Here is a 72089-nt window from a genome sequence, read left to right as displayed (position 1 = left end):
TTTGCACTCTTTGCTTCCTATTGCTAAGCCACGCCTTGACCCAGTTCAAAACTTTACCCTCTACTCCGTGAGCCTGTAATTTAAGCAACATTCGTTGGTGAAGAACTTTGTCAAACGCTCTACTAAAATCAAATGAGATTACATCATAATTTTCATCTCTGTCAACCGCCTCAAATACTTTATTGTAGAAGGACAAGAGATTGGTGAGGCATGACCTACCTTTTGTGAACCCATGCTGCGAGTCGTGAAATAAGCTATGTTTCTCTAAATGCTCCCGAATGTTCCTGGCTATTATGGACTCCAGCATCTTGCCTATAACCGATGTTAAGCTAATTGGGCGATAGTTTGAAGCAACTGACCTGTCCCCCTTTTTAAAAATCGGCGTCACATTAGCTACTTTCTATAGGCTCGGCACATAGCCAGTATTTACCGACATCTTAAAGATGTCGGTTAGTGGTCACTAGTACATCACCTAATTCCTTTAATACTCTCGGAAATATCCCGTCAGGACCTGGCGACTTGTTCTTCTTAAGCTTATCTATCTCATCCTGAACTACTTGCCTGGTAATGATTATATCCCTCAATTTATCGTCATCCCCGCCCTCGTACACCTGAACTCTTTCCGGTATAGTCGTTCGATCCTCCTGTGCGAATACTGAAAGGAAGTAGTCGTTCAACAATGTGCTCATATCTTCGTAATTTTCTACTAGCTCCCCTGTGTTTGTTTTCAGCGGTCCAATTTTCTCCCGTGTTTTTGTTCTATACATCTGAAAGAAGCCCTCAGGATTACTTTTCGCCTCATTTGCTACTTTGATCTCATAGTTCCTTTTTGCTATTCTGGTATTTTTCTTAACTAATCTAGATAGTTCGACGTACCGGCCCCTGAGATGTGTTTCACCATTTTTTATTTTCTGATAAATTCCCTTCTTTAACCCAATCTCGTGTTTTAGTCCACGAGTCATCCATTTAGGATCATTGTTTTCTTTTCTAAGTGTTCGCTGTGGTATATGCTGTCCTTGCCCCTCTACTATTACTCTAACTAAATTATTGTAAGACATTTCTACCTGGTTCTCCTGGCTCTCCAATCCGCAGTTCTGGCCCTCATGAATCCCTAAATTATCCCAGTTTACCCCTTCAAGATGTCTTCGAAGCCCCTCGCAATTTGCTCTTCTGAAATCTGGCACTAACACTGGGTTTGGTTCGCGGGTTACCGCCCAGTCTAAGCTAAAACGAACCGTTCTGTGGTCACTATTTCCTAACTCTCCGCCCACCTCCAACTCACGTAGCAAGTTCCCATTATTGGTTAGGACTAAGTCTAATATGTAGGCAGGTAGGCTCAGTAACTACCTGCTTATCTTATTTCTTTTCCTAATTACTAGCAATTATCGGTGATTGCAGAACTCATCGGATAATTATAGTTTTGTATATATGCAAATAACTCATTTGCAAGTGTATGAGTGTTGATTTTTTTTTTTTTTTTTTTGCATATTCATCGAGTTTTAATGTGCTCAGCATAACCTAATCAAAAAAATAACCCCATCAATCAATTTCCCAAGTCAGCTTTACCCAGAAAAATGTCTTCATTCGTCTCTGCATGATGACTAGTTCAAAAGTTATACCGATTATTGATTATCGTCGGAAATCCAAGATGGCCGCTAAAGAACCCCTTGGGACAAGTTTCATGACGGGAACATAAAATCTGTTTACTAGACACCTCGAGGATTACAAACATGTAAGTGAGAAAAATATGTCACCATGGTGCATGGGGACCCATCTCCCGACTCGACTATCTTGACAGAGTATGAAGCCAACAGTTGTAGCAAAATGTTTAATTAAGAATACGCCGTTTAAGGGAGGCTGCTGTTTAGTTTACTACTGGAAGGGACGAAAGAGTGGAGATTCTGGTTAACCCTTTCATTTGGACACGAGGAAGATGGGGCGTGGAGTCGCTAGGGCAGGATAACGGGGCTTGACTAGGCTATATGGGTCTACCTCCATGATATGGGTCCCAGCGCGTGGCGGCCATGTTCCGCGCGCACCCAGTCCCTCCTCCCCTCCCTCCCCAATCCCTGCTCTAAGGGATACGCAGCTGTTACCGGCGCCCTTCACGCGGAGATGAGGTGACGAGAGGATTGAGTAAATGATTTAGTGACGTGAGGCAGCGGCGGCGTGGGGCACAGCGGGGAGGCAGAGAAGAGGGTTTGTTGGAATGGGCGGCAGCGCCCGCGTGAGTGCAACCCGTGTGATGTGATTGGTCAGCTCGCGGCCAACCCCGGCATTGTGTTCTCCCCTCAGCGTCATTGTTCCTGCCACCCTTCATGCACGGACGAGCCGCCAGCAGTCGTAAGTGACTGTTACCATGCCCACAGTACGGTGACGAGGGGAAGGAGAGGCCAGGGCCGCGGAATGAGAGGCAGGGAGCGGGGCGCGGGGCGAGAGAGAAGGACGGGTGTCGCCCGGCGGCGGGCACGTCACCAGAGGCCACTTTGTGCTTTATCTGTCGCCCTATACTGTGCCGGTACTGGCGCCTCTCACACCGAGACGAGGTAATGTGAGCTTCAGGCCAATGGAGGCACCCCGCCGGGCAGCAGCAGGGGACGGGCAGGGCAGCGAAGGGCCGGGGCGGTGTGGCGGCGGTGGCGGAGGGCGGGGCGGCAGCGGCAGCCCGTGACGTGATGGCCGTTACGCTGTGACTCATTCACAGGTATTACACTAGCGTGGGCGGCTTTCCTGTGTCTGCGGGCTGTTGGCATTCCTCCTAGTGGACGTTGTGTTTAAAAAAAAAAATCAGTATGAAGATGACGTAGCAGCGGTAAGCATGTGAGAGCTCCGGCCGTGGCGGGGCAGTGTTTGGGGCGGCCATTTTACAGTGTGAGGCGAGGCAGCGCGATGGAGCCCCGCAGGGTGTGCAGTGCTCGCCGCGCCCCGCCGTCGCTCCGGTGATGGTCAGCTGACACGGGCATCTCGGAGTGTCCGGGGGGCAAATTCACCAACTGTATACACTTCTCGCACCACGGCGAGAACGGGACGCGGCGGGGACGCGGCGGGCGACTTCCAGGGCAGACTCGCTTAAACCTAGCACAAGACTTGCGCTCCTCTGAATCTCTCTCTCTCTCTCTCTCTCTCTCTCTCTCTCTCTCTCTCTCTCTCTCTCTCTCTCTCTCTCTCTCTCTCTCTCTCTCTCTCTCTCTCTCTCTCTCTCTCTCTCTCTCTCTCTCTCACACACACTCTCTCTCTCTCTCCTCTCTCTCCCTCTCTCTCTCTCTCTCTCACACTTTAACACACACACACAGAGAGAGAGAGAGAGAGAGAGAGAGAGAGAGAGAGAGAGAGAGAGAGAGAGAGAGAGCGTGAGTCTAATAAAAAAATTATTTAACGGACTGATGCTTTGTAGTGCACTTGTGCTTTTCACAGCTGACTTTACTTCTCACGTGAAACACACACACACACACACACACACACACACACACACACACACACACACACACACACACAGATTGCGGGAGTGGAGAGAGAGAGAGAGAGAGAGAGAGAGAGAGAGAGAGAGAGAGAGAGAGAGAGAGAGAGAGATGTTGTATGTGTGTATGTCCTATGTATGTATGTATGTCCTATGTATGTATGTATGTATGTATGTATGTATGTATGTATGTATGTCTCGTGTTGATGTTTATGTTGTATGTGTGTATGTCCTATATATGTATGTCCTATGTATGTATGTATGTATGTATGTATGTATGTATGTATGTCTCGTGTTGATGTTTAAAAGTGCTGAGTATGGGTTTAACAGGAGTGTGATAAGGGGTGTGAGCGATAGTTAGTTCTGCCCAGCGTGTGTGGTGTAAAGGCGTGAGTGAGAAGGTGCCGAGAGAACATTCAAAGACTCTTGTAAATTTTCATAATATATATATATATATATATATATATATATATATATATATATATATATATATATATATATATATATATATATATATATATATATATATATATATATATATATATATATATATTTCATAAGGAAGCCGTATCTTTCAATGGCCACTGAAACATTACTGAAACGTCTCCAGATCAAGAAAAGCAAGTAACCGCCAACAGAGAGAGAGGGCAATAAGTAAGCCTATATTTTCAAGTAACGGACCTATAAGCTTATGAGTGCACCTCATGAGTCAGGTCATGCCACATATCAGTCTGAAGCTGCACTTCACCATGTCAGGTTCTAGAGATGTTATAGAGTTCGAGGCTGAGGGTTTTCTTCTGTGGTAGTTAGTGAGACCGAAGACAAAGTGCATTTTCGTATAAATGTGAAATGTGAGGAAGAGTTTCAGCGTTGGAAAGAACTTTACATGCAAGAAAATAAGACCTGTTTCAACGTGAAGCGCAACTACCATGGAGGACAGTGGAGTTTGTTCCACAAGAGATTTATTTGTCAACATGGTGACGTTCGCAGCACTGGGCAAAAGAAGACGAACACTGGGTATGTGTTGTTTATTATTGCATTCCATCTACTCAATTTTCATATATATATATATATATATATATATATATATATATATATATATATATATATATCTCTATATATATATATATATATACTGACTAGCTTACCGACTTACCGACTAGAGAGAGAGAGAGAGAGCCATGGAAACTTTGCAGCCATTGGCTGCAACGGGCTGCTGAGTACCTTAAGTATCATTTGAGAGCCTACTTAATTACTTTGCTACACACCACAGTTTGGAGAATAATGAGGACACACACACACAGACAGACAGACAGACAGACAGACTCACACACACACAGACACACGTTACACCTATTTATATATAGATGTATAACATGGTAAAAGATTTTCTTCATCTAATCTTTCTGTGATTCCTTTATTACTGTATCTTGATCTATATTAAAATAAGTGTAACGTGTGTGTGTGTGTGTGTGTGTGTGTGTGTGTGTGTGTGTGTGTGTGTGTGTGTGTGTGTGTGTGTGTGTCGCCATTATCCTCCAAATTGTGTGGACCAAAGTAAAAAAAATAGGTTCTCAAATGATACTTTAGGTACTCAGGAATGTCGAGTTTGTAAAAGAAAACTGAAATGGGGCATACGCCGTGGAGGCGCGCGCGTCAAACTATTACAGTGTGGACCAAAGTAAAAAAAATGGGTTCTCAAATGATACTTAAGGTACTCAGGAATGTCGAATTTGTAAAAGAAAAATGAAATGTGGCATACGCCGTGGAGGCGCGCACGTCAAACTATTTCATCTAAGAGTATCAATAAATTTCTGTACATGAGTTGACTTGACTTGACTTACTGACTGACTTACCGACTGACTTACTGACTTACCGACTGACCTACTGACCTACTGACTTACCGACTGACTTACCGACTTACCGACTGACTTACCGACTTACCGACTTACCGACTGACTTACCGACTTACCGACTGATTTACCGACTTACCGACTTACCGACTGTCTTACCGACTTACCAACTGCCTTACCGACTTACCGACTGACTTACCAACTTACCGATTGACTTACCGACTTACCGACTAACTTACCGACTTACCGACTAGAGAGAGAGAGAGAGAGAGAGAGAGAGAGAGAGAGAGAGAGAGATTCATAGCCATGGAAATTTTGCAGCCAATAGCGATGGAAACTTTGCAGCCATTGGCTGCAACGGGCTGCTTGTATATATATATATATATATATATATATATATATATATATATATATATATATATATATATATATATATATATATATATATATATATATATATATATATATATATATATATATATATATATATATATATATATATATATATATATATATATATATATATATATATATATATATATATATATATATATATATATATATATATATATATATATATATATATATATATATATATAGCAATTGCCGGTGCTTTGCAAGTTCTATAGTCTTGATTAAACTTACGACAGCTATGTTTAGAGAAGTACGGCAGAAAGTGTAAACGAAAAATAAATAATACTACACACTAAGAAAAAAATACCACGCATGTTTCTTTTTTTCCTTCCCTCTTGCCTGATGACAAAATTATATCAACAATTACGGTATTATGATTTTCCACCATTTTTCAGATATTGTTGGACCTCTTCTTGTTTTATTTAAGCATACAACTGTCTTTTTTTCAATTGTTATTACTTTGTTTGTAGTTGTCTTGTTGAATTTAGATGAAGTGTGTGTACCTTATTCTGATATTTATTATACTAAAGGTGCCCTGTGACAATGGATGTCACCATCCGGTTGATAACAAAAGACAAAATGAAGAAGGACAAGCTGATGGAAAAGTACCCATGCTTTATTATGATAAAGGGTCTTCACAATCACTCTCGTCAGTCTGCAGAAGCCCTCAGTCAGCTAAGAGTACTTCCAAAAACGAGGGAGACTTTCATTAAGTACTTCGAGCAAGGTAAGTATATGTGTAAAAATCATTAATTATTTGATTGTGCTGCTCAATTTGGTTTCTATTATCTTAAAAACCTACTTTAGATTTTTTATTCTGTAATATATTACCGATGGAATAATTTATCATCTTTGATAAGTAGAATATTGTATGTGTTAAAACTATAGGAAATGCTTAATCATAAGATCATGTGCGTGTGTTTTTTGATAATTTTGACACATGCATTTCTAAATTTGCAGGAATGACAGTACCTCAAGCAGCAAGATACCACTTATTGAAACTGGGTCTGTGTGATGACTTATATGGACAGGCGAATCATGGAACCAACCCATCGGTCCGCTCAGTGGAGTATATGAGAAAACAATGGCTCAGTGATCAGCATGGTGGTCTTGATAATTTATCTGTGGCAGATTCCATTAGAAAGTACGCTGCAAACAACCCAGAAATTACTGTATTGCAGAACATAGAAGAAACCCGATATATTGTGGTGCTTGTAACTCCTTTTATGAGGAGAATTCACAGTAACTTCAGGGAAGCTGGAGAAATAGTGTTTGTAGACGCTACAGGATGTGTTGATCAACTCAATACATCACTTATCCCATTTCTTTGTGCTGGACCAACAGGAGCTGCTCCTCTTGCTCTACTGTTTACATCATCCATAGATGAAGGAACACTAAAGAAAGGTAAACCTGATATTCCACGTATATTACTCAGCCCAACACTGCGTGTGTGTGTGTGTGTGTGTGTGTGTGTGTGTGTGTGTGTGTGTGTGTGTGTGTGTGTGTGTGTGTGTGTGTGTGTGTGTATTTCACCGTTTGTCTGCTGCAGCCTCTGATGAGACGCCAGACATTATCCTACAGAGCGAGCTCAGAGCTCATTATTTCCGATCGACAGATAAGTCTGAGACCACCACACATGTGTGTGTGTGTGTGTGTGTGTGTGTGTGTGTGTGTGTGTGTGTGTGTGTGTGTGTGTGTGTGTGTGTGTGTGTGTGTGTGTGTGTGTGTGTGTGTGTGTGTGTGTGTGTGTGTGTAACAGACAAGACACAAACAAAACTCAGATGGAAATTAGGTACATAACTTTGTCTGTATGCTACAGCTACAAATTCACATCCAAATGTATGTTCTACTTTGATTTACTCGGTTTTGTTCACATTACAGGTTTTGATATGGTGAAATGTGCTCTTGGAGACGGTGCGTTTTATGGGAGGCAGTCACCGCAAACCTTCATGACTGACAACTGTACTGCAATGAAGAAAGCCTTAGCAGAAGCCTGGCCTGCGGCTCGACAGTTTTTATGTATTTTTCACCTACTTCAACAAGTGTGGCGATGGCTACTTGACCTCAAGCATGGCATAAAGAAAGAAGACCGCCAAGTGCTGATGGGTGCAGTGAAGTGCCTCGTTTATGCATCATCAAAAGAAGATTTCTTCACAGTTTGGCAACAATTCCAGGCTAACCCTCTTTCACAGAAATATGCAAACTTCAGCAGGTACGTTTGTATTTTGTTTTGTCTTTAAAAGAGTATATTATAAAAGGAAACAGGTCGTTAATATTGACTACCTATTCTGTATATTTGCATTTCTGATGGTCCTACTACATAATATTATTATCCTTATTGTTATTATTACAGTTATTGTATCATTTCTATTATCATTATTATTATTATAATTATTATTATTATTATTATTATTATTATTATTATTATTATTATTATTATTATTATTATTATTATTATTATTATTATTAGTAGTAGTAGTAGTAGTAGTAGTAGTAGTAGTAGTAGTAGTACTAGTAGTAGTAGCAGTAGTAGTAGTAGTAGTAGTAGTAGTAGTAGTCAGCTCCGAAATATTGTTATGTCTACTGCACATCAAAAACTATTTTCTTATGCATTTCGTTGAATCAACTACTATATACTATAATATAATGCTTGTTCGCTTTTCAGTTACCTCAGTTCACTAATGGAACGGAAGGAGGAGTGGGGCATTACGTTCAGGGGTGGCGCCATGTTGCGAGGTCATCATACGAACAATTTCAGCGAGGCCACCATGTGCATCATTAAGGAAGTTGTTTTGAATAGGTAAGTATCTAACCCTCAATATCCTTTTTGTATATGACAAAGCCAATTAAGACTATGAATAGTTCATATACCACTCCCACACACTACGTACTTTTAAATGTAAATACGAACAAAGATTTTCCAAGAACCTTCCTCTTAAATATATATCGCTCTTCTATTTGACAACAATGCTCTGCACCATTTATTACCTTCACATGTTAAACTTCATAGAAATGTAAAAGAGCTGGTCCTTACTTTTTTTTATCTATGTCTTTTCAAACACATTTTTTTGCGAGCGGCGCGCGTACGCGCGCGCGCGCGCACGCGTGTGTGTGTGTGTGTGTGTGTGTGTGTGTGTGTGTGTGTGTGTGTGTGTGTGTGTTTACATAAGTGTCACATCTGCCTCCTCTTTTTCTTCCCCAGATGCAAGGCATATAACACAGTGCAGCTGATTATTTTCATGGCTGAAATATTTGACGGGTATATGAAGAACAGGCTTGCTGACGTTGCATTAGGGAGGCGAAGAAGAAAGAATACGCGTATGGGCACACTGTCTTTGGATTCAGTAACTCCCCTTGGCAACGGGAAATACAAGGTCAATAGCCACTCTACTCCATCACTGCAATACACTGTCGACCTAGAAACTGGCTTCTGTGAGTGTAATGTGGGTGAGAATGGCTCGCTGTGCAAACACCAGGCTGCTTGTGCAGAGCACAGCATGACGATCTTGCCCCAAGTTTTCACTGCTACAAGTAAAAACAGGCAGTGGTTGGCGTCAGTGGCAGTGGGTGAAGACAAAACTCCACCAGAAAGTTTTTTCAGAGGACTTTTGGAGCCACAACTGAACAACAGAGAAAACCAAAGTCCGCTTGCAGTTGCATCGTCAACCAAGGGGCAAGATCAACTCCCATTACCTGAGGCTCGTCCCCAGGTGTCTATGCAATGGGAAGAGAATAAACATTGCTCTCTGGACCAACCAAGGCTGGAAGATGACAAACAAAGTGCCAATATTTCAGAGTTCGTCAAAGCCCTCCACACTATCACTGAAAAATATGGAAATGAAGACACTGCAGACGCCCTCAAGACAGCAGTTAAAAGGCTCCATAAAATAAAAAGCACAAACATGCTCAACAGTGTGTTACACAACCTAGGAAGTGATGTGTGCACCACTACAACTGGAGCTGGCCGAGGAAAGATTCGGTGCCAGCCATCTTCAGTTGCAAGAAGAGGGCCAGGAAGACCGAAAGGAGCAGCTCCCCTTGGCAAAGGGCGCCGTCCTAACACAGTAGCGACAGGTAAAGCAAAGCGCCCACGAAATCTCGCAGAAAACATCGCAGCCAATGTACCCAATGCTAAGTCACATGGCAGTGGCCACTAATGTATGTATTTATCTACAGTAATTGCATGCTTAATAAATATGGAGTTTTTCTCTTTTATAATTATTTCCAAAACATAATGATCTGCATGTTTACAGAACATTCATGTAACCAGTATGGACAACAAAGTGTTGAAAGTCTCTCTCTCTCTCTCTCTCTCTCTCTCTCTCTCTCTCTCTCTCTCTCTCTCTCTCTCTCTCTCTCTCTCTCTCTCTCTCTCTCTCTCTCTCTCTCTCCTGCAACGTGTGAGAGAGAGAGAGAGAGAGAGAGAGAGAGAGAGAGAGAGAGAGAGAGAGAGAGAGAGAGAGAGAGAGAGAGAGAGAGAGAGCAATAAGTATATTTTTAGTTAATTAATTAACGGACACACACACACACACACACACACACACACACACACAGAGAGAGAGAGAGAGAGAGAGAGAGAGAGAGAGAGAGAGAGAGAGAGAGAGAGAGAGAGAGAGAGAGAGAGAGAGAGAGAGAGAGAGAGAGAGAGAGAGAGAGAGAGAGAGAGAGAGAGAGAGCAATAAATATATATATATTTAATTAAAACTCAAAAACACACACACACACACACACACACACACACAGAGAGAGAGAGAGAGAGAGGAGAGAGAGAGAGAGAGAGAGAGAGAGAGAGAGAGAGAGAGAGAGAGAGAGAGAGAGAGAGAGAGAGAGAGAGAGAGAGAGAGAGAGAGAGAGAGAGAGAGAGATTGATTCAGAGGAGCGCGTGTCTTGTGCTAGGTTTAAGCGAGTCTGCCCTGGAAGTCGCCCGCCGCGTCCCGTTCTCGCCGTGGTGCGAGAAGTGTATACAGTTGGTGAATTTGCGTCCGGGGGCGTCCAGTGACTTGTATATGTTGATAGCGTGACACAGCAGCAGCCTTTGAACTCTACTTGACACCTCGTGAGGCAACACACACACACACACACACACACACACACACACACACACACTGTCCCCGCCTCCGCCACACTCTTCAAAACGGGCGGAACAATAATAATAACAATAATAACAGTCATAACAGCCTTCAAAAAAAATCCCAAACTCGGCGGCGACCCTCCCAGGCTTGGTCACTTTTCGGCCTCCGTTGACTACCCCGCGCCACGCCTCGCCGCTCTTTCCTGGCTAATATTTGAGCAGTTTCTGGATACCACATCAACAATGCTTTCGACGGCGGCGGGGGCAAAATGTGTAATTGTGTACACAGTTTCGAGCGGGCTCTTCATCGGACTACCTTTCCCTCGCCCGTGAATGGCCGCGTCGATAAAGTGAAGGAAAAATCGCCTTGACGGGGAAACAAGAGAATGATGGTAACTGTTGACTTCGGTGGTGCTGGTGGTGGTGGTGATGGTGGTAGAGATAGTGGTTGTTTTTGGTAGTTGAAGTGATGGTAGTGAAAATAGGAAATGGTGGTGGTGGTGGTGACGGTGGTGGTGGTGGTGATGGTGCTAATAGATTCATCACCACGCTAGCACCAATCAGTCAAGAGCGTGTTTCGTTGACTCAAGGAATCATATTTAGTATAACACGGTGCAAATGACTGATTATTTTCTTCTGCTCAAATCTTCTCAAGTGGTGCTTTTGTTTTAGGTCGAAGTAAATCATTTTACATTTGCGTCGCTTTTGGCTCATAAGTGTTTTTCACATTCACGGTGCAGAGGCCTTCTCAAACTATCACTAGGCTCACATAACTACCCATAGAAGCACCCACAACCGCTATGAAAGCCTTATTGAATGTGAATGTTTGTGGATAACGATCCAGAACATCTATTTTGAGCTACATTCAAAATTCACAACGCTTAAAGTCTTGTCGAACTATCTATTTTTTTAAGTCATTGATTTAAATCAAGATTTATATATATTTTTTTTTCATTGATTTAAATCTTGATCTTATTGCAGGGCAACAATATAGAATGGAAAAAATAAACAAATAAAACACTCTCTAGCTTTGATATCAATATTTTCCCTGTCAACTTCACAAATTTACCTGAGCTAATATAGATATACATCTTCAGTCAGCTACGCCTGGTCCGTCTAGTGTCCTGGGGCAGAACAAGACGTTGACCGCCTTTCTCACGTTATCTTGCTGAGGCAGAGTGATGGTTTTATAAGTATTTTACAACATGAACCACATGTTCTTCTATGTTACCAATTTCCAAATCATGAGCCAAAACATTCAGAATGTGTGCAGGGCAACCATGGGTTAGCAACCTCTGTTCATTTGCTCCTTTTTTTATTACAGCTAAAGAAACTGCTCAAGGGCAGCGAACAAAGCTGTAAAAAAAAAGCCCGCTAATCGCTGTTTCCACAAAAAACATAAGTAATGAGCGGCCAAAAGAGAGGTCAATTTCGGGAGGAGAGGTGTCTTAATTCTGGATCTGGATCTGGACAATAATGCGCAGGGCACCCGTACAGGTGCATAACACGCATATTTGTTGGCTGTTGGGGGGACGGGGGAGCCGGGTGTGCAGGGGAGGGAAGTGATTCAAGTGTAGTTGTTAGTGTTGGTGTGTTGTGGTGACAAGTGAGTGTGTATTTGTTTTTTGAATGAGTCTATTGTACCGCAGTCTAAAATCTGTTGAGGGAGGCTGTTCCAGTCACGTATGGTGCATGGAAAGTATGAGTGCTTGTATGCGTCAGTGTTAGTGTGATATGTTTGGTATTTATATATGTGTGTGTTACGAGTACGTTGACTGTTTGCGTTGTGTAGGTATGTTTGTGGGTCAATGTCGATGTGAGTGTTTGTGATCTTGTACATAAGTGTAAGTCTGTGTGCTTGTCTGCGTATGTGAAGAGGGTCCATGTTTATCTGTTGTTTGATCCGTGTTGTGATGCCAGGCGTTCGAGTGTAATTGTTTGTAATGAACCTAGCCGCCTTGGTGTTGATTTGTTCTAACCTCTCAATGTTTCTGTGTGTGTAAGGATCCCACACCGTGGAGCAGTATTCCAGAGTTGGTCTCACAAGTGTGTCATAAGCTGTGTGTTTAATGTCAGGTGTGCAGTTATGTAAATTCCTCCTCAGGAACCCCAGTGTTCTGTTGGCTGTGGCACTGATATGGTCTATGTGGGTGTTGAATTTCAAGTTAGTTGAGAGATGGATACCAAGGTACTTGTGTGTGTGAACTGATTCTAAATCTGAATTATGGAGAGTGTAAGTGTGATGGATGGGGTTTTGCGCTCTGGGGAATCTTAATAGTTTGCATTTGTCTGGTCGGAAGTGCATATGCCAGGTGCGCTCCCACCGCTCGAGGGCGTCCAAGTCGTTTTGTAGTAGTCTGCAGTCGTCAGTAGTCTTTACTGCTTTAAACAGTAAACTATCGTCAGCAAATAGTCTAGTGGAAGAGTTAGGCGTTGACAGTGGAAGATCGTTACTGTACAGGAGGAAAAGAAGGGGCCTAGAACGGTGCCTTGTGGGACACCTGAAGAAACAGGGACAGTGTCGGATGAAGATCCGTCAAGAAGAACACGTTGAGTCCTGTTAGTAAGAAATGCAGTGATCCAGTGAAGAATAGGTCCTGGAATACCATTGTATTTCAATTCTAATGCCAGTCTTTTGTGCGGGACTTTGTCGAAGGCTTTGGCAAAATCTAAAACAATAGTGTCAACTTGTTTAATGTCACGTCGGTCAAGTAGCCTCGTCATGTCGTGATATGTAGTAATGAGTTGCGATTCACATGAGCGTTTGGGTCGAAAGCCGTGTTGTGAGTCAGTAGGGATGTTGTTTGCGTCAAGGTGATTCATTATGTGTTTGTGTATTATGTGTTCGAAAATTTTACATGGAATCGATGTTAGTGAGATGGGGCGATAATTGGCTGGGTCAGTCCGGTCACCTGTCTTGAATAAAGGATTAATGTTTGCCAAAAGCCAGTCAGAGGGTAATGAGGTGGATGACAGTGATTGGGTGAATATGGCCTGAAGGATGGGGGCAAGGATGGGGGCAAAGGATTTAAGGATGAAGGCGGGAATGTTGTCGGGGCGTGTGGATTTAGTTGTGTCGAGTCCTTCCAGGAATTTCTGTATTCCGTTAGTCGTGATGTCAAGGGGGGCTATGGGGGGGAAGGGGCAGTGTGGCATGTTTGGTGTCAGGTTGTGTTCTCGTGTGTACACCGATTGGAACTGTGTGTTGGGTATTTGTGCTTTGTGTTGTGGGCTGGTTACTAATGTGTTAGTGTTGTCTTTAAGTGATGTAATCGTGTTAGTGTCATGTCTGCGCATCTTAAAGAATTTGAAAAAGTTTCTTTTGTTATTTCTTACGTTGTCTCTGGGGTAAGTTGCTATGGGTTTGCGTTCCGCTACTTTTATGTTTTTGGAAAATGTCTTTTGGTGGTTTTTGTAGGCGGTCCAATTGTCTGTTGTGTTGTATGTCTGCGCGCGTCTGTAGAGTCTTTGTTTCTTGCGATGTTGTCTGCGTAGATCCCTGGAAAACCAGGGGAGTGTGTACCTGCTAGAAAATGTTTTTTTTGTGGTATGTGTCTGTTCATTGAGGTGTGTATGGTGTGTTTCAGGTTGTTCCAGTTGGTGGAAGGAAGTCTTGTGTTTGGGTCACTCGCAAAAAAGTCGGTGCTGAAGGCAGTTAGGTCTTGTTTGATCATGTCTAAGTCAGCCCTTGAAAAAAGGAATATCTGTCTGGGTCTCTGTTTATGTCTATCGGTCGGAGGTCAGCGTCAACGATGAGTATGTCATGATCACTAAGTCCTGGAACAACCTGAGTGTTTGTTATGTTAAGAATGTTGTTGGTGAGAAAAAGGTCAAGGGTGTGTGCTGTGGTCAAAGGGCCACCGTGGCCAGCGGGGCGCGTTACAGTATGTGTTCGTGTTGGCTGGAGTACTGTTTGTGAGAGTGAAAATGTAATTATGATGTCAACGAATGTGTCGTGTAGATGGAGTCTGTTTGTGTGGGGAATAATTGGGTTCGGGGCGTCAGCATCGGGAGGGTCAAATGGGGATATTGCAGTCCAGTCAATGTCGGGGAGGTTGAAATCACCCGTGATCCAGATGTGTTTGTCTGCCTGTATGCGTGAAAGAGAAATTTGAAGGTTGTGTAAATAAATTGATACAATTTTCTTGAAAGAATTCAAGTCAAAGGCAGGAGGAAATATAGATGAAGGAAGGCTGTTCCAGAGTTTACCAGTGTAAGGGATGAAAGAATGAAGATGCTGGTTAACTCCTGCATAAGGGTTTGGACAGTACTATAGGGATGAGCATGAGGAGAAAGTCGCGTACAGCGGGGGCGCGGGAGGAGGGGAGGCATGCAGTTATACTACTACCAGCTCAAACGTGCGGCAGTGACGTAGGCCTCTAGGGAATAAGCGGCAGTACAGCGTTGCCACGTTTTAACCACCTCTCTCTCTCTCTCTCTCTCTCTCTCTCTCTCTCTCTCTCTCTCTCTCTCTCTCTCTCTCTCTCTCTCTCTCTCTCTAAATTCCTCCTCCTCCTTTCTTCATGAATTTTTTCGAGTGTGGGGATTTCTTTTCTTGCGTAGAACTGCAAAACTGTTCTGTGCAGTACATCTTCATTAGTGTTATCAAAGAAGTCCATGATGGGTTTTGATCGCTGCCTTTTCTTGGGAGATGTAAACTTGGGAGCGCGATTCTCAACATTTTCTCTCGCTTCTTTGTTATTTTTTTCCACAGGTCTTTCGCTGACATGAGTTGCTACAGCTGTGCGACGAGTAACCTTTGACAGGGCTTCAAGAGTGCTTCCATTCTGCTTCTCCTGTTCAAAATACTGGCGGACATTGAAGATAACTTGTTTTGTTTGGCTATGTAGATGCTGGGGGAGTGTTGGTGGAGCAGCCATATCGATCGTGTTTGGTCAAGGACGCCGACTGACCTGAGTGGAGTCACCTGACCTCTCCACCTGTGTGGATGGCGGGCGTGTCTGGGTGTTGGCAAGGAGTGTTACCGCCGCGAGGATTTTAATGTTTTTTTTTTCATACCTATGTCAGCTTATTTTAACGTACACGATATAATCTTAATATAATTGTGAAACCCCTTACCCATCCCAAAACGTAAGGGAAACTCAATAATAAGTATAGCATTTTTTAGCAACACTGTAAAATATGTATGCCACGTTTCTTTGTATGCTTACAAATATCTTATCCATAATAAGTTAACTGTTCTTCCATACGTTATAATACTAAGATTAAATGTGTATGCATATTTGCTGATCACATTTGCCATGGTTTAACTTAAATTATAACATTTCTACATCGCGGGCTGGGAGACACGCGGCAAGGCTGTACAAGGGATCCCATACTCTTGCTCCGCCCACAACCGCGTGTTTAGTGTAGTAGCAGTATAGCAAGCTCAGAAGAGCAGTCAGCATGAAAATATCGATAGAAGATAGAAAGAGAGGCAACATGGCGGCGGACTTTAAGAGGTAGAAGACTTTCAGTATGAGGAGGAGAGCTGATGAGACGAAGAGCCTTAGCCTCCACTCTGTCCAGTTTCTTATCTTGGTAACATTGACTGCATTAGATTCTTAAGGGGGAGAGTCATTTTTACGGTCGTGTTCGAACATTTTGATCTCCTGTGGGCGTAATTTTTCGTCTAGACTAATGATTTTTTTACAGTTTAAACACTAGACTGTGAGGTACCCCTGATATAATTTTCATAAAAATTGAAGGATTTTTTTTTTAAGTTGTACACATGCTCAAAAAAATTATTATTCTTTATCTAAGATTTAACCCTCGGGCTTCGGCTATGGGAAAGCCGAGAAGTGCCCGAGAAACGGTAACCTTAGACTACATTTTGAGACTAAGAAAAGAGCATGGACCGTACATCAGAGTACTCCTCTCATGATCATAAAGCCGTTAAAAATATTTACTTATACTCAAACTCCATTCTTGTTGGGTGGTGTTTGTTACAAAATAAACAGTCTCGTGACACGTGGCATCTAGCCGAGAGTCACTTGTTGTCTACTTTAGAGGATTTGACAAGTGATTACTGTATGGATAGCTAATTCAGTCTGCCATGACCTTACAGCACTACCTATGCCAAATAAGCCCACCTCAAGATCAATCACCCACCACAATGACCCAGTTCATGCATGGTGGGCTGCTCTATGCCACCACCGCCTACAATTAGCTCGAATTAGGTGTTTTGAGCCGAGCCCAAAACTGGGTCCGCCGTTTCAGCGGACCGACTCATGAGCCCAAACATGGGTCCACCGACGATTCCGGGTTAAATGCCACCCAAAGGATCAAGACTACATATTATAATTTGTATATCGCAAATAATAAGTGCACAAAAAAAAATCAAATCAAGCGGTAAATTTTTTTTCTGTAAAAACTATCGAAAAAAAAATCACAGATCCTACAAACCTCGACATTACCAAATCTCAATATGCAGTTTTGTAGATAATTATTTTCTGAGTATTATGCTGAAAAAAAAAAATCGTCCAAATACTGGTCGAGATATATAATTCTTTACATTAAAATCTTCATTTTGAGAAAAACGCACTTTTATGTTTAGGTGACAATGTATGGTACAGAGATGTTTTCTAGCACAACACAACTGTCTCGTTCCTTATCTTACTCCTCTGATAATGTTCAAGAGGTCAGATTTCCAAGGAAGCTCTTTCAGGTCATCTCAGGTCACTTCTACGGGGAGGGTGTGCTCACAATTGATTTTCCTCTAAGTAGATTTAGGCACCTGGTCCCCTTTTGTCTCTTATAATACATGTAGGAATGCACAATGTATTCTAAAAGACAAAATATCAATCCCTCAGAGGGGAGGGTATCATTGGGCGCCACCCAACTCATTCATTGTCGCCAGGTTTATGCATCAAAGCCACCTGCCTGATAATTTGCAGACTAGCGACTTTTTCTTTCATTTCTCTTCTTTTTTGGTTGGTGTGGAGAAATCCTGGCTTTATCCATTTGTTTTCTTGTTATTGTCGCCTCAGGAGTCAAAGGGAAGCCTGTATAGGCAATGTATCTATTTGCCTCATATCCCAAGTTGTGCTCAAGTATTATGAGCCGAGACATAAATCTTACCCTTTTTAGGCCAGCAAACTTTGCTTTATTTTGATGTAGCCACAGCTTTCCGCTTCCCCATAGTGTCTGAAAATCCACTGGAAGACGGTATAAGCAGGCCAAGGCGAAATGCACGTGTGAGGGCGGAGCGTGTGTACCCTCCCGCGCCACAAAATCAATACTCTGCCTCCCCGCTACTCACTCACTCTTCTCGCGTGGAGATGTGGAGAGACTATCATACAGTACCATAATTACATATAATCACGAAAAAAATCGGAAAAAGAGGATGCAAATTGAAGATACACAAAGAGAAGTGACAGTATATGTTTAAATCCCCCGTGCGTAGGGTAGTAGGTATTTAATTAAAGGCCACCATGACGCTCTAACGCTTGGCAGTGCCGCGCAGTACCTCCGCACTAACCGCGCAAGTTCATATGGAAATGTTCAAAAAAATGATTTTTTCAACCGTAAAAATGACTTTCCACCTTAAGTCTATCCTCATCTAGCAAGTTTCTCACCCCGTGGATATTTTTTTTTTGTGCCTCCATGGTCTAGTGGTGCGTGCCTAACAATGACTCCGCGGCCCTGGGTTCGAATCCCAACCTGGGCAGTCAGCGTGGAGCTCACCCAGCTGGTCATCTTCCATTTTGGGCTGGTGGATAAATGGGAACCTGGGGAAGCCCGGGGAAGGTACACTGTGGTAACGCGGATGTCACGCTGACCCTGTCCCGGGGTGATGGGCTCTTCCCAGAAATGGCTCAAGGGCCAATGTTACGGAGATGAGCACTGCGGCCATGCTCAGCTACAGCATATGCCCTCATCTTTACTCTTTTGGATGGTTCCAGCCAATTGGTGGCGCAGGCAACTGTTTTATATTGCCGCCATCTTGCTTGACTAATCCCCCCCTCCCGAACTTCACTTGATCCTCTTTAGAGAGTTTCGTTGGAGTCTGGGTTGATGGGCAATCATGAGGGCAGCATGTGGGTAGTCTTGGGCCCCTCCAAACACTCAAATGAACTAAAGAAAACCTATTAAAAGGGACAAAAATCACCAACTATAGGAAGTGACAGTCAAGGAAATATTTGAAACATATGCCCGTTTTTCAAAGAATCACTTCACATACATACATGGATCATCCACAGCCTTTTCTGATACTTTCATTTGAAGCTACTGTCATGTTTCTTTGTGCAACATCCGTGATGACATGTCCAAAACATGACATGATCTGGTTAGACTGTTAAGAGAGTAGACAGAGTTGTGCTGGCCAGTGGCTGGCTGGCTGCGGCTGGTCAGTCTCAGGATCGGCTCAAACAGCCAGCCGGGTTACTCATAAAGATGGAATATAATACAAGAATACTCCAACAAGTGTTGCAAACTAATGTAGAGAATATTGAGGTCTACATTCATTTAATTATTTTCATTTATAAAAAATTAAAAAAATCGATTTAAATAAAAAATCTGATTTAAATAAAAAAATCCGTTTTTTATTTAAAAAGATATTTAAAAAATCAACAACCCTGGAGAAGAGGGAGGGTGAGGGAAAGGGGAAGAGAGTGAATACATGAGTGAATAAGTTTGGATAATATCGTTTCGAATAGTTTAATTATCATGTAATAGTTTATGATATAGTTCATAATTCTCTCTCTCTCTCTCTCTCTCTCTCTCTCTCTCTCTCTCTCTCTCTCTCTCTCTCTCTCTCTCTCTCTCTCTCTCTCTCTCTCTCTCTCTCTCTCTCTCTCTCTCTGCGCTTATGTTTGTATGTTACTTAACCCATTAACTGCCAAGGTTCCCATATGGGAACACACATTAATGTGATGAATAATGAAACGTGCTTGTTGGGGGATAGCATTCCTTCTCATGTTTGAACAGGTTCACTTTGCACCAGTCATCACGCATCAACCTGTCAGGCTGTGTGTGCTCAGTGGGAAACTGAACTTCATTGATTTCACACCTACCTCGGAGCTCTGTAACAAAAGCGCCAGCTTTTGACGGTGAGGACGCCAAATAACATAACACCGGTTCAGGTGTTTCTAGTATTACCGTCCATAGGTACGTGTCAACTTGTGGTTTTCAGGTTTTGTAAGTTTTCTAAAATACAGATAATGAAAATTTGAATTCATCTATGTTTTTTTTATATTTGAAATATCAATATAGTATCGTTTTCGCCTTTTTTTTTTTTTTTTTTTACGTCGCGGCCTATTACACCCGGTGGGGCCTGATGGTCGGCCCAAGGCTTCTTCCCGGTGGGGCCTGATGGTCGTCCCAGCCCGTTCTGGCGCAGGCGAGTGTTTATAGTGGCGCCATCTTGCATTGGCTCATGCTGCCCCCCCGGAACTCGTTCTTGATTCGCTTGGACGGCTTCCTCTAGAGACCGGGTTGATGGGTGGTCTTCAGGACAGCATGTGGGTAGTTTTGAGCCACTCGGCGGTGACTGAAAAATCCGAGGTGGTAGCGTGGGGATTCGAACCCGCGTCGTCCATCACGCGGTGTATGTGAACCCAGCACGCTACCAGCTCAGCCACCGCCTGTCGGACTTATCGCTAGCTATTATCGGAATTGTGGATTTATATCGGTATCGGTTATCGCCTATATTTGTGTCTCCAGTTAACGAGTATCGGTTATCACCGATAAGGTTTTCCATTATCAGTTATCGGTTATCGGGAATATGGTTTTCTGTTATCGTGCCCAGCTATCCTCCTCCCTTCTCCTTTGTTGTTTACTTGCAACAATAAACTATCAATCAATCTCTTTATTACTCTCCTCGATCCCCTCTCCCCTTCCTCTTTCTCCTATCCTCATCACGTACCACATAACACCCTCCTTTACCTCCTATTTGATATGCTCTCTAATGTCTTACTTATTCTCGTTCTTTATCCCCCTTTTTTACTCTCTCTCTCTCTCTCTCTCTCTCTCTCTCTCTCTCTCTCGACAAGTACCGTAGGCTCATCCAGCAGTATAAGTCTAAATCCCCTAATATTTTGATTTCAGGAATTCTACCACGGACATGGGATGAGGGCGACTTCTACAGTGAGGCCTTCAGCCTCAACAACCGCCTGCAGACTCTCTGCGGAGAGCTTGACGTCGAGTTCTTTAACGCCTGGAACGATTTCTACGGCCAGAGTAAACTTTTCCAAAGGGACGGCATACACCTGTCCCCCATCGGGGCAGCCAGATTCGGAAGGCTCCTCAACATCGCCGTACGTAACGACCGAACAACAAAAAACGACTCTCAGCCACGTCCTTCCATCCCGCCCGTGTAAATAGACACCATACACCGCAACAGACTCGTAACATTAAACCCTCCAGTACCACCACCTCTATTACCAAGCTTCAAGATAACCTAAGAGTCCTTAGTTTCAATGCGCGTAGCCTAAGAAACAAGTTTGATGAACTGCGATGTCTTGCTCTGACAGAAAACTTTGACGTAATTGCTATAACCGAAACATTTATCGACACCACTAATATTGATTTAAGTTCCGAATACAACATAGATGGCTACAGATTCTTCAACAATGATCGTGTAAACCGTAGAGGGGGTGGTGTCGCCCTTTTTGTCCAAAGCTACTTGCAACCCACTGACAGAACACCAAGAAACAGTAACGTTGAACATTTGTGCGTGCGAGTAAACACTGCAAAAGTCAATTTAAATATATCTGTCACTTACAGGCCTCTGAGGCAATCACTCGATGCCGATCTTGAAATGTACAGCGTCTTAAGGCAGTCACTTAATAACAGCGACTCACTGATACTAGGAGACTTTAACCTCCCCCATATCGACTGGGCGACACTGTCGGGTACAGAAGGTGAGTCCCATAGAATGATCGAATTTCTAGAGGAAAATTATCTAAGCCAAATGGTTTCTGAACCAACTCGACAAAATAACATACTTGACCTTGTCATAGCGACCCAAGATAACCTAGTCAGTAATGTCACGGTAGGAGAACACCTCGGTTCCTGCGATCATAAACTAGTGCGCGTTGACATTAGAGCTCAAACATCGGTGACTGAAAATAAAGTAAAGGTGCCCAATTTCAAAAGAGCCAACTTCGTGGAAATCCGACGAAAACTAATAGATATGCAACTATCAGATGACGGCAATGTAGAGGACGCCTGGCTAAGCTTTAAAAATCACTTACTCACTCAGCAGGACACATTTTTCCCCTTGTGCGAGAAGCGAATTAACACTAATAAAAGTCCACCTTGGTTTAATAGCGAAATTAAACACTCAGTCAAGGAGAGAAAATTGTCTTACAGGTTAAAGAAAGAACAAAGCACGCCCGAAAACATTAGACTTTACAATGATGCCAGGCGACGAATAAACAGGTTAGTGCGTCAAGCAAAGCGTAGATATGAAGAAAATATTGCAGCCAACTGTAAAAATAATCCGAAATCCTTCTTCAGTTACATAAACAACAGAAAGGCGATCAGAAGTGGAATTGGACCTTTAACAAACAGCGACGGTGCACTAGTGACTGATAGCCAACACGTTGCAAACCTATTAAATAATTACTTTTCCTCGGTGTTTAATAATAACAGTCCTCCCGCCACCACCACCAACACCAGTACTAATGTAAATCCCGAGCATGCATTGTCTAGCTTTGAAATAAAACCCGATGAAGTCCTTAAAGCCCTCAAATCACTCAAAACAAATAAAAGTCCTGGACCTGACAAAGTATATCCAGCTCTGCTGAAAGAAACAAAGAGCGAAATACTCTCCTCCCTCACAACCGTATTCAATATGTCCTTGCGACAAGGCATCGTCTCTTCAGATTGGAAAAAGGCTAACGTGACACCGATTTTTAAGAAAGGAGACAAAAAAGTACCAGGTAATTACAGGCCCATTAGTCTAACTTCGGTTGTAGGTAAGCTACTTGAGGGCATAATTAGAGACAAAATTGTGAGTTACCTTGAAAGCCACTCATTGATTGGGGACTCACAACATGGCCTCCGAAACAAAAGATCCTGCCTATCAAACCTATTAACCTTTTATAACGACCTCTTCACTGTTTATGACGTAACCAAATCACTGGACGTAGTCTATCTTGATTTCCAGAAAGCGTTTGATAAAGTCCCGCATCATAAATTACTTTACAAATTAAAGCAAATAGGTATTGACGGTCAAGTAAACCAATGGATCGCGAATTGGTTGAGCAACAGACAACAAAGAGTAGTGATTGACGGATTTAACTCAGAGTGGGCGCCGGTCACTAGTGGCGTCCCTCAGGGCTCGGTTCTTGGCCCAGTGCTCTTCATTATTTACATCAACGACGTGGATGTTGGACTCAATAACCGCATTAGTAAATTTGCAGACGACACAAAGATTGGTAACTCGGTTCTGACTGACGAAGACAGGCAAAGCCTCCAAGAGGATTTGCACAAAATTTCAGCTTGGTCGGATAGATGGAGATGCCCTTTAACGTAGACAAGTGCTAGGTCCTTCAAGTTGGAACGAGTAATAAGAAGTTCGAATACGAAATGCGCGGCGGTACACTCAATAGCGTCCAATGCGTCAAGGACTTGGGGTCAAAATCGCGTCAAACCTCAAATTCTCACAGCAATGCATCGATGCAGCAAATAAAGCGAACAGAATGTTGGGCTTCATTAAAAGAAACTTTGTATTCAAGAATAAAGATGTAATACTCCCGCTCTACAACAGTCTAGTCAGACCCCACTTGGAATATGCGGTACAGTTTTGGTCTCCCCACCATGCAAAAGATATTGCTAAATTAGAAGGTGTTCAGCGTCGGGCAACGAAAATGATCCCTTCCTTGCGCAACAAATCCTACGAAGAAAGGCTTTCTACCCTTAACATGTTCTCTCTTGAGAAACGTCGCCTCCGAGGAAAACTGATCGAATGTTTTAAAATACTTAATGGTTTCACGAATGTAGACAGATCAACATTGTTTATGATCGATGACACATTGCGCACGAGGAACAATGGCGTAAAACTCAGATGTAGACAAGTAAATTCAGACTGCACCAAATTTTTCTTCACCAACGTTGTAGTGCGAGAATGGAATAAGCTTCCACCATCAGTGGTCCAGTGTAACACGATTGACTCCTTCAATAATAAGCTCGACCGTCACTTCCTTCAACTTAATATCAACTAGAGTAGAAATGCAACGTTTTGGAGTCTTCTGATTAATGTAAAATCACTTAGGTTTAAGGACAGACCACCAAGTCTGGACCATAGGGTCTGTGTGGTATGATTTTCTATGTAAATCTATGTAAATATTCTAAACATCGTTCGGGAGGCGCCGCTGCAAAGACAAAGGCAGGAACAACATCATCATCACCATCAGGACTATGCCGCCCTACATGTAAACAAACAGAGTGGTGTGTGGCTGGCCGCGTGGTCTGTCTGTGACACCCTCAGTCCCACCCTGGCCAGGCGCGGCGCCCCACACAGCAGAACACTTCCTGCCACGACTCCACTCAGGGCCCCACACCAGCCCCAGCCAGGCTCCACACCCTCAGCCCCACCCTGGCCAGGGCGCGGCGCCCCACACAGCAGAACACTTCCGGCCACGACTCCACTCAGGGCCCCACACCAGCCCCAGCCAGGCTCCACACCCTCAGGTCAGCCTGTGACACCCTCAGCCACACTCTGCCTGCCAGGCCCTCAAGTGTACACAGACCTTCATGGAGAAGGAGAGAGAGAGAGAGAGAGAGAGAGAGAGAGAGAGAGAGAGAGAGAGAGAGAGAGAGAGAGAGAGAGAGAGAGAGAGAGAGAGAGAGAGAGAGAGAGAGAGAGAGAGGGGGTGGGTGCACTTCTAGAGTTTTACCTGTAGATGGAATGGAGGAGCGGGAAAGAGAGAGTGTGGAGTGCACTTCGAGAGTTTTCCTTTTAGATGGAATGGAGTAAAGGGAGAGAACAAGGTCATGTATAAGGTGACATGTCTCAAGAGAGTGCAGGGAGATCTGATAAAAGTATTCAAATAGGTCAAGGGTTACAACAAAGGCGATATAAGTAAAGTACTGAGAATTAGCCAGCAGGATAGAACATGCAGTAATGGATTTAAATAAGTAAAGTATAGATTTAGGAGGGAAATAGGCAAGCATTGGTTTAGTAATAGAGTGGTGGGGGAGTGGAATAGACTCAGCAATCACATAGTGAGTGCAGGGAAGATAGCCTGTTTTAAGAGTAGACTGGATAGCTACATGGATGAGGACGACAGGTGGTAGTGTAGTGCGGCGACTAAGCCGGTCGAATGAGAGTCAAAGCAAAATTCAAAAAGGCTATCAAAGGATTCGTTGGAGAAGACGACTGATGAGAGAGATGTGGGTACAGTAAGGTAGCAGTGTACACCCGTACCAAAGGTAAACAAGGATCAAGCCTCTATGACACAGTGTTGATTTCAGTAAATTGGAAGCCACACCACCCACTTTGGAAGCCACGGAACGAATATGGTCATGAAATTTCAGTTTAGCATCAAACATTACCCCTAAATCTCTGCTCAGAGTGGTAAATGGGATAGGAATATCACTAATGAAGTACTGGTCGAAAAGGCCGGCAGGAGGGAGATCTCTGCCAAATCTCAAAGCCACACATTTGTCTGGGTGGAGGTTAAGACCCCATGATTTTGCCATTCCATTCAGTACATCAATATCTTGCTGGAAAGTAGCTATACAGTTGATTGTGGAGGAAATATTATTACTCTGAACCTTCATATAAATTTTCAAGTCATCAGCAAAGATCTTATATTGGCAGCTAAGTGATGACGTCAGGTGGTTAATGTAAATAAGAAAAAGAACGAGACCCAGGACTGAACCTTGCAGAACACCACTTAACACACTTTTGCAGGTACTAACCGTCAACAACAACTGACATTTTCCTGCCGGTAAGAAAGTTATGAATCCAAGACTATGTTACTAGAAATACCCAAGTGATGTAGCTTTGTGATCAAAATGGAATGGCAAACTGTGTCGAAAGCTTTTGAGAAATCAAGTAAGATTAGGTCAACTGTACCTCCTGCATCAACACTTTTGACTAATTTCATCATAAGTCAAGAGTAACTGATCCTTGACACTCCTTCCTGCTCTGAAGCCAAACTGGGCATCAGACAAAATTAAATTATTATCCAAGTAAAGATTAAGTTGTTCCACAATAATTCTTTCAAGCATCTTGCACCATATAGATGTTAGACTCACAGGACGGTAATTCAAAGGGTCCGAGTGCAAACCTTTCCTAAATATAGGGACTATGTTAGAACTTTTCCATGCTGAGGGCACTTGTCCAGTATTTAATAATTTTGTAAAAATAAGGTGTAAAGGTAAGCCAGATGATATTGACAAGATTTCAGAACCAGAGGATGAATGCCATCAGGACCCATACTAGTGTTATTATCCAAATTGTCAATAGCCAACTTAACTCTTTCCAGAGATGGCAGAATAAAAGAAAACTGAGTATTAGACATCTGGTGAGCTGCAGGAAGGGTTGGGGGCGAGGCTGTGTTATATGGCTAAAAGTGTTTGCAAGACACTCCGCCATGCCACTGGGATCACTAACTGTTGACCCGGTACGTATATGTCATTTCAGAGGTAAAAAAGAAATTGAGTTCTTGGTATTAATTCGGCCTCATCAGCACCACTATCTTAGCTCGCAATCTCCTACTCATGTTTTTACTCCCATTTTCTGTTGCCAAGTCAGGTCATCATATCCTTTCAGAGCCAAAGAAGAGGTATGGTGTTGGTTATATCTCTGCACCCCGGCATCACTACCCAGACTATTGTTACTTACTATGGGTAATCCTAGACTATTGTTACTTACTATGGGTAATCCTAGACTATTGTTACTTACTATGGGTAATCCTAGACTATTGTTACTTACTATGGGTAATCCTAGACTATTGTTACTTACTATGGGTAATCCTAGACTATTGTTGCCACATTTGCCACAAAACTCCTCTCTGGGGGTTCTGGTAAACCTGCCTCTTACAACAATGGGTAATCTGTGGTTATTAGTTCTAAATTTACAAAGACTTATTCTGTACAGATTTGGTAACCTTATTAAGTAGCTTTGAAAAGAGAAACTGTCCTTATAAGTCACATAAGTACTGCATGATGATTTACTGTTGAATGCCACTCCGAGATCCAGTGATCCTTAACATTCCTCTGGAAAGCAAGTTTCAAGCAGTGTGTTGTGAACCTCTTGTTCCAGACACATCCCCGACATACTCTGCGGAGTTGTTCAACACTGATTTTATACTTCATCCTTGGTGATTTGTAACTATTTTCATTATGCATTTTAAAAAGACTGATACATTACATAACAGTATCTCTTGTTTACTGGAAATTATCCTTGAGTCTACCAAAGCTGTGTCAAACTATCTCTTTGCTCTTAAAACTGCCCATGGAAATACTACTAACACAACCTCTACCAAAGCCTTGTCAAACTATCACTTTGCTCTTCAAACTGCCCATGGAAATACTACTAACACAACCTCTACCAAAGCCTTGTCAAACTATCACTTTGCTCTTCAAACTGCCCATGGAAATACTACTAACACAACCTCTACCAAAGCCTTGTCAAACTATCACTTTGCTCTTCAAACTGCCCATGGAAATACTACTAACACAACCACTACCAAAGCCTTGTCAAACTATCACTTTGCTCTTCAAACTGCCCATGGAAATACTACTAACACAACCTCTACCAAAGCCTTGTCAAACTATCACTTTGCTCTTCAAACTGCCCATGGAAATACTGCTAACAAAACCTCTACCAAAGCCGTGTCAAACTATCACTTTGCTCTTCAAACTGCCCATGGAAATACTACTAACACAACCACTACCAAAGCCGTGTCAAACTATCACTTTGCTCTTCAAACTGCCCATGGAAATACTGCTAACAAAACCTCTACCAAAGCCGTGTCATGCTATCACTTGGCTCATAACACTGCCCATGGAAATACTACTAACACAACCTCTACCAAAGCCTTGTCATGCTATCACTTGGCTCATAACACTGCCCATGGAAATATTACTACTAATACAACCTCTACCAAAGCCCTGTCAAATTATAATTAGCCTCGTACCACTACCCATGGAAGTACCCAGAGAGTCTTATCCATTGTTGGTGTGTGAGGCCTGAACTCTCTGAGGATATTGACCCAGGCCTTGAGATCAGTCCCAGCAATGTCAGTCAGCCAGGCACTGTTCCCTACACGCTTCCCATGAACCTCTGCTGTGGGTCAGTGGCCACACCCAACACACTCATTATCCCTGTCAGTAATAGCAAACAGACCCCAAAAAGTGATGGAAATGAACTCTATGGAATGTAAGGGAGGCAGAAAACAGTTTAAAAGCTGACATTGTTTATTGAGCTGGTAATAGCTGGCATTTCTTCGTGAGGGAGAGCTGGCAATACTGTTTTCATGCCCAAGGAAAGGCTTAGGTAGTCTTACGCTTGACAAATTAAACGGATCAATGAACACTTACTCTGACCTCTGCCGTGTGCATAACTAAACTCAATCCTCCCTGTCATCCCTGCCCTGTTGTGCCGTGTCCTCTGCTGCCCCGCGTCGCCCCGCCAGTGCCCCATCAGGACGTCATTGTCTCCAGTCGTGTGGTCCAGTGAGTCACCGCTCTACCGCACGACAGTGACCCCAAGGAAGTCCCGGTTAGTCAGTCCGTCTGTCAGTGAGGGACATAACCCCTGCCTGAGCTAACCCATCGCTGAGTCAGGCATTCATTATTTGTGTTATTTCAAGCCATAAGAGTAGCCTAGCATATGATGAGGAGGAGGCATCCATCAGTCTACTCATGCATTTGAGATATAACGTAACACAAGATAATAAGGAGTCTGCAAGAGGCTGATAGGCCAATACAAGGCAGCTCCTCACTATCCATGAACTCATCTAACCTCTTCTTGAATGTATCTTGTGTTGGCACCCACCACATGACTGCCAGGTGTGTTCCACTCATCCACCACTCTGTCAGTAAATCATTTCTTTCCTGTGTCCTGAATTTATCTTACTTGAACCCATTGCTACGTGTCCTACCCGGCCCTCACACCACCAAAGTCTTATTAACACCCCTTATTAATTAAAGCCCTTCATACATTTGTAAACCTCCGTCAAGTCTCCTCACACCCTTCGCTTTTCTAGAGAATGCAGGTTTAAATGTTTAGGTCTGTCCTCATATGGCAAGTTTCTCACCCCTAAAGATGTATTGTAGAGGATTGTAACCCTTTCCCATATACAAACACAGGTAAACATACACACATTAACCCTTCCTGACCTGTCGTAACCCTCCACAAGTCCACAGCAGGGATGTGGCCACCCCTGGCCACAGCCCCAAGTGTTCCCTGGTGGGCCATACTCACTGAGCTCCTCCTTATCCTCCTCCTCCTCACCCTGCTGCCGTGGAAGGTGAGGGAGAGAGAGAGGGACTTTGATCACTGTCTTCAACACCAATAATCATAATCTATTTACCAGTGAGCTACATGAAATAAACCAGGAGGAACTACTAAATCTAGAAAATTCAAATGATAATTTTAATCTTTTCTATGAAAGAGTTTATGAATGTTACAATAAAAGTTTCCCCATTAAAACAAAATATGTAACTACAAAAAGACTTCATAATGCTTGGCTTACAGGCAGAATACTTAAATCTATCAAACATAAATGTAACTTGTTTAAAATGTATAAACTTGGAACAGTTTCTTATGAGACCTTTAAACAATATAGAAATTACCTTACTCAGAATATTAGGGTTGCCAAAATGAACTATTATTTCCAAATATTTACAAATTTTTGCAGAAATACCAAAAAGATTTGTCAAACAGTCAATGAATTAAAAGGTAATACATACAAAGCAAACAATATCAAGTCATTGCAGTATAATAATTCAGTATTAAGTGATCCGTCAGATATATCGGAAGCCTTCAATAGATACTCGAAAGACTATCTTAAAGGTAACTTTCCAAATTCTATGATGTGCCCTATTGTTACCACCTTTGATTTGGCTACAGTAATTAAGTCATTAAACAATAAAAAATCAGGCATTAATGATATATCACCCTCTTATATTAAAAGAAACTCATTTCATTTCAATCCCTTTGGCTATACTTTTTAATCAATCTGTTACAACTGGAACTTTTCCATCTCTGTTGAAGACTGCAAAAATTACACCTATCCACAAGTCTGGTCCCGATGATGACCCTAAAAATTATAGACCAATATCTCAACTTACAATTTTCTCTAAAATATTTGAAACTTTAATGAAGGTTTATTTACTTGACTATCTTGAAACTAAGAGTATATTAAACCCTTCTCAGTATGGTTTTAGGTGGAACTGCAGCACTTTTACAGCCTTAAATGTATTTTCTAATGATGTACTTTCTGCAATTGACAAAAAACTCCATGTCTTATCCATATTTATAGATTTTGCTAAAGCCTTTGATACAGTACACCATAACATTCTTATTAACAAAATGTACCACTATGGGATCAGAGGCCCAATACTCTCTTGGTTCAAGGATTACCTAACAGATAGACATCAATGTACTGTATTTAGCGGCGAAAAATCATCTACTACCACTGTAAAACTTGGTGTACCTCAAGGAAGCGTTCTAGGCCCAATTTTGTTTCTAATATACATCAATGATATATCAAATCTTTTCTTTAAAGCTAAAAGTATATTGTTTGCCGATGACTCGACACTCTACTTAACAGGTCCGAACCAAGATCAACTTGTACTAAATGCAAATCATGAACTCGAAAAACTATACCAATGGTGTCTATGTAACAGACTTACAATTAATACAAAGAAAACTTGCTTTATGCTATTCACTACTAAAAAAGTGTCTAACTTGATTAATTTAAAAATCAATAATGAAATAATTTCTAAAATGGATAGAGTGAGATTTCTTGGTGTAGATTATGATGATTCATTATCATTTAAATATCACATACATAACCTTACACTGAAAATATCACGACACATTGCTTTACTTTATCAAGTAAAGGATCTCATGCCTCAAAATGTATTAAAGTCAATATACTGTGCACACATTTATTCACTAATTACCTACTGCAACCCCATTTGGTGTACAACATACACCACCTATTTAACCCCCCTAAGATTGCAGCTCCAAAAAATTGTAAGAATTATTACTAACAGCAACTATTAAGCACACACTAGTCCACTCTTCAAGGAAACCAAAATTTTAAAACTGGATGATATAACTAAACTGGAAATAGCTACACTCATGTACAAAAATAAGAATGAAATGCGTGACCTCCTCCCATCTCATGATTAAGTATCCGTCACCGCTACAATCTGATCTTTCCTATTCATCGTCTTTCAAAACTCCAACATTCAACTACTTATTTGGGTCCTGTAATTTGGAATTCTATCCCCACACAAATTCAAGAAGCTCCTTCCCTCAACACATTCAAAAGCCGATCAAAAACTAATATTATAATGACCTATTAACTAATTCACTTTTTCCTTATAAATGTGCATATGTGTATGTACTTTAAAATATTATGTTAATGAATTAATGCAACATATGTGCAATTTACTTATGTATATGAATGGGTGTATGCGTGTGTGTGTGTGTGCGCATATGTATATGTGTAAGCTTGTGTGTATGCATGTGTGTGTGTGTGTATGATTATAAATAGGTCTGTGTGTGTGTGCATGTATGTATGTATGCGTTTATTCTATTGTGTTATCTCGCATGCTCAATATATGATTCTATTACTTTAACATTATGTAAAGTTATCATAATCATTTCATCTTAAGTACAATTATTATTAATGTTGTCACAGCCACTAATTTTCAAATAAATTATATATGTCTTGCCTAAAAAGCTATGCTTTAGACAGGCTAGCTTTAGTTGTACAGCTTAAAGCTCTGTCCATATATATATGCATATAACATATATAATTTTGTATAACTAATAGCTATAAATAAATGTTTCAAATGTTTCTCTCTCTCTCTCTCTCTCTCTCTCTCTCTCTCTCTCTCTCTCTCTCTCTCTCTCTCTCTCTCCACTCACTCACTCACTCACTCATGTACTTACTCCACTCACGCACTCACTCTGAGGACATGAATGAACCCACAAACCTCTGGTCCAGGAGTCACCACAGCTGTCAGCAGAACAACTTGGAGCGTCCGCCCTTCCTGCCGCCAGTGGTCGGAGACTCTCTCTTCACCACACGGTCTGCATGTCAGCAAGGCACTACATCGGGCTCCACTACAACCTCTACAACCTCTACGGACTGTCAGAGACGAGTGCCACCAATGCATAAGTCTATGATGCTCAGAGTTTTAGGTGCAGGGAGGGATATGCTGACAGTAAGTTTGTGGTATGCATTCAATATGGGCACAGTACATTAGTGATGTGCTTGCAGTAAGTTTGTGGTATGCATTCAATATGGGCACAGTACATTAGTGATGTGCTTGCAGTAAGTTTGTGGTATGCATTCAATATGGGCACAGTACATTAGTGATGTGCTTGCAGTAAGTTTGTGGTATGCATTCAATATGGGCACAGTACATTAGTGATGTGCTTGCAGTAAGTTTGTGGTGTGCATTTAGTATCGTTACAATGTATTAATAATATACCCAAGTCATTGGCAAGAGGAAATACAGATGAAGGAAGGCTGTTTTTCTTTCAGAGTTTACCAGCCAAAGGGATGAAAGAATGAAGATGCTGGCTGGCTGACTCCTGCATAAGGGATTAGGGCAGCATAGGGATGAGCCAGTGTTTAAAATGATGGATGGTAGGGGTTGAGGCATGCAGCTACCAAGTTCAGGAGTGCCCGCCAGTCCTCTTTCTTATAACATACCAATACTTTCATTTAGTATCTATCAATATGGCCATTACTTGTTGCCAGACCCCTGCAGGGTGTGGGAGCCAGGCGGCCATTCATCACTTCCCGCTCGTCCTTCCCCGGCCAGGGCCACTACGGGGGCCACTGGACGGGCCACGTGTGCTCCCACTACTTCAACATGTGGCACTCCACCGCAGGTCAGTGCTGCTGGAATTTATTTATTAATTTATCAATTAATCTATTTATTTTGTTTTATTATTATTATTATTATTATTATTATTATTATTATTATTTTTTATTTATTTTTTTTTTTTTTTTACATCCTGGCCTACAGTTGGTAGGCCTTCTTTAGGGGCCTGGTGGTCGGCCCGAGCCCGTCATGGCGCAGGGCAGGTGAGTATTTACAGTGATGCCATCTGTTCTGAGCGGGCAATGGGCCACGTTATTTAGAGATTCCAGCGCCCAAACACACACGTGACGTGACTTTTGTAGGAGTTGTGGGCCTTTCCGTGGGTAGTTTTGTGACCCTGGTGGCAGTTTGACAAGGCTTCTGTGCCATGAACTCTAATAACCACTCCTGAGAATGCATTTTACCTCTCTCTTTGCCTTAAGAAATAGCTGGTGTGTGAGGGTCAGTAGTGTGTAAGAATCCCAGGCAAAGCATTCCCCTATCAAGTTTATTCTTTGGTGACATGCAGCTGTGCCCTCTCCTCTACAGCAAACACCCTTGCTCTGTCCTTATCTCAAGTTCTTACCTGAAAACTTCTCATCCCATCTCTCAAAAACTTAATGTCTTCTTCTGGCACCTTGGCCCAGCCTGCCACACGACTATTGTCCACTCAGGAAGGGACGGTCCACCACACAGCCTGATATCATGAGGACACTGTGAAGAGAACACTTAATATAACATGAGTGCACTGATGTATGGCAGAATTGTTACAATTTTTAAAGGCTGAATTTAGATTAACTTTTACATGGATGATATATTTTTGGAGTTCATATTATCAATTTTTCACCTTCTCTTCCTCCTCCTCTTCTTCCTCCATGTGCATACTGTTTTTCACTCCAGTGTAATTGTGTGTTTGTGTGTGAGTGTGTGTGTGTGTGTATGTGTGTGTGTGTGTGTGTGTGTGAGAGAGAGAGAAAGAAAGAGAGAGAGAGATTCTATGTCATCAACACCCAAAATGAGGCGCTGTAAGTCAGCCTATGGTCCTAAGCATATCAGGCTCCCACTGTTACTATTCCCCAAGGCCACAGAGAAGGCTAACCGTGTTTTCCTGGGTGGTGTTTTCCCGTTCAGGGTGCAGCAGCCGTGTGAAACTATCGGCAACACCACCCTGCATCTCTGTTTGTCTGTACCTTTGTGTTCCTGTCTTCCTAAATGTATCAGGCTCCCACTGCACCTATTTCCCAAGCCCACAGGGAAGAGTAACTGGGTTGTCTTGGGTGTTTTCTCCTTCAAGGCACAGAAACCATGCAAAACTACCGCCAGGCTCAGGAAACCGCCCATGGAGACCCCGACAACCTCTGCGAGAGCCTTTTGAAATAGATGGAGCAAGCCTGTGAGGAGTTTGACAATATGGACCTTAACTTCATCGTCTGCCAACTTGACGCAGCTTTTCACGCAACTTTTCCCTATCCTTTACAATACTCAGCTGTTGCACTCTTCCACATGAAGCATTTACAATCTGTCCTAAATCATCTTCCTAAGTCCCTGTCACCACACTCAAATTCTTCCCTTCCTGTGCTGTCTTCTGTGCCTTCATTTCATCGTCACTGCTGTTCAGAACTTGCTAACAGCTGCTTCCTTCCAGCCTTCTGCAGTGCCCGAGGCTTTCTGCTCAAGCTCATTCCTCTGCTATTTAACTTCCTAATGCCTGAGTTAACCAAAATCATCACTTTTTTTCCATCCCTTTCCCTGGTAAACTCTGAAATACTTGTCCTTCCTTATTTCTGCATTTTGTCCTGACTGCCATTTGCTTCACTCAGTCCTCTCTAAGTCACTGCCATCACACTCATTCTTCTTTAATTCCTATCTTCTATGCCTTAATTTCATAGTCACTGCTGTTCTGAACTTGCTAATAGCTGCCTCCCTCCAGCCACACACACACACACACACACACACACCACTTTCTTCCTCCTCCCTACCAATTTAACAGAGGCAGGAAGTAACATAGAAGCTGCCAATGATTTTTTTTTGTTATTATTAATCAACATCTTCTAGTAAGGAAGAGCTTCACTTTCTCCAGTGCTCCTGTCACCTTTTTCCTCCCCTCAGAACACTTCAGAAATATGTCAGGGGCAAGAAATAGTTAGGAACCTGCCAGCATCAGAAATATGTCAGGGGCAAGAAATAGTTAGGAACCTGCCAGCATCAGAAATATGTCAGGGGCAAGAAATAGTAGGAACCTGCCAGCATCAGAAATATGTCAGGGGCAAGAAATAGTAGGAACCTGCCAGCATCAGAAATATGTCAGGGGCAAGAAATAGTAGGAACCTGCCAGCATCAGAAATATGTCAGGGGCAAGAAATAGTTAGGAACCTGCCAGCATTTTTTAGTTGGTATAAATGACATCTATTGGTGAGGAAGAGCTGTGATTTTGCCACTCCTTCCCTTCTTTCCTCCTTCTCTCCTGTTCCTTCTTTCCTCCTTTCCCTCTGCCCCTTCTCCCCTCCCTCCTCCCAGACCCTCCAGGAATTATTCAACAAAGGCCAGAAATAGTTAGGAAGCTGGCCGCAGTGTTTTTAGTTGCTGTAAATGACATCTTATGGTGAGGCAGAGCTGTGCCTTTGCTGTTACTCATACTCCTTTTTCCTCCTCTCAGACCCTCCAGGAATTTAATGAAGGCAAAAAATAGCAAAGAGGCTGCCAGTATTTAGTTCATATTAAGTGACATCTTTAGTGAGGAAGAACTTTGATTTTTTTTTTTCCTCCTTCCTCCCTCCAGTAGCAAAAAGAAGAAAAGAGAGCCTGCCCCCCTGGAGAGGGGAGCAGGCGGGCGCAGGAAGCCCTGCGGCTCTTGAGACGTGTTGCGCCACAACCAACAACTCCGCGTGCAGGGCGGGCTTAGAGAAAGGCTTTACACAGACCCTGGATAATGCTCCTGGTCTTGTTCCTCTTCTTGTTCTTGTTCCTCTTCCTCTTCACCTTAGTCATGCTGCGTTATGAATCATGTTAATTAATATATCCTCTTCCTCTTTACCTTAGTCATGCTGCGTTTTTTTTTTTTTTTTTTTTTTTTTTTACGTTGTTGCCTATTGCGCTGGTAGGCATCTTCCCGGTGGGGCCTGATGGTCGCCCCAAGGCTTCTTCCAGGTGGGGCCTGATGGTCGGCCCAGCCCGTTCTGGCGCAGGCGAGTGTTTATAGTGGCGCCATCTTGCATTGGCTCATGCTGCCCCCCGGAACTCGTTCTTGATTCGCTGGGACGGCTTCCTCTAGAGTCCGGGTTGATGGGTGGTCTTCAGGACAGCATGTGGGTAGTTTTAAGCCACTCGGCGGTGACTGAAAAATCCGAGTGGTAGCGTGGGGATTCGAACCCGCGTCGTCCATCACGCGGCGAATGTGGGTCCAGTACGCTATCACTTCGGCCACCGCCTACCCTAAATCATGTTATGAATCATGTTAATTAATATATCTTCTTCTTCTTTACCTTAGTCATGCTGCGTTATGAATCATGTTAATTAATATATCCTCTTCTTCTTTACCTTAGTCATGCTGCGTTATGAATCATGTTAATTAATATATCCTCTTCTTCTTTACCTTAGTCATGCTGTGTTATGAATCATGTTAATTAATATATCCTCTTCTTCTTTACCTTAGTCATGCTGCGTTATGAATCATGTTAATTAATATATCCTCTTCTTCTTTACCTTAGTCATGCTGCGTTATGAATCATGTTAATTAATATATCCTCTTCTTCTTTACCTTAGTCATGCTGTGTTATGAATCATGTTAATTAATATATCTTCTTCTTCTTTACCTTAGTCATGCTGTGTTATGAATCATGTTAATTAATATATCCTCTTCTTCTTTACCTTAGTCATGCTGCGTTATGAATCATGTTAATTAATATATCTTCTTCTTCTTTACCTTAGTCATGCTGTGTTATGAATCATGTTAATATCAGACATGGGGTAATCGTAATCTGTAATCGTAATTAATTACAATCGATTACAGCTTTTCAAGTAATCGTAATTGATTACCCTCTTATTTTTTAAAGTAATCGTAATCATAATTGAATACATTATAAAAGTGCAACTGTAATCGTGATTACTTTTGTGATTACATTATCAAAGTTTAGTTAATAGTTTCTCGTACAGCAAGTGTGTACTCTAAATATCTATAGTAATTCAACCAATTAAATATTCAGCATGGTACATGTGGGAAATTTGCAAGTTCACCTTTCAGTCCTTCCTGTGATCATGATTGTAATCACGATTAATACATCATGTAATCGTAATAGTAATTGATTACACCTAATTTTATTGTAATTGTAATCGTAATCGTGAAAATATGAAGTAATCATAATCGTAATCAATTACATAAGTAATTGCTCCATGTCTGGTTAATATACAGTAAAATCTTGCTAACTTCTCTTCTCTCCTCCTTACCCTCCTCCCTTCCCCTCCCCTCCCTCCCCCAACACATTCCCTACACATTTCTCCTCCTCCCCAGCCTGAGCACCTCACCACAGAGCTGTCCAAGATGCCTCACGTCCAAGAAGTCCCAGGCTTACAAGTGGAAGGGCCTGCTCAAGGAACTCCGCTGCTCTCTCCTGGACGGAAGGAACCAGGAGATGGAGAGGAGGTGATGGAATAATGTAGGCTCCGGTATTTTAGTTTTTCAGCTTATTCAGAGTTGGCAGTTTTGAGGTTTTGTGGTGTCAGGCATGCCTTCCCTTATCACTAATTCCTCCTCCTCCTGGCCCTTGTCACTTGCCTGTTACAGTGTGGAGAGGGAGGGAATACATGAGGGAGGTATTGAAAGGGAGAATTAAGATGTGAGGAGGGAATGCCGTCAATTCCATTCTTTTCTTCATAATTGTAATTGCTTTCAGTGTTGTTTTAATGCATATGTAGTGCAGCGACTAGGCCTGACGGGCAAGCCTCCCATAACCCACTCAGCCAGCTGGGTACCTCTTTGGCCGACTGGTAAGGTAGTGGCTCTCCCGTCACGCTGGTCACGGGTTCAATCCCGGGCAGCCAACAAAACCCTCTCCTTGTCTTGATTAATGTTTCGTGTGTTTCAATACACGCTGAGGACGTGTGGGACCGGGTGTAGTAGAAAAGAGAGAAAAATCTCAGCCTTAAACATATAACAGGGAGGCTGGACGAGGCGGCAGAACTATAGTGCTAGAAGGCAGGGAACGTATCAGGGAGGCAGGGACACACAGTTTTCTTATTTTTAGTATACGAATACTAATTCAACTTAACTTCTTCCATGGAATGAGATGAACTAGAAGAAGAAGAGGAAGAAGAGGAAGAAGACTTGGGAACAAAGGTAAAAAATAGTACATAATTTCTTTTTTATTCATTTTTTCTCCACTTATTCTCTTTCTTTTCTTCCATCTTTTCATCATCATTTCTTCCTTCTCCTCTTTCAAGTTTTCTTTCTCTGCTCCCTTCCTTCCCTCCTCTCTCCTCCTCCTGTCCACTCTACAGGTTCTTGGTGACTCATTGTTGTCAAAATACGTGTTAGTGTTATTAAAACCCATCCCTGGGCTGGGGCTAGAGTCTGTTGAGCTGCCCTGGCCTCTACAGGAAGGTCTGGGCACACTAGAGGGCTTGGAAGGGGCTGTTTTGGGGCTGAAAACATGTCACATTGGCCCTGTAAATGTGGGGTCTGTTTAGGGGATTATGTGTGTGTGTGTGTGTGTGTGTGTGTGTTAAGGCCTCAGGGGCGGCTGGGGAAGTGATTTGGCCAGTGTCCTTTTCTTTATTTCCTTTTCTTAATATTCTTGTTTTATTTCAGTTTTTCTTAACTTTTTTATTTGTTACTTTCCTTGTTTTCTTTCCCTAACCTGTTATTTTCCTCTTTACTTTTGTTTTTCTCTTTCCTTAATATTTCTTATCATTATTTTGTGTCTTCTTGCTGCTGGTCTTCCCCTTTCTCCTCCACTTCTCCATTTTATCTCCTCCTCTCCAGTTCTTCTCCTCCCTTTCACCTCCCTCCTAAGGTCGGAAGCATTTGCCCCGCACATCAGCTGTTCCCAAAGGCCAAAAAGGAGGGCAGGGAGGGTCATAAGAAGTGTTCTTTTAGGTTCACGGTGCAGAGGAAGATAGATTATGACCTCCTCCTCCTCCTCCATCTCTCCTCCTTTCTCATATCTTCTTCCCTTCCTTCATTCTTCTTCTCTTCCTTCATTCTTCTTCTCTTCCTTCCTCACCTTCCTTCCCTTCTTCTCTTCTCCCCCTCCCTCCTCCTCTTCCTTCCTTTCCCTTATCTCTATCCCTCTTCCTCCTTCTTGGGTCTAATGATAATAACAATGGTAATAATAATAGTAATATATATTTGTAATTTATTTTTATTGAGCATTCCTACATTATTTTATTATTACAGGAGGTACACACACACACACACACACACACACACACACACACACACACACACACACACACACACACCAGGATAAATGGGAGAGAAATAGGGGAGAAAAGTGACAACTGTAACAAGAAATGGAGTGCTAGTGAGAGGGAATGAGGAGATAAATAAACTGTAATGAATGGGAACGTGGGAGGGAGAGCAGAAGTGAATAGTGCAGGAATATAGATGAGTTTAGACGGCCAGATCCACAGGGAGGTGAGGTCAGGAAGAGAGCAGCGAAGGGCAGAGTTATGAAGGGAAGAAGTGTGAGCATGGAGGCCAAGAGGGGATCAAGAAACAGCTTTAGCCAAGTACTGTACATGACACGCAGCAGAGCAAGGGGGAATACGTGCAGTGGAAAGGTGTTATACAAGAGGTGTGTGTGGTGTGTCAGGACGAGGCAGAATGAAGCGTGTATGAGCGGTTTGGTGTGGGTGTGGCAGCGAAAGGAGTGGAGTGTGCTGCGCCCAGAAGGTTTGGACACGTGATGAGAATGGGTTTGTGAAGAGAGTGTATGAGGGAGGGGCCGTCAGGGAAAGTGAGAAGAGGAGGAGGAGGAGAAGACAGCATGGGTATATAAGTGAAGATTTAAGGAGATAGAAGAAGAGGAATTGAAGAGTGAGAGTGCCAGAGCAGGGACAGATGGAGGCACTTCTGAGATTGACACACACACACACACAGTGACTGACTAACTACTGAGGAAATGTAGTAGTAGTAGTAGAAAGAGAGAAAGAATAAGGAGAAGGAAGAGAAAGAGACAGAAGGCTGTGCTCTCTCTCTCTCTCTCTCTCTCTCTCTCTCTCTCTCTCTCTCTCTCTCTCTCTCTCTCTCTCTCTCTCTCTCTCTCTCTCTCTCTCTCTCTCTCTCTCTCTCTCTCTCTCTCTCTCTCAGGATCCACAGGATGACCCCCACAGACACATATATGGGTCCCCCCCCTCTTTCTCTCTCTATAGAGCTAATTCTTTCTCATTATTTTTATTATTTCTCTTCCTATCAGAACCCCGACAAAAGATGAAGAAGAAGAAGATGAAAGAGAAGAAGAAGAAGATGAAAGAGAAGAAGAAGGAGGAGGAAGTGAAGAAGAAAAGTTTGTCTTTCAATAATAATAATAAAATATATGTTGAAAGAAATCAGTTTAAATTTTGTCCATATAACACACACACACACATATACCCTCTCCTTCTCTTCCTTCTCTTCTTTTCTTCTTCTTCTTTCTGCAATACATTAAAACATATTACTATCCAAATCTAGAAGAGGAGGAGGAAGGAGAGGGAGGCATGGAGGGAAGGAGAGAGAGAGAACAGAGTGGACCAAGGGAGACAGAGTGAGGGAGGAGAGAGAAGTAAAGAGTGGTGGAGAGAAAGAGAAGGGAAAAGGTGGATAAAGAAGGGAATGGAAGAGAGAGTGGGAGGGAGAGGGAGAAGGAGGAGGAGGAGGGAGGGAAGGAAAGAGAAGGGAAAAGGTGGATAAAGAAGGGAATGGAAGAGAGAGGAGGGAGGGAAGAAAAGAGAAGGGAAAAGGTGGATAAAGAAGGGAATGGAAGAGAGAGTGGGAGGGAGAGGGAGAAGGAGGAGAGGAGGGAGGGAAGGAAAGAGAAGGGAAAAGGTGGATAAAGAAGGGAATGGAAGAGAGAGTGGGAGGGAGAGGGAGAAGGAGAGGAGGGAGGGAAGGAAAGAGAAGGGAAAAGGTGGATAAAGAAGGGAATGGAAGAGAGAGTGGGAGGGAGAGGGAGAAGGAGGAGAGGAGGGAGGGAAGGAAAGAGAAGCGATTCTAACATAAGGAGAGATTTGGAGGAGGAGGTATAAATCCTGGAGGGGAGAGGAGAGGAGGAGGAGGAATGGGTGAAGAATGTAATGAAGGAAGAGAGAGAGGAGAGGGAAAGGGAGGAAGAAAGGAAGAGAGAGGGAGGAAGAAAGGAAGAGAGAGGGAGAGAGGAGGAGGAGAATGAAGAAGAGATATGAAAAAAAACTAATATAAATCAAAATAAACCTTCTATTCCTTCTCTTATCTCCTTCTACTAATCACCAAGGCTATTATACTGATGGTAGATGTAGACAACCTCTCCCTGACTCTGCTCCAGGGAGGCAAGGAGCAGTGTGAGGACAGTAAAGAAAGTAACCTTGCCCAGGGTCAGGCACCACAAGGACTCAAACTACAAGAAAAGACTGCAAAACATAGAGAGGATAATGTGTTTTGCTTCTTACTGTTTGACAACAACAATATCTATAGCCACTGAGAACTGAAGAAATGTTTTGAGAGATCTAACTAATACATGTCCAATATATAGTTCTGGAAATGAGGCAGCTTTCTATATTATGTACTGACAACACTACCAGGCACAGAACACACCAGCAGGACATGAGGGATAACTTTCACCAGTCCTGCCCCTTAACCCCTTGACTGTGGATTTCTTACAAGAAGACCTCACCAAGCTACAGCAATGGAACAAAAAATGTCTGCTACAATTCACTGAAGAAAAATGTAAAGTCCTGCACCTTGGGAGGGGATATCCAGCACACCAATACCACATGGGAAACACTCCACTATCACCACAGAGGCAGAGAAAGACCTGGGACTGTATGTTACCGGGCTACCAGTGAAGGCCAAATCCGTGCCAATTGCAGTGGTCGGATTAAAGACCCCCACACTCACCTTGAAGCAGAGCGCCGGCCAGTAGCGGCTGTGGGTACGGATGACGTCACTGATGGTCTGCACGGCACTCTTGTTGGGCACCAGCTGGGGCTCAAACACAAAGAACACAAAGGAAGAACAAACAACAGCAGACCTGCTGGTCCTTACGAGGTTGTTTGTGACAAGCTACACTAACTATCTAATCAAAGGTGGAAGATGAAGGACAGCAAAGGCGAAGGCTCCTCCCCACCCCCCCATCCCTCCAGCCAAAGCTGGCAGGAAAGGAAAAAGAACCATGCAGCATGGAAAAACTGCATGGAATTTATGTAGGAAAGAGGAAAGAACTACCATTACTGCTACCACTAACCGGGCGATAAAAGCGGACAAGGACACCAGTATTCGAAAGAACTTAACGTTATTACGACAATGAGTAATATCTTAGTTGCTGGTTGGATTCAAAACACTTGTCTAATCTATTCTTGAAGGCCGTAACTGTTGTACTATCAACGACATCACAGGGTAGAGAGTTCCAAACATTAACAACTCGATTGAAGAAGAAGTGTTTAGCTTCGTGCGACGAGAATCTTTTACCACTTATCTTCAAATTGTGATTTCTTCTTGTTCTATTTGATCGATCAATTGTAAAGTAATCTTCCGCATTAATATTACTGAATCCTTTGAACATTTTAAACACTTCTATTAGATCGCCTCGCATTCTTCGTTTTGATAGGCTGAATAAATTTACTTCTTTAAGCCTTTGTTCATATGACAAATTTCTCAACCTAGGAATCATCTTTGTTACTCTTCGTTGGACCCGTTCCAACTTTTCTATGTCTTTTCTGTAGTAGGGAGACCAAAACTGTACACAGTACTCTATACTGGGTCGAACCAACGAATTATACAGTTTTAATATTACTTTTTCCAATTTATTATTAAAGACTCGTCCGATGAAGCCAACCAATTTATTTGCAGTTTTAACTACCTCTGAACAATGCTGACCGGGCTTTAAATCGCTTGATATAGTGATTCCAAGATCCTTTTCTTTACTTACTGCATAAAGTTGTTGGCCATTCATTACGTACCGAACGCGATTGTTATTTTTTCCGATGTGCAACACTTTACATTTCTCAACGTTAAATTTCATTTGCCATTGATTGGCCCAACGTGCAAGTCGATCTATATCTGATTGTAAAGCTTCTTCGTCGAGTATCGCAGTTACTTTACTAGCAATTTTTGTGTCATCAGCAAATTTTGATACTTTGCAAGTGAGCCCATCATCGATATCATTAACATAAATTAAGAAGAGCATGGGGCCAAGCACTGATCCTTGAGGTACGCCGCTTTTGACATCGAGCCAGTTAGATGTAACACCGTTTAGAACTACTCTCTGTTTCCGCTCAGAGAGCCAGTCCGCAAGCCAATTGTGAATGTTACCCGAGATACCGTGCGCCAGTAGTTTGCTGAGCAATCGTTGGTGGGGGACCTTATCAAATGCCTTTTGAAAATCCAGATATATGATATCTACTGATCTGCTTTCATCGTACACCTCAAAATATAGTGAAAAAATCAAGTAAGTTAGTCAAACACGAACGTTTACTACGGAAGCCATGTTGCGAATTATTTATTATATTATTTTCTTCGAAGAATTTCACCATATTGTCGCGAATGATAGTCTCCATTAACTTACAAACAATAGATGTCAGGCTAATTGGTCGATAGTTTCCAGGATGAGACTTGTCCCCCTTTTTGAAAATTGGTGTGACATTTGCAAGTTTCAATCCGACGGAACTTTTCCAGCTGTTAAAGATTTATTGAATATGATGGAGAGCGGTTTACAAATTTGATGTTTGATTTCTTTTAAGACCCTAGGGGTAATTTTGTCTGGACCAGGAGCTTTGCTTACTTTAATCTTTTCAATTGTGCGTAAAATGTCACTTTCTACGATGAGCACGCCACTTAACATCTTTTCAGTCCTTCTAACCTCCGGCGGTTGAGGTGATAAACAATCTTCGTCGGTAAATACGGATGCGAAAAAGTTATTTAGGATTGTAGCCATTTCATTTTCATCGTTCGTGTGGTTACCATTTTCATTAGCAAGCGGTCCGATACCACAAGTGAGTGACTTTTTATTATTTACATAGCTGAAAAATTCTTTAGGATTAGATTTACTTGTTTCCGCTATATATTCTTCAAGATTTTTCTTGCTTCGTTTTATTAATTTCTTGGTTTCGCGGCGAATTCTGTCCAACTCTAGTTTGTCAGCCTCGCTCTGAGATGATATGTACCTACTGTATACGCGTTTTTTAAGAGATAGGCTATTTTGAATTTCGTTATTCCACCATTTGGGTTTCTTCTTAGAAGCTGAACGTCTGTTACGATAGGGTACGCATATGCTTATGGCATTGTTCAATACTGTGGTGAAGGCCCCCCAAGATTTATCAATATCTGTTTCCGCCGTGATTTCAGTCCAGTCAGAATTATTTAGAATTGATCGGAGTCTTGCAAAATTCGCTCTCTGATAATCAGGCACCTTTTCTTTACTAGGAGTTACTTTACTTTCTTTCATATTGATGCTGAATGTGATTGTTCGGTGATCGCTAGAACTAAAAATTGGACCAACATTTACTTCGTTAACTAGATCAGCTGTCGTTGAAAAGATAAGGTCAAGTATATTATTTTCCCGAGTCGGTTCTTGAACGTGTTGATGTAAATCACTTTCTAGTAAATTTGTGTACAGGTCGAGCCCTGTATGACAGTTCAACGGTTCACCCCATCTTTTCACTGGCAAGTTAAAGTCCCCAACAATTACTGCCTCGCAACTGCTACTTGTTTCTAATAATAATTCACTTAATGCGTGGTCGATATCAAGAGTCTGCCTTGGCGGTCTGTAGATAAGTCCAATTACTATTTTACGAGATTTATTTTTAATTTCAATGAAGACCGTGTCTACATTGGTTATAATATCTGTTTTCACGGATACTGGATGGAGAGAGTTGTGGATATAAAAGATAACGCCTCCACCCTGTCTGTTCTCTCTTTCATGACTAAAAATGGTATAACCCGGTAATCTATATTCCGCAATGAAATCTCTATTTGAAGTGTCTATCCAAGATTCTGTGACTCCGATGATGTGATAATGATTTGTAGCTGCGAGGACTTCTAAGTCTTCAAATTTGTTACGTAGGCTACGAGCGTTTACATAGCAAGCTTTAATGTGCTTCGAGTCGGGAGTTTTTCGGGTTGAGTGCACCCTTACGGTGGAGCTGCTGGTGTTCTCGCCTCCGCGTTTTTTGGCTTTCGAAGAGCCACTTGGTCACAGAGCAGCCTCCCGAAACGGGCTGCTCCAACAGGGCTTAAGTGAATGGCTCAAGGGGGGGCAGCGGATCCCCCAGCAAGGCCTTGGCACACAGCGTCATGCAGTAGCTGATGGTGTTGAGGCTGAAGCCGCCCTCCAGTGCCAGAACCATGCGGCCCTTGGCCAGGCCAGACAGAAGGGCCATCATATGTTCAAAGCAATCGGGACTCACGCGGCAACCTGGGAGTGCGTGTGAGGCTGTTACTTTAGGTATGAGATGCATGAAGGGAGGAATAAGGGAGGAGGAAGAGGAAGGGAGTCCTGTAATATGGAATGCAATGGTTAGGGTGTGTTACTTTAGGTATGAGATGCATGAAGGGAGGAAAGGGGGTGAGGAAGAGGAAGGGAGTTATTCACTATGGAATGCAATGGTTAGGCTGTGTTACTTTAGGTATGAGATGCATGAAGGGAGGAAAGGGGGTGAGGAAGAGGAAGGGAGTTATTCACTATGGAATGCAATGGTTAGGCTGTGTTACTTTAGATATGAGATGCATGAAGGGAGGAATGGGGGTGAGGAAGAGGAAGGGAGTCCTTTAATATGGAATGCAATGGTTAGGCTGTGTTACTTTAGGTATGAGATGCATGAAGGGAGGAATGGGGGTGAGGAAGAGGAAGGGAGTTCTTCACTATGGAATGCAATGGTCTGAGATGACAATACATCAGGATACAATATAAGGAGACTACAAAATGCTTCATTGCATACACATGGCAGCCCCTGAAGATGTGTTATTAAGGCAGATAAAAATAAATAAATAAATAAATAAAAAAAGCAAAAAGAACAATACAGAAATTTTGGATAAGAAAGAACACTAAAGGAATAAAGAGATGAAAACAAGAAACCCAAACAGTGAAGGAGTGCACCAGGGAGTGCTGTTATGAAGCCAAAACTCCCGACCATGAACTGAAAATATAATTATGGAGAGAGAACTGAACTGAACTGAACAGATAGTGACAGAAAAAGAGAAAGAGGCAGCAGCAGGTAGTCATACAGATAGTGACACCATCCACCAACCTCCAAGTGGGTCCCCGCACCAGCATCAAGGCTGGCAGTGACCAGGACCAGCTGTGGGTTGAACTGGTAGGCCACGGGCAGCACCACCTGAGTGAGAGCCTCTGCATCACCCATGCCACTCTGAAACAACACAAGAAAAACACTGTGGCTTTAGTAAACACGACTTCTTCCTCCTGAACTGTGGCTGGGAGGAAGGACACTGGACGATGAAATACCAGAGCTGAGGACCATAACTGATTCTTGCATTGGGAGCTTGGATAGCAGGGTGAACCTTCATGTGCTGGACAGGGTTGTGCCAATCTAGACATTGATCAGTGGGAATCATAACAGGAAAAAAGTGTCAGGTAATTGTGACTGAATGAAAATGCAATACTTCAGCACCAGTGTGGGGAGAAAAATACTCAGAGGACTTAGCACTCGAGGGTCAATTTTCTGATTTGTAGCTGGGAGGAAAGACACGGGGTGGTGGAATAGCTGAATCAAGGGTTTAGCTGATCTCTCTCTCTCTCTCTCTCTCTCTCTCTCTATATATATATATATATATATATCTCTCTATATATATCTATATCTATATATATCTCTCTCTCTCTCTCTCTCTCTCTCTCTCTCTCTCTCTCTGCCAGCCTAGTTTCCTTTTTATCATTCCTTCTTTCCTTAAATTCCCTTGGACTCTTCCCTTTTCTCCATTTAATTATTCCTCTTTCTCCTCCTCCTTCCTACCATCTTTCCAGGCCTCCTTTTCCTTCCTTCCTTCCTTTATTTCCAAGTGAGGGCTGGAGCACTATTTCAAGTTGGTTAGCATGTGTTTGAATAGGTATTTAGAACAATCAAAACACCTCTCCTTCTGAAACTGATCTCTCTTTTGGCCACTTAGGCAATTATGGATAAGTAAAATATTGTGCCAAAATTGTTCCTGGTCCATGCAATGTGTCTATGCATTTTTGGGGGGAGAAAGGACGGACTCTATCTATTTACCTCCCTTCAATACAACCTTGGTGATGCTGTTGTTATGTTCATTTATTCTGTTTGTTTCACAGTAAGCAAACTGCATTGCATTTCTTTCCTCTCCCTCTTCCTTCTCTCCCTTTTCCTGAATGGTTCCTGTCTCTTGAGGGAAACAACCTCTCTCGAAATAGCTGTTCATTTATTTGGGAAAAAACAAACTCTGGGCACCTGGCTCATAGTTGTCATCATCTGATTAACCTTAAAAGATGCAGCATTGAAAGACTCCATCTAACGTCTTCACTACCAGGTCAATGAACACAGTACAGATAAACTTATCAATTCATGAAAGGTAATACAGCAAATATCAGGAGATAACTGGGAGTACCTACCTATCACACTATCTATCTGTCTCTCTATCTATCTATCTAGGCATAGTATTTGGACATGAAGAGCTCTCACGTCAAAGGCAGGTCCGGTGAGGGTCAGAGAGTAGGACATGAAGCAAGCGACCAGTGAGCAGCATTCTCAAACTGCAACAATGTCTGTGTAAAAGTAATTCCAAAAAAGAGTCAAGGGAAACTTGGTCCCATGAAGGTGCAGCACACTTGTTAAACCCTTGGCTGCAGATTTCCAGCCAGAAGACAGACCTCACCAAGCTACAGGAGTGGAACGAAAATGTCTGCTACAATGCAATGAAGAAAAATGTAAAGTCCTGCACCCTGGGAGGGGATATCCAGCACACCAATACCACATGGGAAACACTCCACTATCCACCACAGAGGCAGAAAAAGACCTGGGAGTGTATGTTACCAGGCTACCAGTGAAGGGATATCCAGCACATTAATACCACATGGGAAACACTCCACTATCCACCACAGAGGCAGAAAAAGACCTGGGAGTGTATGTTACCAGGCTACCAGTGAAGGGATATCCAGCACACTAATACCACATGGGAAACACTCCACTATCCACCACAGAGGCAGAGAAAGTCCTGGGAGGTACCAAGAGCTGCCTCAGGTACATCAGAGTACTTAGACAATCTTCATTATGTTTTGTCTGTGAATGAAAAAACACCTTAGTGTGTAGTGCACTTACCCTTCCGTAAGGCTGCGTGTTGCTCCACCTGCTCGTCACACACCAGACACAGCCTCGGAGACTCACTCAGCACCACGGCCTCTGAAGACAAGGCACAGAGCTCCTCAGTGACTCCTGTTTGCTGTGACTGAGCTTCCTATGAAAGGTGTACACCCCTCCCTCTTCCTTCTCCTCCTCCTCCTCAGCCATTATTATTGGTCCACTGCAGTACAAAGGCATTTCCTAATGTTCCCAACCTCCCTCACATCTCCTTCACTCCCTCCCTTCCCTTAACTCTCCTTTCCCCTCCTTCCTTTCCCTTTCTTTGCCTCCCTCTCCCTTCCTCCCTGCTTCCTTTTCTTTCCCTCCCCCTCTCTCTCTCCCTCTTCCTCTTTGCCTTGCGTAAGCAACATAAGGAGCGTAAGCAACAGAAGCCCCGAAGTCTTCCTCAAACTATATTTAGCATTAGTTAGACCTCATCTTGACTATGCAGTTCAGTTCTGGTCACCTTACTATAGAATGGATATCAAAATGTTAGAATCGGTGCAGAGGAGGATGACTAAGATGATTCAGGGGTTGAGAAACTTGCCATACGAGGAAAGACTCAGTTAAACTTGCATTCTCTAGAAAGGCGAAGGGTGCGTGGAGACATGATCGAGGTTTATAAATGGATGAAGGGCTTTAATAAGGGAGACATTCATAAGGTTTTGTTGGTAAGAGAACCGGGTAGGACACGAAGTAATGGGTTTAAACTGGATAAATTCAGATTCAACAGGGACATAGGCAAAAATTGGTTTACTAACAGGGTGGTGGATGAGTGGAATAGGCTTAGCAGTCATGTGGTGAGTGCCAATACAATTGTCACATTAAAAAATAGACCAGATAAATTCATGGACAGCGATATTAGGTGGGGTTAGATACACGGGAGCTTAGGGTCAAAGGAGCTGCCTCGTACAGGCCTACCGGCCTCTTGTACTCCTGCGTTCTTATGTTCTTATGTTCCCTCCCTCTCTTCCATTGTTTCCTTTCTCCTCTTCCTTCCCTCTCCCTCTCCCTCTTTCTCCTCCTCTTCCTTATCCTCTTCTTCCTCCAATTTGAATACAGCATTATTTTCTATTACAGGCTTTTACTATAATTTTCTCTCCTCCTTTTCCTTCCTCCTCCTCCTCCTCCAATCTAAAGACCCAACCATGAGCAGAGACTAGAGGAGTGACTCAATGCCATTCCTTTTCATCTCCTGTCTCACACACCTCCTCCTCCTCCTCCTCCTCCTTCTTTCTCTACCAATGTGAACACAACATTACTCTCTCCTACATGCACTTATGGTACTTCTTTCTCCCCCTCGTACCTGCAGCAGTGAGCCGGCCGAGAGCAGGGCACAGACGTTGGTGGCGGGGTGGAGGTAGACAGACTTGTAGTTCTCCTGAAGGGTCTGCAGCTCCTCCTCTCGCTGGGCCTGGAGGCTGAACATGAAGGCCACGTGTTCCTGGCTGTGCATGAGCTCCACCTCCTCACACTGGGCCACCGAGGCTGTGCAAGGATGGATAGAGGGAGGGAGAAAAGGGTTAGATTAGGATTAGACTCTTTCTTTATCAATATCTCTTTGACATCATCTATAAATCTCTCTATTTCTCATTTACTCTCTCCCATCTCTCCTTCCTTTATCCAGAATCTGTTTTGCATATCTCTCTCTCTCTCTCTCTCTCTCTCTCTCTCTCTCTCTCTCTCTCTCTCTCTCTCTCTCTCTCTCTCTCTCTCTCTCTCTCTCTCTCTCTCTCTCTCTCTCTCTCTCTCTCTCTCTCTCTCTCTCTCTCCTCAATTCTAATTCCAACAATGAGAACAACTTCTTTGCCTCAATTCAACCCAACTGATCCTACTGGCTGACACTGCATCATGTTTATAAAGCAGGTCCCAGGAATAGAGAGAGCTGCATACCCTCTATGCTTTACTATGGGTGGCTATACAGGTGTTAGCCAGTGCAGGTGTGAAGGGAGACTCATACTAAGCAAGGCAAACAAGAAGTAAACAACTGAACAGTGAACGACGGAACAGTGACATAAACACGAACACACACATCATACAGACAGTGCCTCCACCACCCACCTGCAGCCGCTGGCCTCGCCCCAGCACCCCGGCACGCCCCAGTATCTCCCACACCCGCTGGATGCGCTCTGGCCACTCTGGATGTTCCCTGTGTGTGGGGGGGGGGAGGGTGAATTAGTGTGTACCTCTGTGTGTTGTGGTGTGAGGGAAACTTGTCTGGTAAAAAAGGTTGCTCTAGTCTAGTACGAGGGTAGAAAGCTGCCTCAAGGGGTTATGTGTGGTCAAAGTTATGGTGGTTAAGTGTTGGTTAGATAAGTGAGGAAAGCTTTGTCTTCTAGCTCTGGTAAAGAGTATTAAAGCTGCCTGAATGGGTGACATATGTAACAAGGAATTGGGTGAAAATAAATAAATGGTATGTAGAAAGTTGGAAAGTTTGGTTTAGTCGGCGCAACATCTGTGGTCATATGCCGGAGAGAGACAGAAGGGAAGGAATTATAGAAGGGAACAGATCCCAGGAGACAGGACACAACCCCCGATTAATACCTGGTACCCATTCACTGCTGGCTGGACAGGGGCGTGGGGTATCGGAAAAAGCCAAAATTTTTCCACTCCACCCAGGAATCGAACCCTGTCTCTCTCGGTTGTGAGCCGAGTGTGCTAACCACTGCACCACGAAGTCCTCTATAAATGGTAAATGTGAGGGAAACTCTGAGTCTTTTTAAGGTAAAAGCTCTGGTAAAAAGATGCCATGTGCTGCCTCAGTGGGTTTGGTGTGGACAAGAAATTCGGTCCAAGTAGATATATATATGTGAGGGAAACTTGGTCTTCTTGAGGTAAAAATTCTGGCAGGTACCAAGAGCTGCCTCGGGTACATCAGAGTACTTAGACTATCTTCATTATGTTTTGTCTGTGAATGAAAAAACACCTTAGTGTGTAGTGCACTTACCCTTCCGTAAGGCTGCGTGTTGCTCCACCTGCTCGTCACACACCAGACACAGCCTCGGAGACTCACTCAGCACCACGGCCTCTGAAGACAAGGCACAGAGCTCCTCAGTGACTCCTGTTTGCTGTGACTGAGCTTCCTATGAAAGGTGTACATTCCTCCCTCTTCCTTCTCCTCCTCCTCCTCAGCCATTATTATTGGTCCACTGCAGTACAAAGCCATTTCCTAATGTTCCCAACCTCCCTCACATCTCCTTCACTCCCTCCCTTCCCTTAACTCTCCTTTCCCCTCCTTCCTTTCCCTTTCTTTGCCTCCTTCTCCCTTCCTCCCTGCTTCCTTTTCTTTCCCTCCCCCTCTCTCTCTCCCTCTTCCTCTTTGCCTTCCCTTTCCTTTCCTTCCCTCCCTCCTTTCCATTTTTCCCTTTCTTCTCTTCCTTCCCTCTCCCTCTCCCTCTTTCTCCTCCTCCCCTTCCTCCCTACATACCTTCCCTCCTCAGCTGCAGCAGTTTCTCACCAATCCTCTCCCTGAGCTGCTGTGTCTGTGGTGTCAGGAGCTGCATGGCGTCTCTGGTCTGGAGGCGTAAGGGCCAGACACCCACCAGGCCTTGGAAGGAGAGGCTCGGGGTGAAGGTGCTGGGGTCAGCCTCGCCCCGCACCTCCTGCTGGCATAAGGACCCTGGTACTGGAAGCAGCGCCAGTGTGCCCGCTGGACATACACCAGGCTCAGCAGTGTCTCCTGAAGGCTGGGGAGGACAGGGAAGGGAGAGGAAGGTCAATGTTGAGAAAAAGAGCAGGTTAACTATAGGAAAAAGACATTGTTTCTGAGATCCAAGAAAGGCCATCAAGGAAAAATAAAACAATGCTACAGGCCCAAACAGCTTCCTCTTAATGAGCAGACATGGATAGGGAAATTAAAATAGGCAGCGACAGTAAAGTAAGGAGAATAATAATAAAAAAAAGAGGGACAAAAACAATATTAAAACAAAACAGTTCAATAAATCCTGCATCAGAGATAAGGCAGACAGAGAGATAGATAAATGGATATAGACAGACTGAGATAGATAGATAGATAAAGACAGATATAAGCAGAGATAGATAGACAGGCATAGAGATGGACAGATTGATACAGAAATATATAGACAGACAGACAGCTATCAGGCACCTTGGTGATGGCTGCAGGGGGGTCCAGCAGGGGGGCAGTGGTGGCCCAGCAAGGCACTGAGGGTGTGGGCGGCACTCTTGGCCTGGACGGCAGGCAGCTCCCACCCTGCACACACAACAGGGATTGCTTATTACCATTCTAATTATTATTATTATTATTATTATTATTATTATTATTATTATTATTATTATTATTATTATTACTATTATTATTATCAATATTACTATCATCCTGCTATGTAATAATAATTGTCTAAGCTATTTTTTAGATTTCTGTGCAATATTTTTTTCAAGTTTTCAGTGATGTATCAATTTTTTTTTCCCAATTGAATTCTATAGGGAGGTAGAATGCATACCAGTGTGTGGATGTGTGGTGCTCAGTTCCTGCCACAATGTTTGGGTGAGGTCAGACTGGTCACCTCCAGCACCAGCACCACCTTGCCCCACGCCAGGGCCATCAGCTGGGAGGTGAGGTGTGTGTACAGGCCTGGCCACACCTCCAGCACCAGCACCACCTTGCCCCACGCCAGGGCCATCAGCTGGGAGGTGAGGTGTGTGTACAGGCCTGGCCACACCTCCAGCACCAGCGCCACCTTGCCCCGCGCCAGCTGGGAGGTGAGGTGTGTGTACAGGCCTGGCCACACCTCCAGCACCAGCGCCACCTTGCCCCGCGCCAGGGCCATCAGCTGGGAGGTGAGGTGTGTGTACAGGCCTGGCCACACCTCCAGCACCAGCACCACCTTGCCCCACACCAGGGCCATCAGCTGGGAGGTGAGGTGTGTGTACAGGCCTGGCCACACCTCCAGCACCAGCACCACCTTGCCCCGCGCCAGGGCCATCAGCTGGGAGGTGAGGTGTGTGTACAGGCCTGGCCACACCTCCATCTCACCCTGAAATGCCAGATGGTAAAATAAAGTATAATAAAGTATGTGTATATTATTATTATTATTATTATTATTATTACTATTATGTTTGGCTTCCCTGTTAAGAGTGGTTCATAATGGGAAGTTTGTGATACAGTTGAGTAAAATAAAATATATATACCATCTTTTATTATTATTACTAGCAATAGTATTAATAGTAATAGTAGTAGTAGTATCATCATCATTATTATGGGGCTTGACTTCCCTGCTGGAGTGATTCACACTGGCAAGTGTCTGGATGAGGAGACAGAGCTGAGAACATCCATGAATTTATGAAAGTAAGTACAGTTGTATGAAAGCAGATATGGAGGCAGGTCAACACAAGCTTAGTTAAAATCCTCTATACTATGACTAAGTAAATGCATACAAAAACCAGACAAGCAAGCAGAGGCAGACACACACACACACACACACACACACACACACACACAGATACATTGTGACTTAGAATGACCTTGAAAATAGATAAAATTGAGCTCAAGCAAAAAATATTCATGAATTAAAGCTATACTTGATAAACTGAAATTTGGAGACAGGACCAGCGTAAAGCATCCTGTATATCACGAGGTAAATACACACACACACACATACAACCTCCACCTAACACATACACAAGAGCCCACAAGTGTAGCTCAATTCCTATATATCACAACTATAGTCTGTTCACTTAATTCTGACCCAAGCTGACAACATAAACCTAAGCGTGGTCATAAGCACAGTGCATATTAGCAGAAAGTGCTGCGTGAGATAAACACAAACAGGTTAAAGAAAACTTGGAAGCCACAGCAGCAGCCAGTCAACACTCAGCTTGCAAACACACTTAGGTTTATGTTGTCAGCTTGGGTCTGACTTAAGAGAACAGACTTTAGAAAGGCTTTAGGCCAAGAGAGAGAGACTGAGAGAGCAGGACTTGCCTTTTCATCCCCCACTGCCGAGTCATAACCAGCAGACACAACACTATAACTAACTCAGGACCAAACTAGAAGAAAATAGTCGTGCTTTGTGTTCAAACGGCACATCAGGTTCAGTCTAGCCTCCTCCGATCATATGTTGAGGTTTGTGCATAGGTGTGTGTGTGTGTGTGTGTGTGTGTGTGTGTGTGTGTGTGTGTGTGTGTGTGTGTGTGTGTTGGGGTCCTAATCGGTCAATCAGATTGTATCTTACTGACAAAATGTGTCAAATGTAGCAATTTCAAAATGGTATGCCACATAAACTGTACTGCATTGTAGGGATCTTGCTTTTCCTGTCCCTCAAGCCTGGACATCTAACGCCGCCTAGTAATGAAGGGGAAAAAATTCACACTAAGCTGCACACAACTTTCTACTCTGTCTCATTCCTATGCTATACAAATCCCTTATGCAGGAGTAAACCACCGTCTGCATTCCTTTATCCCTTTGCTGGTACACTCTGGAACAAACAAGCTTCCTTTGTCTGTGTTTCCTCCTGCCCATGACTTGAACTCTTTCATGAGGGGAATATCAAGACACCTCTCCACCTGTAACTGACTCTCTCCAGACCACTCACTTCTATCTACTTTTACAGGAGCAATGCATAGTGGGCTTTTTTCCCCTTGAGCTGCTTCATTAACTGGACAAAGGAAAAAAAGAAAAAGCTTCTCACTCCCTTGGCCTCTGCCTTTTCCTGACCTACTAGCAAAGACCAGAGCTGCCCAGCCTCAACCTCTGCCTCACCTACTTCTCCAGACTTGCCATCGGTTGCTGCCGCTGCCCAGCAAGAGGCTGACCGCGCAGGGATTCCTGGCTGACGTCTTCCTCTGGGGCGTGTCTTCCGTCATCCTGCAACACAAAGGTTCACCTTCATCAACTGGTTAAGATTTATTTCAGAGGCAATATTTGCCCAAGGTTTTTGATATGGGGTCATTTTCAATAATTTTAAATGTAGAAATTCAAGTGTCACAAAACAGAGCCTTGAGGACACATTATTGTGGGGATAAATGCCTAACGGATAGGTAATAACCAATATCTATAACCATTGCAAAGTGGATCACAGGGATTTATCAAAAATTACCCCGTGTGCTGCCACTCCATGTTTTCTAGGGTGAATACAAACCCATCAAAGCCTGACATGATAACCAATATCTATACCCTTGTAAAGCATATCAAGAATTTATCAAAAATAATATACAATAACAAGTGGTAGGCATTGCAACCAAGAAAGGACCTTGCACAAGCACTAGGTAGCTTATGACACACTTGTGAGACCAACACTGAATACTGCTCCACGGGTGGATCCTTACACACAGAAACATTGATAAGCTAGAACAAATCAACACCAAGGCAGCAAGGTTCATTACAAACAATTACACTTGAACGTCTGGCATCACAACACGGATCAAACAACAGATAAACATGGACCCTCTTCACATACGCAGACAAGCACACAGACTTACACTGATATACAAGATCACAGACACTCACACTGACATTGACCCACACACAAACTTACACAATGCAAACAGTCAACGTACTCATAACACACACACCCATAAATACCAAACATATCACACTAACACTGACGCATACAAGCACTCATACTTTCCACGCACCATGTGTGACTGGAACAGCCTCCCTCAACAGATTTCAGACTGTGGTACAATAGACTCATTCAGAAAACAACTACACACTCACTTGTCACCACAACACACCAACACTAACAATTACACTTGATTCACTTCCCTCCCCTGCACACCCGGCTCCCCCGTCACCCAACAGCCAACACAAATATGCATGTTATGCACCTGAATGGGTGCCCTGTGTATAAATCAAGATCAAAGTAATTTAGCTGTGCAGGTGTAACTAGTAATTTGCACTTGTGCACCGGCATGAGTGCAATATTACACAAGACTGAGCACTGCACTGCTGATATTTACTGAAGAACAACACTGTGCAGGTTATTGCACAGCGCCCCACCACTAAACTTAACAGATCTATTCAAATTTAACATCACCTGCTGGGTGGGGCTTTGTCCCCGTCAACCTTACCGGCAGACCTTTCATAACAAATGTGCAATCTCCCCCTCAGACCTTTTTGTTCTAACTCCTGATCTACCCACTAGAGGCCACCAGCACTAAATAGCACATGTTAGGACCCAGCTTGAACTAAGGAAGAGGTCCTTCAGTGTCAAAGGCATTCCTTTGTGGAATTCCCTCCCTGAATCCCTAGTCACCCTCCAGTCTCTACCTCTATTTAAATCAGCACTAGCTCATCATCTTGGGGACAAACTTTTGGAATGTCATTAAATGGACTGTAGCTCTACATCTAATCGTATAAATTACATTACAAATTGACTGCATATGATGGACTATCCAGCTCTTTCATTAGTATTTGTTTTTGTTTATGTAATTAAATATTGAGAGCTGGCGCATCAGCAGAGTGCTGGCTTCCCCTCGTCATCATGTGGACTGTGGGGTCTGGAAGCCCACCAGGTGAGTAAACCAGGTGAGTTAGTTTGAAATATTCAAATCTGACACAGCACCTCCTTAGGGGGTCATTACCTTTGTTCCCCCTTGACCCCTGGCGTGTGTCATGCAACACCCACTCAACAGGAACAGCAGGCACCCATTTAACTGTTTCTGCAGGAATGGTCATGTAAAAAGCTGAGCAGTAGTACAAGGCACCTCAGTAAGGTGCCCAGCAGCCCCGCGGGGCGGCGGGTGTGATGCTGGAGGAACACCAAGGGCCGGGGGCGTCTTGGCCATGCCGGTCACACACTCCATCATTACCTTCCCCTCGTAGGATCAGCTTCACCTAGGCTTAGGCATGCCCCGCTAGGCCTTGTTCAGGCTGTCACGGTGGTGAGTGTCTGGCAGGAAGCTGTGGGTGTGTGGCGGTGAGTCTGCCGCCCGACCCTGCACGGAGATGACACACACACACACACACTGCCTGTCGTGTTCTTCTTCGTGGGTGTTTTATGGGGCTGGACCCACAGCCGCAGAGCCCCGTCAGTGGTAGTTGTTATCAGGAGTTCTTGGTTGTGCTGGCGTCCTGTCACCAGGGCAGGTCGTGTTCGTCGTTCCTGCAGAGTCGCTGCTGCCAATGTTTGTGTTTTTCAACAGGACGCTTATCGTGCCACACTCATATTCCATTTCTGAGTAGTGTGAGGATGAAACTGTTTTGCTCCTATTATTTATTTGTTGCTGATTTGTGTCGTCACTTTTTGTGGGTACTGGATTCTCACCAACCACCGGCTCAGGGACCAACGTGACGGAGGTGAGCACCGAGGCAACGCGCAGAACAATTATATACGCCCCAAACCTTACCTTGCCCTCCCTACACACACACACACACAAACACAAACACACACACACACACACACACACACACACACACACACACATGGAATAATAAAAAACTGAAATATTAATTTATCTTAAACGTGAATTAAGGGTCATCAAAGGAGGAAGAAAATTATATTTATATTCATAATGTAACGTACCTGCCGGCATACCAACACCGCAGAAGCCAGTTAAAGCCAACTGGGAAAATTGGGAATAATCCCTTGTACATGGCCATGATTATTTACCGGATCCAGTTTCTCCTCAGCCGAAACAATACCCGTAGAGGTTAATATGTCATAAGTAGATAAGGGAAGAGAGCGAGAAATACGAACTACAGCTTGGGTTGGTACTCCTGATATAAATCCAGCCGGATCCCTATTTTTATATATATTTATACGTTAGGACTTAGAAATTAAGGGAAAATTAAGTTTAGAATTAACATACAAAAAGACACCCTCCGAAAGACAGAGGAAGGATCGATTAATGTACCAAGCTGAAAGGCGAGAAGGAAAAGTGTTGGAACCTTGAGGTGGCCACGTCAGGGAAAGGTCATGAGTTAACCTCGGCCTGACGAGATTCATTCAGGACTGAACTTTCCACGGCACAGGTGAGGCGCGAGACCCCTGTGTCCAGGGGTTGGAGCCAGGCAGTGGCACGCCATCTTGAAGCCGCCCCCACTGAGAGTCGGGAATGGACCCAGACCCCAGTGGTGAACAAGGGTCATGCCCTCAGTCATGAGTGCCTGAACTGAGCCCAGGTAAGGGCGAGCCAGTCCAATCCCTGCCGCCCCCGAGATCAGCAGGCTGGTGATGGGAGTAGAAACGGCTCCGAAACCCCCCCTTTAGGCACGGCACAACAACATAAAAATTATAGTGTAGCTCTCAGACCTCCACCAAGCCAAGGAAATTGTGTAAAACGGGTAAGGGGCATCCGCTTGGTGGACGAGGGGCAAACAGTGACCTCACCCCCCCTTTAGCTGTAACAGTCTGATGTTTCTCTCATACTTACCCTTCTCTTCCTATTTTTGTCCTGAGTGTGTCATGAGTGTTTTTATTTGTGTATGCACGCCGATGCGGGAATTTGAAATCGGATTGTCTAGTCAGTCGGGCGGTAGCCCTGTGATATATACCTACATATGGTCATCTCTCGTGTGTAGCATTTATCGATAAGGAGGTTAGGAATTAGAAGAAAGATTTACAATTTTGATTTAACCAAAACATGCTACCCTTCCATCGGGAGTGAGGATTAAACCAATAAATTGTATTATGTCTATGTCCTGTATTAATGCATACAGCCTTCCTAGCCTAAGGTGCAGTCTCGCAATCTCCCCCACCACGACCTCCGAAGGTAACCAAGACCCCACACTACCAAGCTTGGGACTGAGGATACCATCTACCTCAAGGAACAACCCATAGTAAGCTGGGGAGCGACGGACAGTATCTACCAGGTGGGACAGTTGTTAAAGTCAAGTGTTGCCAGGCCTGCCCTTGGCAGGGAGAGTCTGGGGACTAAACAGTTAGTTTAGTTCCGCCCCACCTGGTTCATAGAACTGCCGTTCCTCACTTACAGGCTTTGGGGGTTGTGCCATATTACAACCTCCTGGTGGCAGCTTACAGAGAGGGAACAGCAGGGATTCGAACCCAGCCGTACACTCTCTGTGAGGTTGAGGAATCTTAGCGTCACTATTCTTCCTCTTCCTCCCCTTTTTTTTTTTTTTCAACCTGTTATGGCCAGGGGTCGAACTCGGGGCTGTTATAATATCATAACAGGGCTTGAAAACTTAGTAGACTGATAGTGCCCTCCCCTTGACATGAGTGTGTGTGTGTGTGTGTGTGTGTGTGTGTGTGTGTGTGTGTGTGTGTGTGTCATCACCATCATTTCATCGACGCCTGCTCCTAGGAGCTCCCACCTGGGGATGGCCACGGCAGAAGAGCTTCCATATTTATCTTTCCATACAATCCCTCATTGACTGCTCTAATTTTATCAATGATCTTTCAACCTTCTCCCCAAAGTACTCTTGAACCCTATCCATACATTTCACTGGATGTCGTACTATAGCATTCCCTCCATCTATCTCACTCGCATACACCCTTCTGGTCATCTTACTCTCCTCCATTCGCTCCATGTGGCCAAACCACTTTAAAGTCTGTCGCTTCACTTCTTCCACCACTCCACACATCCCTTCACTTCTGTGACACATTCCAAAACGCTCGTACACACTTTCATTACTCATTCCATCCATTCTACTCACACCACAAGCACTCCTCAAATAACTCATTTCCACTGCCTGCACTCTAGACCTCTGACTTTCATTCCAGGCCCACGTTTCACTTGCATATGTGAGGGTTGGTACTATTATTGTATTTTTCAAATCCCTCTTTGCCTCCATGCTCACACTTCTGGCCATTCATGATTCGTCCCAAAGACCCTACCACCCTTCTTCCTTGCAATGCCCTTTCTCTTGTCTCTCCCTCCATACCACCATGCTTACACATAACTGATCCAAGGCAATCCAAGGGGGGGGGCATGTGTGTATATGTGTGAGTGAGTAGGTGTGCGTGTGTGTGCGTGTATGAGTGTGTGTATGTGTGTACATGTGTGTGTGTATTTCTATGATTAGTGTGTCTGTATGAGTGGTGTGTGTGTGGGGGAAGGGGGGGTGCATGTGTGTATATGTGTGAGTGAGTATGTGTGCGTGTTTGTGTGCGTGTATGAGTGTGTGTATGTGTGTATATGTATGTATTTCTATGATTGGTGTGTCTATATGAGTGGTTTGAGTGTGTGTGTGTGTTGAGTGCGAGCGCGGAAAAGCCCGCGGTCGACGACGCAATCATGTGAACGTTTATAGCCTATTATTACGTATATATTTTTTTTAATAAAGAACAAGATCTCGGCTGTCAGGGATTTATTTTTGGAGTTAAAAGGCATAACAATCTCCCTTACTAAGTGCAGTATATTTTTAAATGTATCATAGTTTGATAAATAACTTAGAATTGCTCTTGACTAAATTTGACCGGAACTAAAAGCTCGTGTCAAAATGTAGCGACAGAGCCCGCGTCCACACTAATTGCCCGCGGGCAGAAGCGAGATGTTTGCCCGTTGATGTTTTCTCCGCCTTTGCCCACGGGCAGATGAGTAAACTGCCCGTGATGATAGTTGAGCGATTTCACCGGGCACTGCCCGCTGCTCCCGGCAGTGCGTCTCTGCCAGACATACGAGGTTACGATAGGAGCTGTATTAGAGCTATGATGTTCAGTTTGTCAGGGATTTACACAACGTCCACATCAGAACATCATGTCTAGCGCTCCGCCAAGCAAGAATCAGTGGTCGAGACATACAATCCTTCACCTAATTGAACTGTATCGGCAACACCCATGCCTATGGCAGGTGAAAATGGACTTATACAGAGACAGAGACAAAAAACGTGCAGCATTCCAGAGTGTAGCAAAAGAAATGCAAGATGTAAGTGTGTACGCAACGGTGGATGAAATTAGAAAGAAAATCGACACACTACGCAACCAATACAGACGGGAACTAAGAAAAAAAGAAAAGTCAGAGAAGTCGGGGGCTGCAACGGCAGACATATACACACCAACACTGTGGTGTTTTGATTCACTGTCGTTCTTAAATGATGGTGATACAATAGGTACATCAGTATGTAGCATGGACCTCAGAGAAGGTAATGAAGCTGGATCTGCATCGGAGATACTTACACAATCTGATCATGAGGTGCGTATACTATAGGCAAGAGAGTTATCTATATCAGTGGTTCTTAACCTCGATTCGATCGAACCTCGGGGGTTTGGTGAACTAGCAGTCTGAAAGGGACCTCCGAAACAGGTTTACCCTTTAATTTTTAGCCTTTTTTTTTTAATATTTGTATTCATACTTTAACATGTTATATTTGAGAGGTTCAACTAGAGTACAATTTTTTTCTTTAGTGTTCTCTGGCTATGGAAAGGTTAGAAACCACTGATCTAGAATAGTGATATTTGTGTAATTACCATGATTTTTTTCCTATGAACAGTGGTGGTAAGTTGTCAATGGTCCGATGAACACAAAGATACATAAAATAACTAAAAATTGTGTCAAAGTAGATTTATTTCATATTAAGGTCAGATTTAGCAAATAATTTTCAGAATTTATCCTTTATTGTACATCCACAGCATTTTTTAGATGACCCCAAATTCTTAACCACCGATAAAGCACCTTCCAGTCATTATTATGGTTAAGCACTGTCTTGTACAAAATGTAGTATATGTTTCATGCCAGATGTAAAAGATTTAAGAATATCGTCATTATAAACTCAGAGAGAGGGAGAAAGATAGATATAGAGATATAGAGATAGATACATATATATAGTAGATATAGAGAGATTGAGAAATAGAGATTTAGAGATTGAGATATTAATAGATAGAGATTTACATATATAATGAGAGAGAGAGCACGATCACTGGCTGATATTCATCGTGTCAGGACATAGGGCCGCAACAAATGACAGTGTGGGTGTTGAAAGTCCAGGGAGCAAATTACTGAGTACAAGACTATTTTTCAATGGGTGGGGGGATTTGTGTTGCGGTCAGCTGTCGTGATGTTCCTGGCTTCGATAATGGATGAAGTGGCGTGTTGTCTGGCGGCGACCGACTACTGCCCGTTGCTACCGACCAGCCAGGCCGCGCGCTCGCTGTCTCGGCCGCTTCCACCAGGCCCGGCTGACACCTCCCTGCCACTTCAAGGTAGGCAGCCGCCCACTGCCACTAGAAACTGTGAGTGTGACCCACCGAAGTACACGGTGCAGAGACTGACATTGTGGGTACTGTCTCGTGATTGTAGAGTTCGTTCGCCATCCAGCCTAATCAAATTACTCAAGGGAAGGATTATTGGTTTGGCAAATTATAACAATCAAGCCTGATAATGATTAATTTATGTTTCTTTATTGTAAAGAAATGTAGAAGTGAAACAACAAACCCATTCACATGCATATTAAACAAGTACAAAATAGTGAACCAGTACATGGCAACATGTATACATATTTTACAGATCCAGTTAACACTCCCAGTGTGGCACCAGTATTACTAGGTAGCCATTTGGTCCTGCCAGGCTAATGAATTTTCTTCCAAAAAGTATTCCATGTACTGTTCTCTGACAAACTTGGCCTCATGAGTTGCGTTCCGTCCCGCTCTCTGCAGTCCAATCAGTCCTGATTTTCCTCTCCATTCACCAGGGGCAACAGTCCTTTGCAGCAGGTCCTCCGAATCCAAAGATCCGTCAGGTTGTGTGTACTGAGTCACTTGGTCTCTCCTGAGGAAGTTATGCATACACGTGCATGCGAGTACAAGTGATACAACCTTGTCCGGATGGAGATTGATTGGAGAGTGGAAGATACGAAACCTACTCGCAAGTATTCCAAATGCATTTTCCACAACCCGTCGAGCCCTACTTAAGCGGTAGGAAAAAATCCTTTCCTTATGGCTTTGTTGGCGATGTGGAAAAGGTTTCATTATGTGGCGTTGTAAAGGAAATGCGTCGTCTGCCACAAAGACAAACGGTAGTATCCTCTCACTATGAGGAAGAACTGCATCATCTGGCAGCCCTGCAGTGCCATTTGCAATATGGCTACTCATAGGACTGTTGTCCCACACACCGCCATCAGACACCCTTCCATTCCTACCCACGTCCACATAGATAAACTCAGAGTTAGCATCGCATATGGCCATGAGTACTATGCTGTGACAGCCTTTATAGTTATAATAATAGGATCCGCTGCCAGGTGGAGCCCTTATGACAATATGCTTTCCATCTATGGATCCAAGACAATTTGGAAAATTCCATCTCTCCTCAAACCCATGAGCCACATGCTTCCAGTCCTCAGGGGTTTTAGGTGTCTGTGGAGATGTACAAGGGGATAGTTATCATAATTGTTATGTATTCACCTTCATTATTTTATCAATCTTTACCTCTTCAGATCTACAACGATCAACAACTACTAGAACTTTTGGAAGAGTCTGATGATGTAACACCTCCAGTTACCACGTTTATCACACCTACTGCAGCGTCTATTTCTACCCCAGTTAGTACGAGTACATCCTCTTCTACAACAACCAAAACGAAGAAACGAGCATCAACATCTACAGTCTACACCATCAACAAGTGGCAAAAGATCTTCGAAACCAGTTTCTGATGACACAGACAGCATCGTACAAGAAGCTTTCCAACAGCTAAAGGCACTATCGTCATCCAATGACAACGACGGAAATAGTGATTTCGGGAATGTTGTAGCTAATGATCTTCGACAGATGTCTAATGAGAACAAAATATATGCTCAAAAACTAATAAATGACATTCTCTTTCTAGGGAAATTAGGTAAACTTTCATCGTCTACGATGATTGTGGAATAGTAAGCTAAGTTAATGCTTCAAGGTGTGCCATAACAACAAACAATCATTATTACATTATGATCCCCTTCTAAGAACATAAAACCTATGTTTCCCTTACTGATATTTTTTTTTTTTTTTTTTTTACGTCGCGGCCTATTGCGCCGGTAGGCTTGTTCCCGGTGGATCCTGATGGTCGGTCCAAGGCTTCTTTCCGGTGGGTCCTGATGGTCGGCCCAGCCCGTTCTGGCGCAGGCGAGTGTTTATAGTGGCGCCATCTTGCATTGGCTCATGCTGCCCTCCCGGAGCTCATCTTTAATCCTAGAATCTAGAGTCCATATACATATTTTTGTTATTCTGTTACGTAATATTAGTTGTAAATTAATGAAGAATAAATTATACTAACATTAAATTGTGTGCCAAACATTAGCTATAGATAGGGTTTTGTATACCACATACGTTTATGCAATATGTAATAATAATAATGACAAATAATATAATTCGGTTTAATTACTTGTGTCTTGAAAAACAAGTAGTATGACAATTTGTTTCAAATACTGAACGTACGTATAATAAATTAATATACGTGTACAAGTGTGTTTGTATAAACAAGTTACCTCTCCTTCATAACTGTATGTAATCGTGCATTAATATACATCCTATTACAATTTACACTAATGAGCGTACGAGTTCGGATTTCAGTTAAACCTCACGTGACTACATACTACGTAGTGCAGACTGTCAAAGTCAGCTGATCGTATCGCCTCCTCCATCCATATCAATCCTTGATCACTTTTTTAACATTATTTAAGTGTGTGGCGCAACACGGTTGTTTATGTAAGTAAAATATATTAGTACGGGGGCCTATATTAGATTTCTTATCCTAAAGGTATACCTCACTGGTATAAAGACCTATTACCTATAATGAGTACTAGTAATATATGCATACTGTCTTGAAATGGGTAATTTCACTACAAATATATTCTTACCTGCAGGTAATCCTCCTTCAGCACTTGATATATAGCATCACATGTTTCAGGTATTATCTGCGACAAACTCTGCTTAGAAATTCTTGAGGTGTACTGCAGAAAATTTAATGTGTAGGAACATCCGTGACAGAGATACAGGAGGGTGGCCTCCAGTCTAGCTTCTGCTGTTATGCTGTCCCTCAGTCTGGTATCCTGTTTCTCTATATATGGTTTGACTTTTGCAAGGAGTTTATAGAAAGTACTTGGGTCCATTCTCACATAGTTTGTGAACTCATTTATATTTTCAGCCTGCAATTCACGAAAAATCGTAGCATTACTTCCAGGCAATCTCTCTATCTCTCTCTCTCTCTCTCTCTCTCTCTCTCTCTCTCTCTCTCTCTCTCTCTCTCTCTCTCTCTCTCTCTCTCTCTCTCTCTCTCTCTCTCTCTCTCTCTCTCTCTCTCTCTCTCTCTCTCTCTCTCTCTCTCTCTCTCTCTCTCTCTCTCTCTCTCTCTCTCTCTCTCTCTCTCTCTCTCTCTCTCTCTCTCTCTCTCTCTCTCTCTCTCTCTCTCTCTCTCTCTCTCTCTCTCTCTCTCTCTCTCTCTCTCTCTCTCTCTCTCTCTCTCTCTCTCTCTCTCTCTCTCTCTCTCTCTCTCTCTCTCTCTCTCTCTCTCTCTCTCTCTCTCTCTCTCTCTCTCTCTCTCTCTCTCTCTCTCTCTCTCTCTCTCTCTCTCTCTCTCTCTCTCTCTCTCTCTCTCTCTCTCTCTCTCTCTCTCTCTCTCTCTCTCTCTCTCTCTCTCTCTCTCTCTCTCTCTCTCTCTCTCTCTCTCTCTCTCTCTCTCTCTCTCTCTCTCTCTCTCTCTCTCTCTCTCTCTCTCTCTCTCTCTCTCTCTCTCTCTCTCTCTCTCTCTCTCTCTCTCTCTCTCTCTCTCTCTCTATCTCTCTCTCTCTCTCTCTCTCTCTCTCTCTCTCTCTCTCTCTCTCTCTCTCTCTCTCTCTCTCTCTCTCTCTCTCTCTCTCTCTCTCTCTCTCTCTCTCTCTCTCTCTCTCTCTCTCTCTCTCAGACGCTTTCGGCTCTCACAACAAACACTTCCAAAGGCCACAAGGAAGAAGGAGAGTTGCGTGCTCATGTTAGTTTTCCTTCACATTCATGGTGCTTAAGCCTGCTCACACTATTACACCACAAGGAAGATCTCTTTCTATCTTCTATCGATATTTCCACGCTGACTGCTCTTCTGAACTTGCTAACTGCATGCCTCCCCCCCTCCCGCGGCCCCGCTGCACGCGACTTTCTACTGATGCTCATCCCTATACTGTCCAAACCCCTTATGCAAGAGTTCAACAGCATCTTCACTCTTTCATCCCTCACGCTGGTAAACTCTGGAACAATCTTCCTTCATCTGTATTTCCTCCTGCCTACGAATAGGCGCACTTGACATTACCAAATGTGGGGTACAAACTTGTCGGAGGGACTGTTTTTTGGGCGCCATTAAAGGTAATGGCTAAAGAGCAGCTTAGCCGGATATTTTGTTTTCATTTATTAATGATCCACGAGCCATCCTAGAGGTAAATCAAAGTATGTGCTTATCTTTGTATTCATTCATACACACACTCGTAACATTTCTGTGGAGTCTGATTCACTTATTAGAGTGAAATTCTATTGTGATAAACAGTCACAAATTCGTGTCACTAGTAAAAATGAGACTAGTAATTAAAGTTTTGGCACAATGAAATATACAAAAATAGATAAATATGAAAGCTCACGAAGTCGCAATAAGTGACATCACCTGCTTTACGCAGTAAAAGTATGCTATTTAGGTATCTGACATCCGCAATATGGCAGGCTGCTGCTGCCTCGGCCACAGATTATTGCCAGATTGTCGTACTCAGCCGATTATATTTCCCGACTTCCTGCCCCAAAACTGTCTTTTGGGCTCCAAAAACGAAACTAATTTATAGTTATCGTCAAAAGAGTAAGATTCTGATGTTTCTTGGCAATAGTTTGGCGTCAAACACCGTTAAACACTATGCTCTGAGTACGATAATCTGGCAACGGTATCTATACGTCTGTTGTTTATTGAATGTTGTGTTAAAAAAAAAGTACGCATAATTTTAGCTAGTTTTTGGTTATAAGAATTATTTACGAAATACAAGTATAACATTACCTTCTTTAACTTAGGAAACGTCCTGAATCCTGGATCGGCTATGGTATTGTCAGGTGCGCCTATTGAACTCTTTCAAGAGAAGGGTATCAGGACACCTCCTCCCGAAATTGACCTCTCTTTCGGCCACCTCCTTTGATTATTTTTTTAGGAGCAGTGAGCAGCGGGCTTTTTTTTTATTAGTTTACTTTTTTGTGTGCCCTTGAAAAAAAAAAAGTAATAAATCGGGTTCTCAGGTTTCTTTACTTCACTTTCATGGTGCGTAAACTATCACTGGGCCCACAAAACTACCCATCAAAATACAAACACAACCTCCACGAAATCCTTATCATTTCTTCTTTACATTCATGGTGCAGAAGCCTCGTCAAACAATCACTGGGCTCATTAAACTGCCCATGGGAATAGCCACAACCCCACGAAAGCCTTATCATGTTATTATTTTCCCATTCATGGTGCGGAAGCCTTGTCAAACTATCACCGGGCTCACAAAACTACCCACAGAAATACTAACACAGCCTCCAAGAAAGCCTGATAATGTTGTCAAACTATCACCGGGCTCACAAAACTACCCACAGAAATACTAACACAACCTCCAAGAAAGCCTGATAATGTTATCAAATTATCACCGGGCTCACAAAACTACCCACAGAAATACTAACACAACCTCCAAGAAAGCCTGATAATGTTGTCAAACTATCACCGGGCTCACAAAACTACCCACAGAAATACTAACACAACCTCCAAGAAAGCCTGATAATGTTATCAAATTATCACCGGGCTCACAAAACTACCCACAAATACTAACACAGCCTCCAAGAAAGCCTTATAATGTTATCAAATTATCACCGGGCTCACAAAACTATCCACGGAAATACTAACACAACCTCAACCACGAAAGCCTCATACAATGGGAGTTTGTTTCCGCGTAAAGTCTAGAAATGTTTTGATAATGCGCGCCTCGCTGAGTCCCTTCCTTCCTTCGTGAGGGAGTTTGTCTCTTGTTTTCGCCGTGTTTGTTTGCTCGTCTCTTCCCAGTCCTTCCCCGGCACGTTGGTCTTTATCTGCGTCTGTGTGTGTGTGTGTGTGTGTGTGTGTGTGTGTGTGTGTGTGTGTGTGTGTGTGTGTGTGTGTTGAACGTAATTAAATCAGGTTTCTGACAAATTAAGGACATATTTATTTGCTTGACTTAATATTCTTACATTTTTCAATCAAAACGTTTATATTCTGGTAAGTTTAAGATTATATGCTCAGAGACACATAAGAAACACACACACACACACACACACACACACACACACACACACACACACACACACACACACAGTTCAAGGGCATCCCAAACATACAATTTTATCACATCTGGAAATAACAAGACCATAGTAATGAAAAGACGCATGAAAGGAGTCAGAAACAACACCAATAAAGTTCACCTCTGACTTTTCCGCGGGACACGCCACGTTGGAGACACACGCAGCGCCGCTCGCCCGAGGCACTTTCATCTCTCCCAAAGATAACAAGACCAAGGAAGTAAAAGTCGCCAAAGAGTCAGATATTGCACTCAAATTAAATATGTCTCTGTACTGTATTTGTTTTTTTTTTACAGCACAGAGCAACTCAAGGGCAACAAAAAGATGTAAAAAATAAACCCGCTAACTGTTTTTCTCATATAGCGCTAAGTATAGAGTGGCCAAAAGAGAGGTCAATTTCGGATGGAGAGGTGTCTTGATACACTCTTCTCGGCAGTAGAGAAACGACATGGCCATATAAGACAGAAACAGCTGCTCAAATGTTCCCGAAGCTTTTACTACGCACTTGAATACACCCATCAAAATGTAAGCGAAGGCAAATATATAAAAAAAAAAAAAAAATCAAAAATATTTAACCGGAAAGTGACGAAATGAAAGGAACAGAAACGACTCAAGAAAATGCAATAGGAGGAGAAAAACTAGTGTTAAGAGCAAAGGTAAGCGTCTCACCCCACTGAACCGCATTATAACGTATAAGCCCACTACTTCTCAGTATGGAACAAAAAGCACTTCCACTGTACTTGGCTTTAAAATTCAACCTTTTTTTTTACAATTTCCTTGTTCCAGAATTTGAGATTTTGTTTTAAAATTAATCCTTTTTTTTTTTTACAATTTCCTTGTTCCAGAATTTGAGATTTTGTTTTAAAACTCAACCTTTTTTTTTTACAATTTCCTTGTTCCAGAATTTGAGATTTTGTTTATATATATATATATATATATATATATATATATATATATATATATATATATATATATATATATATATATATATATATATATATATATATATATATATATATATATATATATATATATATATATATATAAATAAGGGGTACATTTAAAAAAAAAAAAAACTTGAAATTCTTAATCTTAAATTTCAGGACAAGGAAGTGTTTGGAAAATGACTGAATAAGAAGTGTTCGGGAAATTGTTCACCTTGGAAAAGAAATAGAGTTTTCATTAATTTTTTAAACTCAAAAAAGTAGATTTTTTGAGAAATTAGCGTTGAAAAAAACTTTTACATATTACCCCATATCTCATAAAGTATTAGACTTGTCTGGATGAAATTTGGTAGGCGTCATCTTTGTCAAGTGGCCATCTACCCCTGAGAAAATGGTTGTTGTAGCTGCAGTATCTCAGACGTATGAGACTGATATGTTTCAGGCCTTTAGCGGTAATATTTTACCTTACCTCTGGGGATCATCGGAACATAAGTTTATCATGTGGGTTTTTGTTTTACAAGAGGTAGGCTACTTCCCACATTCCACCTATTTATTTAGAAGCTTCCTGTAGCATAGTCAGCTGCATAAGCTTTCTTTACACGCCCCGATGGTATTTCATGCGCCTCGGCAATGCGTTTGCCGTTGCTGTCTCTCAAGTCTCTATAATAATTTTCAAGGGTAAAATATTTATCTCCAACATAGCTCTGGATGTCATAATAAGCACTCCTTGTCATGGACTTGGTGGTGATGGTGGTTGCTGCCACAGAGTACAAATTAGGTTAAGATTCGTTTTAGGTCCGTGCCAGTATCTCATTACCTACCTTATGAAACATCAGTATCTCTTCATATATCTTTTCTACAAGCCTTCAACAGTCATGGAAACGCTTTGAAAATCCAATTCAAGGACTTTTTTTTTAATCTTGAAAATATGAGATAATGTTTACGAAAGCGCGTCGCCTCCTCTGCTGGCCGCGGCGACGCTGCAGCGGGTGTTGCGAGAAATACCTCCTTGCTGAAATAAGTCTCATATACATGAGGGGGTCCAGGGGCGTGGACCCCTGGTTAGAAGGGGGTCGAGGGGCGCAGCCCTCCGTCAAGTAAATCGTAAAGTTCGGTTGGAGTAGTTTAAATATACTCCCCGACCCTAAGCCCTCTGCGAGCTATTTTACGGCAGCGGCGGCTGGAGCGTCGCCGCGGCCAGCAGAGGAGGCGACGCGCTTTCGTAAACATTATCCCCTATTTTCAAGAGTAAAAAAAAAAGTCCTTGAATTGGATTTTCAAAGCGTTTCCATAACTGTTGAAGGTTTGTAGAAAAGATACATGAAGAGATACTGATGTTTCATAAAGTAGATTATGAGATACTGGCACGGACCTAATACGAATCTTTACCACAAATTATATCCACCACCTGTTTGCAAAGAATTGGCAAGTTTGACATTATTTTCAGAAAAATTGCCATCCCTGACTGTCTTCGAAGAGCAGTAGAACACTTCATAGTGGCATATTTTGCACTTTACAGGCAATCAAATGTCTGTCTGCTGCCTTGAATATGATGCTATGATGGATATGATATGATGGCTAACCCAGCTGGGCATGCTACACTGTCAGCCTCAAACCGCTTCTGCAGTACACATTTATCAATAATGCAATTTTCTGTACTTACAAAAGATGTTTTGTCACTGCAGTCCTGATGTAACAGCTCAATTCGTCTAGCCAGGGTGCTGGTGGGGGCTGGCTGGGTGGCGGGTGGATTGCCCACCTCACCTGATTCTCACTGTGGCAGTCTTCTGTTCCTCTCTCTTTCTCTTCCTGGCCTCTCTATCCTCTGCTAACCTTTCAGGTCTCTTCCTGAGTGCTTCAGACTTGCGTTGCACATCGAAAAATGGTGTAAAACAAATCAGATTACGAGCCCGAGTGTTCCCCAACACGTAAACAAACAATACTCTTCTTCGTTCTTCCCAGGAAAAAAAAATCTACGTTTTCTGAGAACAAGCGTGACAGAGCATGCTGTCATGAAAGGGTGGACTAAATCAAACATAAGGAAGTCAAAAAGACGATCGAAACATTATTAAAAACCTATAATATTTCAATCTCTTGCTTCTTAGGGTCAAAGTTAAAGGACTAACACGTGCTCGTGGCTCTTTAACAGTGGATTTTAAACAACTTTTCATGAGCAGGATAGCCTTTTTTTTAGGCCTTTAACTTGAAGAATCGCAAAAAAATGAAAAAATATTTTTTTCAAAGATAATGCCTTGAGACGCTCACCTTAATAAATAGTACAAAAACTGTGCTAGAGCGGCGTCGCATGACCCTCCAACACACCCGCAACAATTTATATGATGCAACTAGGGGTCTGAATGGAGAATATTGAAAAGTAAAGATGGCGCCATTATAAACACTTGCCTGCGCCACAACGGGCTGGGGCCGACCATTACCGGCCAAGACGTTAAAAAAAAAAAAACTGAAGTGCCATGTTGTAGGGTTCATCAGGGCTAACAAATGTTATTATACAATGTCATGTCTACAATGCATGGGTAAGCCAGGAAAACAACTTGAAAGAACAACAACAAGATGGAAAATCTGTTGGTCGGCGTCTGCAACGCCGATAACAAGATGTAATGACACCAATAATATGACAATAACGACAATGAAATATGACTGAACAACACAAAGGACGGACATGCGCCTCTAACTAACCTTCAAATATTCTTCATCGCAAAGACATTC

General features: G+C 43.0%; 3 protein-coding genes and 1 long non-coding RNA gene across 4 annotated transcripts in view; 3 read left to right on the top strand and 1 right to left on the bottom strand.

Moving 5' to 3' along the window:
- LOC126991886 (thiamine transporter 1-like) overlaps window positions 1-4263 on the top strand; it is a 30713-nt gene extending 26450 nt beyond the window's left edge. The window contains exon 5 of the mRNA XM_050850533.1: window positions 4171-4263. Coding sequence (XP_050706490.1) covers window positions 4171-4263 — 93 coding nt within the window. The remainder of the gene's footprint in view (window positions 1-4170) is intronic.
- A 2597-nt stretch (window positions 4264-6860) lies between these two features.
- LOC126991879 (uncharacterized) lies at window positions 6861-10021 on the top strand. Its single transcript, XM_050850524.1, has 4 exons — window positions 6861-7128; window positions 7606-7936; window positions 8390-8524; window positions 8927-10021. The coding sequence occupies exons 1-4, from the start codon at window positions 6951-6953 to the stop codon at window positions 9879-9881; spliced, it is 1599 nt and encodes a 532-aa protein (XP_050706481.1). The 5' UTR covers window positions 6861-6950; the 3' UTR covers window positions 9882-10021.
- Window positions 10022-24185: 14164 nt separating this feature from the next.
- LOC126991880 (uncharacterized) lies at window positions 24186-29305 on the top strand. The gene is made up of 3 exons (XR_007745902.1): window positions 24186-24433; window positions 26236-26373; window positions 28390-29305. It is a non-coding gene; the product is annotated as an uncharacterized LOC126991880 (long non-coding RNA).
- A 14980-nt stretch (window positions 29306-44285) lies between these two features.
- Window positions 44286-53273, bottom strand: LOC126991878 (uncharacterized). The gene is made up of 6 exons (XM_050850523.1): window positions 52744-53273; window positions 52389-52493; window positions 51711-51969; window positions 48263-48343; window positions 46223-46342; window positions 44286-45390 (listed from the first exon to the last, which is right to left on the bottom strand). The coding sequence occupies exon 1, from the start codon at window positions 53269-53271 to the stop codon at window positions 52765-52767; it is 507 nt and encodes a 168-aa protein (XP_050706480.1). The 5' UTR covers window positions 53272-53273; the 3' UTR covers window positions 44286-45390; window positions 46223-46342; window positions 48263-48343; window positions 51711-51969; window positions 52389-52493; window positions 52744-52764.
- Between the last annotated feature and the right edge of the window lie 18816 nt (window positions 53274-72089).

This window comes from Eriocheir sinensis, unplaced genomic scaffold (genome assembly GCF_024679095.1).
Source record: "Eriocheir sinensis breed Jianghai 21 unplaced genomic scaffold, ASM2467909v1 Scaffold356, whole genome shotgun sequence".
Classification (NCBI taxonomy): domain Eukaryota; kingdom Metazoa; phylum Arthropoda; class Malacostraca; order Decapoda; family Varunidae; genus Eriocheir; species Eriocheir sinensis.
The sequence above is the reverse complement of the archived record's forward strand: the minus strand, read 5'-3'. Positions and strand labels throughout refer to the sequence as shown.

Excerpts from the sequence above, each read along its gene's own strand:
- LOC126991878 (XM_050850523.1), bottom strand. The coding sequence starts at position 53,271 with ATGGAGGTGTGGCCAGGCCTGTACACACACCTCACCTCCCAGCTGATG.
- LOC126991879 (XM_050850524.1), top strand. The coding sequence starts at position 6,951 with ATGAGGAGAATTCACAGTAACTTCAGGGAAGCTGGAGAAATAGTGTTT. Across the intron at positions 7,129-7,605 it reads TGAAGGAACACTAAAGAAAG|GTTTTGATATGGTGAAATGT; the intron begins GTAAACCTGATA and ends TTCACATTACAG. Across the intron at positions 7,937-8,389 it reads AAATATGCAAACTTCAGCAG|TTACCTCAGTTCACTAATGG; the intron begins GTACGTTTGTAT and ends TTCGCTTTTCAG.